This window comes from Ictidomys tridecemlineatus, chromosome 2 (assembly GCF_052094955.1).
Source record: "Ictidomys tridecemlineatus isolate mIctTri1 chromosome 2, mIctTri1.hap1, whole genome shotgun sequence".
NCBI lineage: Eukaryota > Metazoa > Chordata > Mammalia > Rodentia > Sciuridae > Ictidomys > Ictidomys tridecemlineatus.
In genome coordinates, this window is record NC_135478.1 from 194460833 (window position 1) to 194532921 (window position 72089).

The 72089-nt window shown below is 33.7% G+C and overlaps 1 long non-coding RNA gene across 2 annotated transcripts; it reads right to left on the reverse strand.

The window, feature by feature from the left end:
* Window positions 1–7434: 7434 nt before the first annotated feature.
* On the reverse strand, window positions 7435–52318 carry LOC110598790 (uncharacterized). 2 transcript variants are annotated; one of them, XR_013435280.1, is made up of 5 exons: window positions 52197–52318; window positions 48959–49001; window positions 47957–48098; window positions 31050–31112; window positions 7435–11821 (listed from the first exon to the last, which is right to left on the reverse strand). It is a non-coding gene; the product is annotated as an uncharacterized LOC110598790 (long non-coding RNA). The 2 variants fall into 2 exon arrangements; XR_002484681.3 differs by lacking the exons at window positions 7435–11821; window positions 31050–31112 and adding an exon at window positions 46980–47126.
* Between the last annotated feature and the right edge of the window lie 19771 nt (window positions 52319–72089).

Here is a 72089-nt window from a genome sequence, read left to right on the forward strand (position 1 = left end):
TGTTAATTACCTATATGTTATCCATTCTAATCTTTTTCTTTGCTTTCCATGTGCTGAGGTTGGGGTAGTGATGTGCCTGCTTCCAAAATGTATGATATCTTGCTTAGAACTAAAGAGAACTACATTGTAGACAATGAAACATATGGGGAAATCTGATGTCCAGTTAAAAGGAGTCAAATACGTCCAGACCTTTTCTGCCTCTTCTACCATTCTTCTACTTTGAACTTTGATTGGAATTCTGAGCTAGAGGAGTCATTGCCACAAGACAATAAACATGAGGTAAAATGCTGACATGCTTTTAGTGGGTGAGAAACAATAGATAGGGCTTGAGAAAGAGAAGAGATGTCAACAGAGATCTATGGATTTCTTCATATATATATGAATTTATTAATATGTGAGAAAAAACCCTATATCAACTTACTAGTGGCTGGTTATCTATTACTTGAAGTGAAATGCTTTATTCACCCATGTTCTTACTTTGTTACATACGTGGATAGTAGCCAATGTGTTATTAGTGAGATGGAAATAGTAAAGACCAAATATAACATTTGACAGTAAGTTGATCTATGAAGTTGGTAAAATTCTGAAACAATTCAACACAATAATGGCAAAATCAAGTTGAATGGGAATAAATATTGACTGATGAAATATAAAACTATAATTGGAAGTATAAATAGTCAAATTTTTAAAGATTTTTTGAACAACATATAGCCTATTCTCTAAGGCTGAATTTCAGTTGTATTGTCATAAACATATTTATAATAATAAATCATAACATTATTAATCTTTTAAGAGTTTCTAATAACAATTTAAGTATATCACTTAGGATTCTGTTTTTCTGTATGCCTGTATGTTTTGCCTCTTCTACCATATACACCTGTGGCAGATAGCATGAGGAAATGTTAACTCTTTCTTCTCTTGATGCCATGGTGAATATTTCAACATAGTCCTGATCCTTCCATCTAATCCCGGATACAGCCTTAAGTTCCTTGTCAACACAGATATCTAGAAAGTTACTACCAATTTATTTGATTTGAAATACTAAATGTAGCTTAGTCTCCATGATTAAACTAGAATCTAAAAATCATTTTTGTCTTTTCTTCTCAATTTTTTTTTTTAAAAACAATTTTCAGGGCTGAGGATGTGGCTCAAGCGGTAGTGCGCTTGCCTGGCATGCGTGCGGCCTGGGTTCGATCCTCAGCACCACATACAAATAGAGATGTTGTGCCGGCCGAAAACTAAAAAATAAATATTAAAATTCTCTCTCTTCTCTCTCTCTCTCTCACTCTCTCTTAAAAAAAAAACAATTTTCACATGTTGAATTGATTGTTAGTAATATATCATCTATCATCATACACCATGGCTATGGCATTCCAATGGGTTATGCAGATGTTCATGCAAAACCATTATTATATCACTATGGCTAACAGTATAGGAACAGGCCTGGAAATATGAACAAAGCTTAATTTATAATTGGGTGATATTGTAAAAAGCATACTTTCTTGTTTCCTTGACTATAACCTTTTTTTACCTACAAATGTTCTATTTGGGTAGTGATATTGCAGTTCTTTTTTGTTGTTTTTTGTATTAAGATAGCACATCAAACCTTTTGTCAAAATGGATCAAAAAAAAGTGTACAAAAGATGAAGATGAGGGCCAGTGGATACAGGAGTGAAGCAAAATCTCTTGGGTTGCTAGTCAATTGTACAATATAATGTGAGACCAGGGATATGGATTTAGCACAAAGAACATTAGACTCAAAGTCAGAAAAAGTGAATATGTGATGGCATTATTTCCATTTTATGAAAAGATAAATCAAAGATTAATGCAATTGTGATGTCTCAAATCATATTATATTGTACAACATCTGTAATCCATTAAACCATGTCTGTGGATAATTTCTACTTCTTTAGTTCTTTATGTATGCTAATATGTACTTAGCCCTATTAGGTTCTTTCGTATTTCCTATATACTATGACCTTTCCCACTTAAGCATTGGTGCAAACTTTATCTTAAGCCTAGAATGTCTTAATTTGTTCAAATCATAATAACAAGTGAATAAGCAATTCACTTGTTAGACTTTCTTTAAAACTTTAAGTAGATATTCAAGAAAAATGATTCTACTCCCTATGTTTCAAGTCATTTCCTTTGTATCATTTTAGCACATTGATATGCATTTTTCTGCATTGGTTGTTTGTATATACCTCAATTTTTGAGCTAGATTATTAAAGTACTGAGCATTCACGTGCTCTTCCATTCTTTTATGTATACCTCAAGCATTGTGTATCTCTGGTACTAAATGTTAAATATGTCTTTTTGCTGTTTTTAACTGATACCTAATAACTAATCTCAAAATCCAGGCACTCAAATTAATATTTAGCTTATATTTTCCAAGAAAAAAATATAAAATATAATATATAATAAGATATAGCTGAATGTTTCTGACTCAAGGGCTCATCTGAGGCCAGCTGTTACTAACATCTTATCCATAGATTTGACCAGGAATGGAACTACTACTAATTTCACTTCCATGGTTTTGATGGCCCTCAGTTTCTTCCCTGGTTATTAGCCAAATCCTAAATTCTTTGCTAGTTTGATAGGCATCTTTCCAAGTAAAGGATGAGTGGAAGGAGGATGAAATCTCAAGGAAATACTCTCAGTTCTGCTCCTAGTTATTTTTATTGGTTATTTGTTGCACTGATCAACCTTAATGCAATGTGGTAGGCAAGGACTACACAAAAGTTTGAATGAGAAGAGGTGTGAATCATTGGGGATCATCCTAGAGACTGCTTATCTCCTTCAGAAATGTTTATAGGTAGGCCATGTGTTGTGGCACATGCCTTTAATCAGCAACTCAGGAAGCTGAGGAAGGAGGGGCACAAGTTCAAAGCCAGTCTCAGCAACTAAGATAGTCCCTAAATGCATTAGTAAGACCCAGTCTCAGAATAAAAAATAAAAAGGGCTGGGATATAATTCAGGGGTCAAAGGGTAAAGTACCCCTGGGTTCAATCCCTAGTATCAAAAAAAGAAATTGTGATAGGTTCATCTTATAATTTGGTTTGGTTTTTTTTTCTAAACAATATTACTTGAACTTAACAGTATTTCTTTATCTTACATACATTTGTCTCACAATAAATCAGTGGCTGAAATATGTAAATATAATTTACAAATGAATTTATTTAGGGAAAAATAGAAAATTATTACTTTTTTCTTTTTTACATTTTTTTAGTCCTGTGTTCAGGTTCAATTAATGTTTGCCATGTGTGAGTATGTTTGTATGTGAGTATGTGAGTATGTGTGTGTGTGTGTGTGTGTGCATTTTCACTGTAATTTAAGAGCTATAAAATAGTGTTTGTTATTATAAAAGATTTTTTTATTATAAAAATTCTTAGAGTAATAATATAAAATTTCAAACATAATAAATATTAAGGATCCCATAAAAGGGTAGTAAGAAAAAAATTTTTTTGTACTATGTACAAACATGCATCAATCCTTTATTCCTAATTGGCATTATGAATACTATGTTATTCTTTCATGTAGAGAATTGTTTTTTTCATTTAAAATTAGTTTTACACAACTCCATAATACTTTTTATACATCAGTTATGCACTTTTGTATTTAATGCAGGAAAAATACTTTAACTTGGGGGTCTTGCTCTGTGCATTAAATTACATTTGTAAATGCTTCACTGAACAATATTTTTCAAATATAATCCACATATAGTAATCATGTTTAAAATATAATTTTTCATAGTTATGACCCATCTGCTCAATACTGATAAGAAGTTCAATAAAGCAAGCTGTAAAAATCAATGCTGTTAAATGTTTATTAATTATCTAACACATTGCTTAGCTTACTGAGCACATTTAATACTCCAATACATATTTCAAGGTATATATGGAAATTTTGCACTTAGGTTTAAAGATACATTTTAAGCATCCTTTCAGCTATGTTCTCTTAATCCAAATTTATAAGCATTGTGCTTATTCCATTTAATCTGATCTTTCATTGAGGATATAATTCCTCTGAAGGTAAGGCAGACAATTTCTATCTGGGGAAAAAAATCTTAAAAGTACACTGTACATTAAAAACCACTGGAGCATGATGGGCTAAGCTGCACATGGACTAGATTTCAACATTTGCCAAAATTATCAGTAAATTTAAGACTCATTCCAATTTTCTCAGTCATTATTTTAAACTCCAGTAGCACCAGGAACTGATCTAATCAGTCAGTGAGGCATAAAGCATTCAGGTCAAGTAGATGGGAACAAAAATGTTTTCTGATTCTTTTCATTTTCATTTCAGGGGTGCCCTTTGTCACCATGTCTAACAGTGCTTGGGTTGTAAAATTATTTCTTCTTACCAACTATACTAATGCATTTTAAAATGATACAAAAGGCATTGAAACTATGGAAGAACTAAAAATGAATCCACAATGTCCATCAGCAGGACTATTTTTTCCCTCTTTACTTTATGATTTTTCCACCCTGCCCTTGTATCTCTCATAATGTTTTATTATGTATCATTTTAATATAATAACTTAGCATGTCACATACTGACTTAAACTCAGCTGCACTCAAAATTACATACTTTTAAAAGGTGTTGGCTTTTATGAAACATACAGCCACAGTCCCAGTATCAAACTAATTAGATGACAAGCAAACATGGTTTTGGTTAGTCTTTGGAAATAATATCTTTTTAAGTAATCATTGCCTAGTTTCTCCATTTCTTCTTTTTATTATTATTATTTATTTTATTACGCTACTTAGCAATAGCATTGTAAATTGTGATCCAAAAACATAACTAGAGAAAATATTGTACAATAACATTCATGATAATCATAAATCCTAAAATTCTATAATTAGGGATTTATCTTCATTGATCTTGAAACTCGTGAAAAGTCTAGATTTTTGCGGAACTATTTTGATGGTTTAACAATCTGTGGTTTCTGGACAGATTGCTGTCAGCTTGATCTCTCTTTAATTTTCACATTTGACCATTTCTTTCCATTGTAAGATTGTTGGTTTACATCTCCATTCCTTTATTGTTAAACATCCACATGGTCTTCATGTTCTTTCCCCCATGTTCTCTTAACTTCACCTCCATGTGTCTTAAAATTGTCTTTCTGTTCCTGCCTCCATGTTTTTTATCCACCAGGCACCATATATTTACTATTAATTCATTTTATCTTCAGGACTTGTCCTAAACATCATAAATTCTGGCCAGTTACCAGAGACTGGTCTCCTATTACATCTTAACTCTGTCTCTACTGGTAAGAGGCTAAATCATTTATTGCAAAATGGGTTATTTGGAGCTTAAATGTTGAAGAAACAGAGAAAGCTTTCATGAAAACCTATGGTTGTACTCACTGAACATACCTGAGGTGACTGAATATTTGTGCATGTAAACATCTATGTGTAAGTATATGTGCATTTGTGTTCACACATTAGAAATTTTTTTATTACTGTGTGATTTAACCTCAGTCATCTTTCATATCAAGTGAATGCTATTCAAAATTCATTCCTTTTACAAGGGGATTTTTATCATCCTTCCTTTTGAAGAAAAAAATTATTAGTATAGAATTAAAATTAATAGTATCTCCAGAATAAGTATTTGGGGGAGGATGGAATATTTTGCAAAACAAAAAAGTAAAATGAAGTAATAGAACCATCATTTGAAAATTATCAAAAGATTATTTGTACAAAATATTGGTTTTATTTATATTTTATTTATAATCAAGTGAACCAGAGCCATAATGTATTATTTCTTTAATATAATTACTATAAAGAAAGCTTACATTGATAACAGGGAGCTAAATGCTTGGGGTAATACACTACTGATGGATGAGTAGAGGATAATGATAAATGAATCTCATTTTAAATTCTGTCAATGAAATAAATCACTAATGCCATCAATTTCATTAATATATTAACATTCCACTCAACCAATATACCTCTTACTTGTCTTTTACAGGGAAGACTGTTCATTTTAGTCATACTTGTCTTGAGCTTTATGAAACTGGAAAACTATTATTAATTGTGGTCACTCAACATGGGAAAGCTCCTTGGTAGACATCACCTGTCGGTGACTGGCCTTTATTTTCTAACTGCATAGTCAGTTGTCTCTGAGGTGATAAATACATTATTTTTTCTGCCAAATTAGCACAGTTGCCATAAAGTACGTAACACAAAGAAGGGTTCCTATCTTCTGATAGGGTGTATAGAATATTGTCCTCTCAGCAACTTGTATTGTAATTTAATTAGCATTGTAACAGTGTGGATAGGTGGGGTGTTTTAGTGGTGATTGGGTTGTGAGGGCACCACCCTCAAAACAGATTAAGGCACTTATCACAGTAGTAGATTACTTACGTGGGAATATGCTCCTGATGAAAGGATGAGTTCAGTCCAGTTGTTCTCTCTGACTTGCGGTGCTCACTTGCCTTTGTGGCCATGTTATTTATGATGTAGCCTGGAGGCCCTTGATAAATGTCAGCACATGACCTTGGACTTATACCCTCCAGAACCATGAGCTACATACATTTCTATTGCTTACCTAAAAGTAGTCAGTGGTTTTCTGTTATAGCAGCAGAGTATAACTAACAAAAAAATAGACATGGAAAATAACTGGCTTATATAAAAGTGAAAATATTAATCCATGAGCTGGTACTGCATAAAAGTAAACTGGAGGATACTGAGAAGTATCCTCTATAGCCTACCTAGACTTAAAACTTGAACAATTTTAAAGTGAAATAATATCTTGTTAAAACTTTTCTTACATAAATTGACTAACATGTCAGAAAATTCTGGAAATACAGAGTTTTGGTATTGGCTTGAAAAGAAGTTTGAAGTTTTCATGCACTCAATTACATGTTTCATCTAAAACTGATAGCAATAGGAATACCAAATAATATATAGCATATCAAATCAAAATAATGTCTCAAGTTGACTTAATACAATGGTGATTTTAATCTCAAATCATTTAAATTCATAAACAAAATTTATTTATAACACTGAGTTAAATATTTTAGTTTAGATGAGAAACCAAATATTATTCCTATTTAGTGTATACGATCCATTAATTTTATGCACACACACACACACACACACACACACATATATATATATATATATATATATATATATATATATATATATTATATATATATATATTCAGGCATTTAGTAAGTAATTATTCAAAACCCACTACATGCCAGACACTGTGGATGCAATAATATATAAGACAAAATCATTGCTTTTATATTCAAGCAGGGTACAATTGTAATTTAAAAATCCACATATTCATGAATGCACTGTTTCATTAATTCTTAAATGAATTATTTTATACTCAATGTCTAAATGCAGCTGTATCTTAAAAATCATTAAAAATCAAGGCTGAGAAAACACTAACAAACTTGCATAATGAGGACTAATAACAGGGACTAATAACAGAATACAATCTCAGAGAAAATAATGTAAAACTCTTTTAAAGAATTGTCCTTCATCACCACTCCTCAGAACACTAAAAATAATATCACTTTGAAAAGCAGAGATGCTGATAAAACTGACTTGAAAACATAGTCAGAGAAATTGGATACTAAATGTGAAGAAGTTTTAGGTTTATTATCAATAGTTTTTTTCACTTGCATTTTTCTTTTATGGGTATGCAAGAGAACAAATTATGATTAAAATCTGAATCGCTATTACTTCCAAAGATCTCTTGTATTAAATGTAAAATGGAAATTATAAGTGATAAGAGAGGGTTTTGTGAATAAAATTGGCAGTACTTTTTCATTAGTGGTATTAAATATCGATTGATTGATAACAATGCCAGAAATTATGGAGTCTTTTGCGGGGCAATCTTGGCTGTGTTCTTTCATAAAATTACAATCAAAACATTGTCTGGGACTGTGGTCATCTAAAACTGGACTGGAGTCAGGTAATTCATTTACAAGGAAGCCTGTTGTTAGCAGGAGGTCAGGCTGACTGCCTACCTGGGCCTCTGCATATCTTCATGAGTTTTCATGGTGGATACCTTTCCTCAGAGAGAGACTCATTGCTACTTCTGCTGCAGCCTTTTCTTCAGTTGTTCATTATTTATTCTAGTTCATATTCAAGAGGATGGAAATTGGGCTCACCCTTCCAAGGAAGGCGAGTCAGGGATTTTATTTACATATTTAAAGACATAAGATTGGAGATAAATTCATAGTACTTCTTACATATGGTAATGTTATAGATTTCACTGAAATATGTGAAGTGCCATGAATGAATCAAGTTGGGTAAGAGGGACAGAGAACAATAGAGTTTTTCTACTTTAAAAATGATTATTTTTGAAATGACATTCAAAGAGAGTGAGGAACTAAATGAAATGACAATCTGCAGAAGAAGAACTCGAAATACAGAGATGCTAGAACAAAGCCTAGGGCATTGTAGCACGTCGGATGTACTCTCTCAACTACGGGAATGTCATGGTACATTTTGAAATCAGTATTATAACTTTCCCACTATTTCTTTCACATTGTTTTACCTATCATAGATTCTTTCATTTCCATGTAAGATTTACAATTTGAATATCAATTTCTTCAAGAAAATTTGCTTGAATGTTTATTAGGATACAAGTGAATTTATCAGTTTAAAATAAATGGATATGGTATTATTTTGTGAGGGCTTCTAAAATGCAATACCACAAGCTGGGGGGCTTAAACAAGAAATTTATTTCATCACAGTTCTAAAGATTAGAAGCTCATTGTCACGTGTCTGTGGGTTGACTTCCTCTTAGGCTGCTCTCCTTGGCCTGCACACGGCCACCTTCTTCTATGCCCTAGTGTGGTCCTTTCTCTTCACATGCTTCTTCCTGTGTCTAAATGTCCTTTTACAAGGAGTAAATCAGGTTGGATTAGGGCCCAACCTAACAGCCTCATGTTAACTTATTTACCATGTAAAAGGTTCTATCTCCAAATATAGCCATATTTTGAAGTGTTAGAAGTTAGAGCTTTACTGTATGAATTTCAGGTGCACAAAATTCAGCCCATAACAGGCATGTTATCAAAATCCAGTTTTCTAGTTATGATCATGGCATGTCTCTTAACTTATATAACTTGTTTTAATTCACTTCACTAAAGTTTTGTTGTTTAAAATACAGGTCTTTCAAATAGCTTGTTAATGCAATTCAAAATATTACCTTAAAATTCCATGTAAAATTCTTCCTTTCAAGTGCATGAAAATACAATGGATTATCTTATATTAAAATATGTTTTATCTCAACAATTCATTTGCTCTATGTGCTAAGTTTGTTTTTTTGTTGTTGTTGCGGTTTGATTTCCTGGGATATTTATAAGTGAAATAATCATGTCATTTTTGAATGGAGTTTATATACTTTTATGTTTTATAATTTGTGTCTAGCTTGTATTTTGCTTATATTTTTTCTTTTCTCTTCTTTTTATTTCTTTTTTCCTTAATCTTTAGTTAGGCTCTATAATAAAAAGTTTAGTAGATATGATCTTAGTAGACATTCTTGCTTTGTTTTGTATTGTAGTTGAAAAACACTTTCAGTCATCCAACATTCAGTATAAAGTCAAATGCAAATTTTTCTAGATGGTCCTCATTAGACTAAAATAATTCTATTTTTAATTTGGTAAGTTGGATATTAGATTTTATTAAAATGTAAAAATTTTACCAAAAATATTAAAATCCATACCCATTAATATGATTATCTCATTTTTTTCTTCTTTGTTAATTTGGTAAATGGCATTGATATTTTTGTGTTCAGTCTAGTATTTCTGGATTTTTCTTGTTAATATTTTGTTACATTTCTACAGATAATCACTACGGGAGAAGAAGAAGATGGTGGATTAGAGAGAGGGAACATCTTCCAGTTGCTCCATACCTCAAAATTTAAACAACAAGAATATTACTTCTCAGTGAGGTGAGTGATGGAGGGAATTTACTAAAATTCAACATCAGACACTCAAATAATCATAGAGACATGGAAATTAAGAAGCTTTGAATATGGAACAAGAAATAATATGTTAGAGACATGCCAGCTTTGCTGGCAGCAGTGACATCAACACAGCCAATTTACTGCAGAGAGGAGGGGTAGAACAGGCAGAAAGAGAGAAAACCATTATGAATAAATTTGGCACCAGAGAACCTATGGAACAGAAAGGGAGGCTATTCTTCACTGATCCAGAGATAGTGGGGCAAACAAATGATTGATTAGTCCTCAGAATCTCTTGGCTGGTCAGTGGAGACTTGAAGTGGGAGCTTTCCAAATGTCCATGCAGCAGCTTTTGAGAGCAGGAGCTTGCGAGTTCATAAAAGGCATTACCAGCCTGTCCCAGCAAATACCCATCACGGGGGTTCAGAGTGTCCCTGGTCCAGTGCAAATGAAATAGGCACAGATATGATTGTGCCCAGGGGAATCCATATTGGAGATACTGCAGGGAGAGAGGCTAGTATTCCCTTTGTTAGTGGCAGCTCATGTAGGAGAGACCAGAACCTGGTCAGACAGGTGCATCTGGACTCGAGATCTGAACCTGGGATAATTACGTTTTAGTCAGCCTTTGCACTGTTGTGGATAAAAGACCTGATGAGAAAACTTTTGAGGAAATGTTTATTTGAGGGCTCACTGTTTCAGAGGTCTCAGTACATAGACAGCCTGCACCATTCCTCAGGGCTCAAGGTGAGGCAGAACAAGTTGGCAGAAGAGCATGGCAGCGGGAGGCAGCTCACATAATGATAGGGAACCAGAGAGAGACTCCACTTACATGACACAACATATTTACTCCAAAGGCATGACCCACAATGCTCACCTCCTCCAGCCACACCCTACCAGCCTTCAGCTACCATTGACTTATTCCTATCAGGGGACTAATTTTGTGATTGGGTTAAAGTTCTCATAATCTAATCATTTCACCTACGAATGTTCTTACATTGTCTGACACATGAGCTTTTGGGGGACGACTCACATCCAAACCATAACAACATCCATGGTAGTTAAATACGTGATATCTGTAAAGGGTAAGATTCCCATTCTAAGAGAAAAATTTTTTACAAGGTCTCTGAGACATAGGAGCCCTGCAGAGATCACAGGGAAATCCCAGCAATAAGGGGTAGGAATCTAATCTGAAATACCTCCTGACAATGTTCCAAAGTACAGTCGGAATCAAACCCCAGATGCTAGAACTTCCAATTTGGAATTCTGCACCAGCCCTACTCTGGGAGTGTGTTGATCTAGCCTATTCAGAAAAAACTTCAATTGTCAATATTCCCCAGTCATACCTACTCTACAGTGAGATGAGAAGCTGAGAGTTACTACAACCAGCTTTGGTTTTTGACCACACCAGTTGGAAGCTTTGGAAAAAAAAAATAAAGAGGTCAGGTTTAACAAACCACAGCCCTTGATGCAAGGGGTACATAGTGCAAACACAAAGAAGGCTACAACAGCAGAGGCAGTGACACACATATCATTATCCACAGGTTTGACCACTTCAGTGGAAACAAGCTCTTCAGTCTTCATTAATACTTTAAATTTTTTATTCCTTTTTCCATTTTTATGGTGTGCTTGCTGTAGTGATTGCTTCCAAAGCATATACATATTGATATTAATTGTCTTTCATTTTAATAATTTTTCTTCACCCATTTGTTATGTAACTTTGTTTTGACTTTGATTTTGGTTAGAGAAAACATTTTTGTGGGTTTGTCTTGATTTGATTTTTTTATTTGTTTGTTCTTACCTTTGCTTTGTTCCAGTTATTACTCCTTTTTTATTTTCTTCCCCCTCCGAGCCAAAAAAAAAAATCTTCACCCGGGAACAAAATTTTCACCTGGGAATGAAAAACACAAATAATTAATTAAATTAAGATGTAAATTGAGAATAACACCAACAGATTAGATTACATGGGAAAATAGAACATCATGCCTCAAAGACAGAACTTTAGGTCTTGAAAACAAGGTTTATGAACTTGAATACTCAATATGTAATAAAGGGGCGGGGGAGACCATGGTCAGAATATACAAGAACTCTGGGACACTGTTAAGAAATGAAATGTAACAGTCATTGAGATAAAAGACAACATGGAGATACAGGCTAATGGTACTGAAAAGCTTTTCAGTGTAATAACATCAGAAAATTTTCTGAATCCTTGATATTAGATAGGCATCCAATATAAGATGCACATACAATACCAAATAGATGAGATAAAGAAAGAACTTCTCCAAGACTCATCATAATCAAAATACTTAACAAAGACAATAAGAGAAGAATATTAAAAGCTGCAAAAAAAAATCATTAGGTAACATTTAGAGGCAAACTGATAAGGCTCACTTCTGACTTTTCAAATTAAACCCTAAAATGAAGGAGGCCTTAGAATGAGATATTTCAAGCTTCCAAAGAAACAAACAACAACAAAAACACCAGTCAAGTTTGCTCTATCCAGCAAAGGTATGTCTCAGAATTGAAATAGAAATAAAATCTTTCTGTGATAAGGACAAACTAAAATAATTAATGACTAATAAGCCTATGGGAGACTGCAATATCCAAGATTAAGTTCTGGCAAATTTAGTGTCTGGTGAGAGCTCTCTTCCTTCTATGTGTTTTCACATGGTGGAAAGTAAAAGTATATCCTCAAGTTTCTTTTAGAGTAGCAACAAAACTACTCAAGAATAGAGAACGCTCATCACCTAATCTTTATCCCAAATTCCTACTTCTTAATATCATCTCCATGGGGTTAGGTTTCAATTATATGAACTGTGGGAGCACAAACACTGACACCATAACATAAGGTCTCATGTCCTTCTTCCTTTGTTTTTATTATTTTGTTTTATCTATACCTACCTCCATACCTCTATTTCATCTAAATTGTTAAACTGATTGACATAACTTTAATTCAGTTATCAAGAAACCATGATTTTGCCCTTTATTTTACATATGGTTCTAGCAACATTCTTTTGTTGTTGTTCAGTCTAATCCCAGTAGGTAATATTGAGTCTTTTCAAAGAATTAACACTTAGGTTATGTTAACATTTCTGTAAGGTTGATAATATTTTATTTCATTGATTTCTATTCATTGTTTATATTTTATCCATCTCCCATACTTTCCAATAGATTTCACATTTTTTAGTTTATTGATTTTAAACCCTTTTTCACAACACAAACATTTTAAGTTATGATTTGCCTCTGAGCACATTGTAGAAATTTTATGTCACATTTTAATTTTCATTCAATTTAAACTAATTTCTACTTTCCCTTGTAAGGTCTTCTTTGTCTCAAGCTTCTTTAGTAAAAGCATTAGTTCATTTTCAGGTATGATATAAATCTTTAAAATTTATTGAGAATTACTTTATGTCCTGTTGTAATGATTTGTATTTTGTAGTACTAAGACAAGAGTTCTTTACATGTTAATAAAGTAACATTGGTTGGATGATGCTTTGGTTTGGACCTTAAGTGTCCCTTAGAGGTCTGCATGATCAAAGCTTGCTATTCAATTTGGCATTATTGGGAGGAGATGGAGCCTTTAAGAGGTGAGGCCAAGTGGCTGGTTTTCAGGACAATGAGAACAGGCTCTTTAAAGGGATAAAGGAATCTCAGCATATTTCTTACTTCCTGGCCATTATGAAAGCTCTTTGTAACATTCCTTCTTTTGAAATCCTAATACTTTAAAAATCTGTTATGATTTAGATACTAGGTGTCCCTGAGAAGCTCATTTGTTAGCCAATGCAAGAATTTTCAGAGGTGAAATGATTAGAGTATGAGTTGTAATCAAATCTGTTAATTCACTCATGATTTCACTGGATGGTATCTATAGGCAGGTAGAATGTAGTAGAGGAGGTGAGTCACTGAGGGAGGGAGAGCCTTTGGGTTTATGCTTTGTCCCAGGTGAGGAAAGCTCACTCTCTGCTTCATGATTGCCATGTCCTGAGTTGCTTTCCATCTCCATACCCCTTTGCCATGGTGTTCTGTCTCTCCTTGGGTTCAGAGCAGTGGAGTCCGCCATCTATGGATTGAGAAACCTCTGAAACCACCAATGCTGAATAATGTTTTCCTCCTCTAAAATTACTCTTGTCTGCACTTCTGGTCACAGCAGTAGAAAAATTGGCTTAAACAAAATCTGTATTGTAATTACCAATTATTTGGTATCTGCTTTTTATGTCTAAACCATAATCTCTTTATTTGGAGCATTTTTAAAAATTTACTTACTTATTACTATATTCAGTCTAATATTAATTGCTTTATTTCATTTTTATTCTTTCCTGATTTTTGACTAATAAATATTTTTGGGTTTTAATTGTTTCCCTTAATAGATTTTTAATATACTGATTAATTAATTTTACTTTAGTATTTTCTGGGGTGGAGATTACTTATGTAACTTATCATTGTCTACTTTGAAATAAAGTAAAACCTTTTTACTCAAAATATAGTAATATTGCATCACTTTACCATTCCTTTTTCTATTTTTGTAATATGTGCTTCTTCAAATGTTGCAAACTCCAAAATACATTCTTATTGCTTTAAGCAGTCAGTGTCATTTAATAAAAGTAAGATTACATCAAATAGGTTTTTAAAATTCATAAATTGCTATTTCTAGTGATCTTTATTCATTTGTATAGGTTCAAATTACTACTTGGTCTGACTACACTCAAGCCTGAAGAACTTTCTTATAATTGTATTCTCATAATAGTAAATTTTCTCAGTTTACATTCCCATAAAAATTTCTGTAAAAGTAGCATTTTTTTTTTCACATTCCCACCAACAGTATATAAGAGTTCCTATTTCCTGGCATCCTCACCAGCATTTATTATCTGAATACTTTTGTTGTTGTTATTACTTACTCTTTTGATATTGGGGGTTGAACCCAGAGACATTCAACTATAGTCATTTTTATTTTTTTATTTTGAATCAGGCTTTTGCTCAGGCTGGTTTGGAAATTTTGATCCTCCAATGGCTCAGCCTCCTAAGTAGCTGGGCTTCCAGGTATGTGCCACTACATGGAGTTTTATTCATATTTTTGATTATTGCCATTTTAATGGAGTTGAATACAATCCCAGTGTAGCTTTTATTTGTATTTCACCGAAGGCTAAAAATGTTATGGTTTTTTAATGTAATTATTAGCCATTTATACTTCTTCTTTTGAGAAGTGTCTATTCTATCAATTTACCTATTTATTAGATTTTTTTTTGGTGAGTGTGTTCCCTAATTAGTATAATTACTATGGAAATCATTATGTAGGTTCCTCCAAAAACTTAAAAATAGAAATATCATATGACCCTGTTATACCACTCGTTGAAAAAATGAAAATCACCATACTTAGGGATATATACATATCCATGTACATTGTGGCACAATTCAAATAGTCAAATAGTTATGAAATGAGAATAAGTACCCTCAACAGATGAATGGATAAATAAAATAAATGTGGTATACCTAACAGTGAGGTTTTATTAGACCATAAATAAGAATAAAATTATGTAATCTACAAAAAAATGAATGGAGTTGGAGAGTGTCGTATTCAGAAAGTGAGACATGGAAGGATAAGTATCATATATTTTATCTTATATGTGGAAGCTAAATGGGAAAAAAAAGAAAGAAAAATATGATGTGAAAACAGAAGAGAGACAATTTGGATAGAGAAACGAAGTCAGGGGAAGGGAGAAAAGGAAGCAAAGGTATTAAAGTATGAAATTGAATATTCCTCAATAAAATCTACTTTTCTATATAATTAATATGCACCAGTTAAAAATAGTGTCCTATGTCTTGTGAAATTAGAGTTCAACCAGAAGTATCCTTTGGGTAATTGTGCCCTGGAAGACAAAGAAGAATTAAACTATGTTTTAATCATAAAGGAAAAAGAAAGACTTTACTCAATTGTGTTTCAAATAAAACTGTCATTATTAAAGAAATTCTTTGTTCCATTTCTCTTATGTTAAAAATAGAAATTTGAAAAAAGAAAAAGGAAAGAGTAAAAATAAAAAGAAGCTGTTTATATATATTATATTTATATTTATAATATAAACAGCTGTATATATATATATATTATGTTGAACTTTAAAAAATATAATTATGTTAACTTAGAACATCTCTTTACATAGTATTTTCTATGTATTTTCTGTTATTGTTTCTTTTGTAATGAATAATTTTGTGTCTTCTCTTTTGCAGTTGTATATAGAGGAACATATTTTACCTTTATTTCAATCACTGATGGTTCTGAAAGTTAGTTTTTCTATCCCATTTCTACTCACATTGAAATTTTATTTTTAAGGCAATACTATTCATTGGATTTGTCACATGTAAGTAAATACACCTACATAGCTGCTTTTAAAAATAATCTAAGTATCTTGGTCTTGTAGTAAATTGTCAACTCCTTGAGCAACTATGTTTATTAAACCTGTCAAGCAAGGAATGCTATTAAAAGACATAACATTAGATGACTCACAAAGGCTAATAGTTAAATTTTCTTAGCTCTTGTTCAGTTATTATGTTATAAACTCTAGAGCTGCAAAAATAAACACTTATTTGTAGTCATAATAACTGCCAGATTCTGCTATGGTGTCTAATTGAGTATATAATTAACTAAAATAACAAGCTCACAAATACGTATTTGCAGCACAACATTTGCTAGGTGGAAGCTGTTAAAGTGCAATGCCCCATGCTGTGGCAAATAGTACTAATATTAAATATCTTTTTGGCACTTTTAACCTCTAGTAAGAAAAAGAAGTAAAAATGCAAAAATATTAATCCACTTATGAAATTTTCCTTTCTATCAAATAGGTTTTCTGTGTTCTTTTATTGAAAAGGTAAACTTATTTTCAATGATTATTTCCTTCTTTATCTCAAGGAAACCCAGAATATCAATATATTTCATAGATAAAAGCAGTAGGATTTTTTGATAGATTGTAAACCAGTTCTGATAAAAACAGGGGCATGAAGCTGAGCACAGTAGCACATGCATGTAATCCCAGTTGCTTAGGAGGCTGAGGCAGGAGGATCACAAGGTCAAAACCAGCCTCAGGAACTTTTCAAGGACCTAAGAAACTCAGTGAGACCCAGTCTCAAAATAATAATAATAATAATAATAATAATAATAATAATAATAATAATTAATGAAAGGGAGATGACTCAGTGATTAAGCATCCCTGGGTTCAATCCCTAGTATCAAACTGAACCGAACCCAAACAAACAACAACATAAAGGTGTGAGAATGCCCCAAGACTTCTTAATAAAGCAAATGGAATATTAAATTTCCATCAGCTGAGATGAGGAAGACAGTGGATGGTGTAGATTTGTGTATAAAATAGGAATAAGAAGTTCAAACTGGGGCATTGTTCCATGAGAGATGTATGGTAGTCTCCACATGGAGAACCTGCTTAGACTCTGGCTATGAGTTCAAAGTTCAGAGTGATTTGGTTTGTAGATGCAGGTTTGAAGTTATTTGAACATACATGACATTTATAGAAGGCATGAAGATATCACCCAAGAAAGAAGGATAGAGATGAAAATCAAGAGTCAAATGATACATCAAAGAAGACTAGCAGCAACGATTGGTGAGCAAGGAGGAAAAGAAGCAGAATGTGGTTTCCTAGAATACAATTGAAGCAAATATTAAAATAAAGAGGTACAATCTCATTTGAACAACTCTGTCAAATGCTGTGATTGGTTAAGTGCAATGAGAACAAAGATCGGGTATTTGATTTATAAATGTAGAGGTCATTTAACTTATCTGAAATTTATTTATTTTTAATTCCTTTTTTTATTTTTGGTGTGGAAGAATACAAAATGAGATCTGTCCTCTTGAATTTTAAAGCATATAAGAGACTATGATTGATTATAGGTATAATTTTGTGGCAGATCTCTAGAAAGTATTCATCTGACTTAATACTTTCTGTCCATTTATTAGGAACTCCCCATTTTCCCTGCCCCAGTCCTTTCCTATCACCATACCATTGTTTGAGTCTAGGAATTTACTAGTTTATATAACTCCTACAATCAGAACTTTGCAGTATTTTTCTTTGTGGAAAAGGCATATTTCACTTGACATAATGCCCTTACAGTTCAGTTCACCCATATTGTTACATGTTATAGAACTTCCTTAACATTACTACATTATAACATTACTTCTTTAACATTATAACTTCTTTAACATTACTACATTATATGCATTTATCACATTTTTTGAAACCCCTCAACTATCCACAGACATTTGATTTGTTTCACATCTTGATCATTATGAATCCTGCTGCAATGAACAAGAGTTTGCTAATATCATTTCAAGACCTGATTTCAGTTCTTCTAGGTAAATATACAGAAGTGGTATTTCTGGATTATGTAATGGTTCTATTTTTAATATTTTGAGTAGTTTCGATACTGCCTTCTATAAAGGGTACACCATTTAGTATTCCCAATAACAGTGTGCATGGGTTCCAATTTTTGTACAACCTCACTAAGATTTGTCTTTTTATTTTTGTCTTAGCCATCCCAATAGGGGTGAAGTAATTCTCTTTGTGGCTTTAATTTTCATTTTCCTGATGATTAATGACGTTGAACATTTTAAAATATACCCATTGGATACTATATGTCACCATTTCCTTTTTGGAGAAATGTCTGTTCAAATCCTTATACCTCTTTTTGTGGTGCTAGGGATTGAACCCAGGTTCTCATACACATGCTAGGAAAGCACTTTACTGCTGAGCTATGCCCCCTGCCTCTTTACCTATTCTTAAAATGGGTTTTAGTTATTTTGCTACCGACTCGTACAGTTTCTTATATTTGGAAATTAACTTGTTTCCAAATATATCAATTGTAAATATTTTCTCCCATTTTGTAAGTTGTTTTTTCAAATCATTGGTCACTTGTTTTCTGTGCAGAAGATTTTCAGCAGCCCCAGACCTTATTTTTATTTTGGTTTTCTGTATTTTGATATGATATCCACAAAATTGTCAAGATCAATGCCATTAAACTTCCCTCCTCATGCTTCCTTATATTAGTTTCATAGTTTCAAGTGTTATATTTATATCTTCAGCCCATTTGTAGTTGATTTTATGTGGTATGAGTAAAGAGTTTAATTTTATTTTTCTTTATGCACACATTTAGTTTTTCCCACACTATTGAACAGAGTATCATTTTTCCATTATGTATTGTTGGAGCTTTTGCTGAAAATTAGTTGATTGTATACATGTGGATTTATTTCTGGGCTGCTATTTTTTGTCACTTGTCTATATATGTCTTTATACCCATACCAAACTGACAACGGAAGAGATAGATTCCTCATTACAGGTTGACCTAGGTCGGGGTCTGAGCTTTCCACTTGTTTCTGCTGATACCTTCCTGTGGATTAGGATCACGAAAACTCCACTGGCACCAAGGAAGGTATTGTGGGAATCATAGGGGCATTATCAGTGGCCAGTGGTCCAAGTCCTGATTCTGATGGCCTCCTCTGATAGTATGTCAGTGGGGAGCTTTAAGAGTGTCACATACAATTGTCTGGGTATAGAAATACAGTCTTCCTGCCTTGTTTTTTGATTGTTTGGGTGGGGAAAGGACCACAGATTTCTTTTGTGCTCTTTGATAGGTACAGGACAAGTATTATCAGAGTTTCCTGTCTTCCTGGCTGCCCCTTTCTTCATCCTTTTGCATAAGAGAACAGAAGTTTGTTGGAATTTTTGGATTGTTGATCATTGACATTATGAGTTTCTGACTCTAACACCAAATCTGGCAAAACAAACAAACAAACAAAAAAAAAAAAAAAAAACCAAGCAAACATAACTTGACGTACTTCTTTGGATTCTAAGTTTCCTAGACTATCTGCCTTTTTATATTTGTTTCACATGCAGTGTCTAGGTTTTTAGTTGTGTTTAGAAGAAGGAATTGGAAAATGGATATTTAACCCTTCTTCTGAAATACACAAGTCTGAGCTGTCTACTGTTAAAATGTGAGAACAAGCAAAGAACTGGAGAAGAGAGAGTGATGGGTAAGAAGAAGACCAAGAAAATCTGATATTGTTTCATTTTATTTTTTTTTTTGCTTTTTTCCATTTTGCAGGATTTTATGCATGTGTACATGTGGGTGTTCTCAGTGTAGGAAGAGGTATGAAGAAAAAAGAATATATATATACATATTCATCAAATTTTACATGCACTTGAACTGCTTTGCCTGCTTATTTATTTTTTTTGTATTTTTTATTGGTTGTTCACAACATTACAAAGCTCTTGACATCTCATATTTCATACATTAGAATCAAGTGGGTTATGAACTCCCATTTTTACCCCAAATACAGATTGCAGAATCACATCGGTTACACATCCACAGTTTTACATAATGTCATATTAGTGACTGTTGTATTCGGCTACCTTTCCGATCCCCTACTATCCCCCCTCCCCTCCCCTCTCATCTTCTCTCTCTACCCCATCTACTGTAATTCATTTCCCTCCATGTTTGTTATCCCATTCCCCTCACAACCTCTTATATGTAATTTTGTATAACAATGAGGGTCTCCCTCCATTTCCATGCAATTTACCTTTATTTTTATCCCTTTCCCTCCCACCTCATGTCTCTGTTTAACGTTAATCTTTTCTTCTTGCTCTTCCTCCCTGCTCTGTTCTTAGTTGCTCTCATTATATCAAAGAATACATTTGGTATTTGTTTTTTAGGGATTGGCTAGCTTCACTAAGCATAATCTGTGCCATCCATTTCCCTGCAAATTCCGTGATTTTGTCATTTTTTAGTGCTGCGTAATACTCCATGGTGTATAAATGCCACATTTTTTTATCCATTCATCTATTGAAGGGCATCTGGGTTGATTCCACAGTCTAGCAATTGTGAATTGTGCTGCTATGAACATCGATGTGGCAGTATCCCTGTAGTGTGCTCTTTTAAGGTCTTCAGGGAATAGTCTGAGAAGGGCAATAGCTGGGACAAATGGTGGATCCATTCCCAGCTTTCCCAGGAATCTCCATACTGCTTTCCAAATTGGCTGGACCCGTTGCAGTCCCACCAGCAGTGTACAAGAGTACCCTTTTCCCCACATCCTCGCCAGCACTTGTTGTTGTTTGACTTCATAATGGCTGCCAATCTTACTGGAGTGAGATGGTATCTTAGGATGGTTTTGATTTGCATTTCTCTGACTGCTAGAGATGGTGAGCATTTTTTCATGTGCTTGTTGATTGATTGTATGTCCTCCTCTGTGAAGTGTTTGTTCATGTCCTTGGCCCATTTGTTGATTGGGTTATTTGTTTTCTTATTGTCTAATTTTTTGAGTTCTTTGTATACTCTGGATATTAGGGCTCTATCTGAAGTGTGAGGAGTAAAAATTTGTTCCCATGATGTAGGCTCCCTATTTACCTCTCTTATTGTTTCTCTTGCTGAGAAAAAACTTTTCAGTTTAAGAAAGTCTCATTTGTTGATTCTTGTTATTAACTCTTGTGCTATGGGTGTCCTATTAAGGAATTTGGAGCCTGACCCCACAATATGTAGGTTGGAGCCAACTTTTTCTTCTATCAGATGGAGAGTTTCTGATTTGATATCTAGCTCCTTGATCCACTTTGAGTTGACTTTTGTGCATGGTGAGAGAAAGGGATTCAGTTTCATTTTGTTGCATATGGATTTCCAGTTTTCCCAACACCATTTGTTGAAGATGCTATCCTTCCTCCATTGCATATTCTTAGCTCCTTTATCAAATATAAGATAGTTGTAACTTTGTGGATTAGTCTCTGTGTCCTCTATTCTGTACCATTGGTCCACCTGCCTGTTTTGGTACCAGTACCATGCTGTTTTTGTCACTATTGCTCTGTAGTATAGTTTGAAATCTGGTATCGCTATAGCGCCTGATTCACACTTCCTGCTTAGAATTGTTTTTGCTATTCTAGGTCTTTTATTTTTCCATATGAATTTCATGATTGCTTTGCCTGTTTATTATGTAGCTTTGCTGTGACATAGGTGGGGTACAATTATAGATAGGTTTAAATTTTTTTTTTCTTAAATTTGTTTGATTGTTTGCACCTTGGTTTTTGGCCCTCTTAGTGCCCATTCTTTAATCTTTTCCCCCACTAACAGCCACATTTTGCTGTTCTCTCTCTCTTTTTTTTTCTTCTGTTACCTTTAGTTATTTTTAAAATTTTCTTCCTTATGATTGATATCCACTACCTACTTCTTCTCTTGTGCTCACTTTTTAACTGTTTTGAAGTATTCCTTGCCTTCATATTCTATTTTCTTTTCATGTAAGGAACTTCAGTCCTTCAATATAATAGAATTATGTGGTTTATACAATTCCTACCCCATTTATATTGTTATGATTATTAATACTGTGGACAACATAATAGATGGCTGCTGTCTAATGCCTGATCTAATTCCCAGATATTTATCATCATTGCTGATGTTAAATGCTGACCACTCTATTCCTATATAGGTTGCAATTAGTGTTATAAATGTCAAAGTGGACATCAAATATTTATTTTAGGGCTATACATCTGTTGTTAATTAATGCTATTTCTGGCTTTCTTCTTTCTCAAAGAGGGGCTGGAAAATGATTTGGACACTTTACACTCACGGAGTAGAGACTCTGCTGCAGGGAAACACAACTCAGCTAAGTATCAGGAAATCTGCCCCTTTACACTATCCCCATATGAATGAGAATTGGGAAAACAAAAATTCCAAACCAATAACCAATCAGACTACATCCACTCATATGTCAAAAAGAGAGAGAACTCCAAGATCAAAAAATATAACTACACACAAAAGGACACACATATAAAAGAGGAAGGAAAATCCATCTCAATTAATACACAAATCCAAGAACTCTGAAAACATTGAAAAAACAGGCAAATAAATCTCCCCTCAAAACTCACAATCCACTCAAAAAGTTTCCCAGAGATTAGGAGGTGGATGAAATTCCAGAGATATATTAGGGCAAAAAGAAATCTGATTATTAAAATGTTCAATGAACTAAAAGATCTATGGAAGAAATTAAGAGAAAATACAGTAGATAAAAGACAATTCAGTAAAGAAATAGAGATATACAAAAAAAATCATCAGAATTCCTAGAAATGAAAGACACAATGAATCAAATTAAAAATTCATCTGAAAGCATTACCAGTGGATTAAATTGCATTGAAAATATTACTTCAAGCCATGAAGACAGAATTTCAGGTTTTGAAGAAAGGTTGTATGAACATGCATACGTAGTAAGCAATAATAGGAAAAATGCATGGGACAGCATCAAGAAAACAGACCACAGAGTCATTGGAATAGAATAGAACATGGAGATATAAGCTAAAGACATCAAAAACATTTTCAATGAGATAGTAACAGAAAACTTTCCCATATCAGAAATGAGAGAGACATCAACAAACAGAATACATAACAGACCCCAAATAGACAAGATCAGAAGGAAAACACTCTAAGACATATCAAAAATCAAAATACCTAAAAGAGAAAATAAGGAAAGAATATTAAAAGCTGCAACAGTTCACCAAAAAGGTTTACCTCTGATTTCTCAACTCAGATCTTAAAATCAAGGAGGACCTGGAAAAAGATATTCCAAGCTCTAAAAGAAGACAATCACCAGTCAAGATCACTAAGGTCTCTTTCAAATGAATGGGGAAATAAAAAATTTTTCTTGACAAGTACAAACTGAAAGCATTCATGACCACCAAGCCAGCACTACAATGAATACTCAAAGGTAAACTGCATACAGAAGAACCCCAAAAGAAACCCCAAAATTCCCAAGTAGATGAAGATAACTAGACATGCAATTGACTAAATGGAAATCAAGATAGAATTAAATATAGCAAACAGATCAAAATGGCAGGACACTATAAACCTATATCCATAACAACACAATGTAAACGGTCTCAACTTCCCAATTAAATATGGAAATATCCCTAGAGGCATACGAGCTATCCAAATAGAACCATGAAGATATAGAAATTTTAAACAGACCCAAAACAGGTAATTAAATTGAAGCATCTATTCAAAGCTTTCCACAAAAGAAATCCCAGGTTACATTTGCAGTTGAGATCTACCATACTTTTAAAGAATAACTATTGCCAATCCTTCTCAAATTATTGCATATAACAGAAAAGGAGGAGAACACTGGCAAATTTGTTCTAATGAAGTCAGTATCTCCTGATACCAAAAACACATCAAAAGAAAAAAATTTCAGATCAATATCCTTGGTGAACACACATGCAAAAATAAAGTATTGGCACACTACATCCCAAACAAATTAAGAAGATAGTGCACCATGAACAAGTGAGTTTCATCCAAGGGATGCAAGGTTGGCTCAACATATGCAAGTCAGTGAATGTAATTCGCCATATAAATAGAGCTCAGGACAAAAATCACTATATTACATGATTAGATGCAGAAAATATATTTGACAAAATCCTGCAATAGATCATTTTTATAACACTAGAGACACCTGGGATGGAAGGAATTACCTCAACATCATAAAGTATATATATAACAAAACAAAGGCCAACATCATACTGAATAGAGAAAAACTAAAATCATTTCTCTAAAAGCGGGGTCAAGAAATGCATGATCACTCTCACCACTACTATTCAATGTAGAACTTTAAACTCTAGCCAATGTAATCAGGTAAGAGAAGGAAATTAAAGGGATACAAAGAGGAATACATGAGCCCCTATGTAGAAGACCCCCAAAACTTCTAGATAAAAAATTAGCAAATAGTAGAATAAAAGATCAACACACAAAAAAATCAATCACTTTCCTTTACTTCAACAATAAATGTGCAGAAAAGGAAATTGGGAAAACTCTCCTATTAATAATAACTTCAAAAAAGTTAGGAATAAATCTAACCAAGACCTCTACATTGAAAACTACAGAAATATGCATACAGTTTTTAAAAAAGGTATTCATTTCTGACCACTAAGGGGAAGAACAGGAAGCTGCTTCAGAACAGCTCTGAGTGCCAGCCCCGTGGAGATGTCAGAGATAGAAGTTGCCCAAAGCCACCCACTTTGAGTAACTTGATCATTTCTTATTTTTTATTTCTGTGCACTTTGCTTTACAAAACTATGCTAACAGAACTCAAAGATGAGTGTAATTTCACATTGGTGCACTTTGATTTTTATGTAAATTGCATCCATAAGAAGCAATGACATCTCCACTCCTGAATTCCTGTGTACTCCCTGTCCAATTTAGCAACAGTCATGAGATGATTTGGGGTGGAGAGACTGCGTGGCAAGTGGTGAGGCACCCACCACTGCTGCAGGCACTCCCACCCCTGTCCACTGGCTCACCTCTTTCTTTGTTCCTTGCAAACAGTATCATAGAGATGATGCCTTAAATATAATTCCATAGAACATTCTGAGGTTTCCCATGCCTTCTTAGATGTGATTTCTCCAACAGCCACCAGCTGAAAGTCATGTCTACAATGGCTCAAGGGAAGAGAGTCTATCTACACTGCGTGGAGGAGAGTGAATCTGTCTTCACTAGGTCAAATCAAGTGAATGTTCTACACTGACTAAAGGAAAGTGTCCTATTCTGGCTAAAAGTGAGTGAATCTCTATCTAAATTGCAGAAGGGGGCACAGTGTAGTGCCATCTTTGGAAAGGATGGCTAGTGGGCCCCTGCCCTCACCCTGAGGCCCCTCATTTCTTTTAATCAGCCCATTTTTAAATCTTTGGAACAATAATCTTATTATACAATTTGGAACAATGATTTTTATTGTACAATCTCAGAAGAATGGGAGGACAGGTAGGAGCATGGCAGAGTGAAGTCTCTGATGTCTTGTGCAGGTGGGGGCAAAGGAGACTCAGGCCGTCCACTTTTTTTTTCTGGCTCAGTGCTCCACTTCATTGGAGCTACACCTTATGGATATGACATGTTTCTTCTCTCTGTCATTGGAGCCATTTTATTGCTGACACATAGCATGCAACAGCACAGTTGTTGGAAACAGGTAGCAATCCTCTTAGTCACTCACTTTTAGCCCTTTTTGTTGTCTTGGCATGGTCCTGGGGATGTGTGTTGGAGGAATTGCTGCTGCCTGTTCTGGCCCACCTAACCAGGGTCATCCAAGGTTTGTGCATGTGGAACACAGAGTCAGACTGACTATGCTGGGAGTGGAGAAGCATGGCAGGCAGGTTGACTCTTCTGGTACCCTTTTGCCATGCCTTTCTGGCCTCCTCAGATAGCTGATGCTCACAGGAAAAGGGAAAGGTGTGAAGGGCAGTCTAATTGTTACTTCTCTTTGGGAGGAGAGGGAAACTGGATAGATTCATAGGGTATGGATGAGGCATAACCCTTGGAGCCTCCAGCTTCCCCTGGAACATGCACCCTACTCCATGGCTTTTCTGTTGCTGGAGTAGTAGGCATGTAGGCATAACCACATCAAACTTTCTCTTGGCCAGAATCACCCAGGTTTTGTATGGATCAAACCCAAGGCAAAAAGTATTGTTATTGTTGTGGAGTATCCCCTGATACCAAAGACACATCAAAGGAAAATACAATTCAGACTAATATCCTAATGAACACAGTATTCACCCCCTCATTGTAGTGAAGCACTCCCCTGGGTCTTGGGGAGTGCTTCACTACAATGAGAAGGTGAATACCTCTCACCCTACCCCAGCCATGTGGTTCACAGTCAGTATTTTGAGGATGAGCCTTCATGCTTTGATGGGAACATAGTAAAGCATGTGGTACCTTGTGAGAACGCTACATCAGCAGCTCTTCTGTTGTGGTTCCCATAAATGGGTGGCTCCCTGTCAAGATAAAGAATGACACTTCGGCTCAAGATGTCCACTAGGGGCACCTCATACTCTTTCCACAGGACAATGTCATGGGCAAGGTATGGGAGAGTACCCCAGAACCTGTTCAGCTTCTACCCAGCTGTGAATTTGGTGCAAAGGCCAAAGTATATGAGTTTGAGGTTGCTCTGTTATCTGCCACCCTGCCTTCAGGTCTGGATGCACAATGCTGTTCTCATGGAAGTAGCCCACAGCACACACTATCTGCCTGAAAAGTCTCTGGGCTTTCTCCTTCTGCATGCTGCCATGTGTGATGTGCTGAAGTAGTTGTCATCCACCTGCATGCTCCATCATGATGTAGATGGTTTTGTGGGTCCCCATAACCTGAAATAACTGTTTCACACTGAGGGTGCTCCAGAGTCATCAACATGTTCAGTTCTGCACTACGTATGCAGGACCTATGGAAGGCTAGGCTCACCTAGCCAAATGTGCAATGCCCAATGGCCCTCAGGATCTCATAGTGGTTCGTGAAGCCTGTTTCATTGCAGGAGCTGGGTCCCTGCAACAGGGAAATTTGTTCTAACGAAGTCAGTATCCCCTCATACCAAAGGCACATCAAAGGAAAATAAAATTCAAACTAATATCCCTGATGAACACAGATGAAAAAATAAAATATTGGCACATCACATCCCAAACACTACTCTGACTACTCTGGCAATACATTCTTAGCAAGAGCAACAATTAAGGATACTAGCTTAAAAAAATCAAACCAAATCAAACCCAAAACAACAAATCAAAATAAAAAACTAGAACAAGACAAAAAAAAAAAGAAATCAAAAAACTAATATCTAAAGACCACAGCCACCAGCTGCTAATCACCAAACATACCATCTCAAAGTCTGACAAGTCACCACCAAGAGCTTTCTGTACTTGTGGACAAAAACTCAGCTACATGCAGCCTCAGTGAAGAGCATACTCTTCTTGGTGGGTATGGTCTTGACAATTCCCAATACCCAGTAATCCAATAAATTTCCACTTGATCCACTTCTTAAAGATTCCACCAGTCAACATCACCACACTGAGGAATGATCTTCCAATATATGAACACTTGGTGAGTGGGCAATGTTGTATCCAAAGCACAATAACACTATTTCCTTATTACACTGATGATGTCTCCTCAGTTTAAAGTTATTAATATTCCATTTAATACTTAATATTGAAAAACTGTATATTCTTTTCTTCTTCAATATTTTTACAAAGTTATGAAATTTATTAATAATTTCAAGTAACCTACTCTTCTTCTCATTGATTTCTTCCAGTGTTTCTATTTTCAATATGATTAATCTCTACTCTTATCTTTATTAAATTATTTCTTCTGCTTGATTTTGGCTTATTTGCCCTCCAACCACTCACCTCCATTCATCAAGATTTCATAGGTGGTAAAATGTTTATTAATTTGTGCCTATTCATCATTTCTATTATATTTTTAATGCTATCAATTTCCAAGTACTATTTTAGATGTATTCTACAAATTTTTAAATGCTTTATTTCACAAGGTTCGATGTATATTTTATTTCCGTTTAAACTTCCTGGACACACAGATTATTTAGAAGTGTGCTTATCTTCCAACATTTTAGAGATTTCCTTCATCATACTATTTTCTAGTTTGACTCCTTTGTGGTGAGAAACACTCTGAGTGTAATTTTAATTTTTTAAAAAATTGATAATTTTGTTTTCTGGCATAGGGTATGGTTTGTATTGCCTTAGGTGCTTTGGGCAAATTACAAGAATTTTTATTCTTTTATTGGCTAAGTGAATTATATCTCTTGTATTTTTTTCTTAGAAAATGTTAAGTTCTCCTACTTCTTCACTCTTTTCTGCCTAGTTGGATGATCATTTGTTGAAACACTTATTTATTCTCAAAATCTAATGCTTTAATCACTCTCTTTTTACCTCTAATCTTACCCAAGAAAAATAAATAAATAGGTAGATATAGAAATCACAACAATATCAAAGTTATCTGTACACAATAGGAGCATAAAACTGGATCATTCAATAATGTGATAGTAGTCTCAGGTCTCACACTGACTTGTCCATCTCACTTGACTACCAGATTCTTAAAAGTACTTACATTGATCCCCTCAGATTTACATGTTCTTTTTGTTTGTTTGTTTGTTTGTTTGTTTCCCCTTTGGATGATTTTTCTAGATCTATTCTTGCTTCTTACTGAAAATTCTGGTATTACCTGTTCCTCAATCTGACCTAAACCTTAGAGTCACTCTTGTGTTATCTGCCAGGTCAAGATTATCCAGACATTTTTCTCAGTCAGGAGCAGCTGACACCAAGGTTTTCAATTTTATTTATCATGTCTCATTTCTGTGCACTTTACTTCTGTCCCACCAGCATGATATGTCCTTCAGAGCTCTCAGCTTCTTTGTAAATTCTCCAGAAGAGGATAAACCATGGCCTCTAAGGTTCACCATCCTATCACAAATAGAATTGTTCTACATCTGTCTTTGAGATATGAAGAAGGAGGAAAATATGGTTGAGACAATCTACTTTTATGCAAAGTATTCTCACACTAAACAGCATTAAGGACCACCACTGATCTTCATTAGTATTTTTTTCTATTTTCCAACCTCGAATGGGCCTTCAAGATAGATTTTTGATATATTTACTCATATTCCATTCTTTCTGTGCCTGTATACAACCCATGGACTCTACAGAATCATCTTTCTCTCCTCTCTTCACAAAATTTTGCCCCTTACTTCTCTGAGAAATGTGCATTCAGGCACTGGAAATTGAATCAACTTGACTTTTATTAGTCAAGGAAACCAGCTTTCTGCTCTTTATACACCGTCTCCCTTGCCCAGAGAAACACATGTGCTTTCTTATTCTTAAAATGTCTAAACCAGAGCCTCCTCCCAGTCTCCTCCAAGCATCTATTTCCCTCTTTTATTTTCAATCATTTTTTTCTTCTCATCTACTTCTTTTCCACAAATCTTTCAACTAGACCCACCCCAAACTCCTTCAACTCTACTTTCCCTCAGGCTACTAATTCATCTCTACTCTCACCATCAAACAAATGACCAATGGGGCCTATGCTCACTACCCCACTTCCTTAATAGATGCTTATTTTACAATTTAAAGAACATAGAAAATGGGAAGACTTCCCATGATCTTGGATACTCTGAATTAATAGTGACAAAATGGCCATGCTGCCCAATATATCTTCATGAATTTGGTTGCCTTTGCCATTGGCCCTATGTCTAAGTTGCTCTTCCAAGTGACCCTCAGGAACCTTGAATTCACAAGTCTCTTCTCAATACTCATCCACCTCTCTCTTGAAGTAAACATCTTTCTAGTTAATTCATAATCTCCCTAGAATATCCCACTTGCTTTGAATCTGCATACATTCTGGTGAAAAATCCACTGTCATTTGAATTTATTTTCTCCTACAAGTAGAATTTCTCACTGCTTTCAAGATATTTTAATTCTGTCTTTAGTCCTAACTGCTTATCATATCACCTTTATCAGAGTTTTTAAAAACATCCTTGTCAGAAAATTCTAGCATGTCTGTTTATCAATTTGACTTTTCCATTGATATCCTGAAAAAGAAACAGAAAAGTTTCCTTACTCACAATGACTCCCTCCCTGCCCCCAGCCCCCCAAAAACTACAGAGACATAACTCTAAGCAAGAATATGTAAGTCCTCTATAATGAAAACTATAGAACACTGAAGGAAAAATTTGAAGAAGAACATACAAAATGGTAAGACTTACCATGAACTTGGATACTCAGAATTAGTAGTGACAAAATGGCCATGCTGCCCAAATATTATACAGTTTCAATGCAATGCCCATTGGATTCAGGAACCCTGAATCCACAAGTCTCTTCTCAATACTCATCTTCCTAATTAAATGTCTTCATAGTTAAACTATGATTTCCCTAGAATATCCTACTTGGGATATAGAGTTTCAATGCAATGCCCATTAAAATATTAATGACATTCTTCACAGAACTAGAAAAACACTTATAAAATTCATTTGAAATAATAAGAAACCCAGACTAGCCAAAGCAATCCTGAACAAGAAGAGTAATAATCAAGGCATCACAATATCTGACCTCAAATTATGCTAGAGATATAATAACAAAAACAGCATGCTATTATTAAAAACATAGATGAAGATCAATGAAATATAAGACACAGATAAAAAGCCACATAGATATTGTCATCTGATACTCAACAAACTTGCCAAAAACATACATTGGAAAATAGAAATCCTGTTTAACACATGGTGCTGGGAAAAGTTGATATCCACATATATAAGAATGAATTGACCACTATTACTTTACCTGTACACATGTTGACTCAAAGTGGATCATAGACTAGGAAGTAGACCAGAAACTCTGCAACTGCTGAAAGAAAATGGAAGCTCACTTAATAAATGGCAAAAGAACAAAAGACATTATCTAAGGAAATACAAATGACCTATATATATGAAGTACAAAGAAGGAAGTTTATTGGAATATAATCCTACCTTAAAAAGAAAACAAGATTCCAAAGAAACAACCCAACTGTATTTCTCAAAGAACTATATAAAGAATAGAGGAAGGCCAAATTTAAGAGAATCAAATATATGACAAAGATAATAACAGAAATACATTAACTAGGAAATTAGGAAAAAATCAAAGAGAATAATATGAAAATTAAGGATTTCAATGGAGAAATATTTAAAAATAAGGAAGTATGAAGGAGAAGAAAACAATAACTGAAACAACCAGGAAGATATAACTAATATATATATATACACACACATACACACACACACACACCATCACAATGCCTAAGTAAATGTATAAAGCAAATTATAGCTGAGAGGACATAGGGCAACATGAGAGAAGTTCCTGCTTGAGTGGGATTAGTGCCATTGTAATGGAGGTCTGAGAGAGACCACTCACTTTCTGCTAAATGAGGACATAGTAAAAATGTGCATTATGTGAACAAGAAACCAGATGCACGATTTTGCAGGGCCTTGATCTGGGACATACCAGATTCCAGAATTATATGAAGTGAATTTCTATTGTTTACAAGAGACCTGATTATTCCATATAGGAGAACAAATGTACTAAGAAAATTTTATTCCTCTATTCCTCCTTTCAGCTATAATTTGCTTTTTATATTTACTTAGGTGCTATGATATTGGGTGTGTATATATTTATAATTGTTATATCTTCCTGTTTGTTTCAGCTATTGTTTTCTTCAACTTCCCACTTTATGTTTTTCATTTTTAAAATATTTCTTCATTGAATCCTTATTCTTTTTGATAGTCTTCTCTTTATCTATTTACACACTATAATAATTATTTTGATCTTTTGTTTGGGCAAGTCTGCTTCATCTCTACACAATTCTCCATTTTCCTCCCTTTGCTGTTTGAGTTGATGCTTGCACATTAGTTAAATGGACACCTCTCCTAGTTTTCACAGATCAGCTTACCAAATAGGCCCAGCCAGATATTCTGGGAACCTTGTTTTAATTATTTTCCTTCTCCAGGTTGAATCTAAGAGATGTTTTTAATCTGCTCACTCTGTGCTATACTGAAGAAAGGAGCTATGGAATCCACCAGTCTAAGCTAGTCTTCTCTAGCCTAGCCATGGGAGCTTTGGATAGATTATTTTCTCTCACTGGGACAAAATGAGAGATGAGCTTTTTGGTCTATTGAATACTGTTAGGAGGGGAGGAGCTACAGCATCTACCAGTCTAACCACCATATCCATCCTCCTCCAGGAAGTTAACCTTTGCAAGCATGACAAAGCTTCAAGATGGCAAAAAAGAAGTAAATCCTCCAAGAAGTCACCTCAAAATAATGTATGAGTAAGTCAATTCTCTCTCTTCCCTAGGAAAAGCTAGACGTTAAGGGGTCTTTTCCTAATCATCCTTTGGTTTGCTGTAGGGATTCTAGTGAGAGTGTCCCAAATCACCCTCTTAGTACTGATGAGTATCACCCTGTCAGTACTGATGAGTCAAGTATTATATTTGCTGGAGGTGAAGAAGTCTTTTAGTTACTTTCTGTATTTCTTTTTTTAAAAATATTTATTTATTTATTTGTTTTCGGGGCACACAACCTCTTTGTTTCTATGTGATGCTCAGGATCGAACATAGGCCGCATGCATGCCAGGTGAGTGCGCTACCTTGAGCCACATCCCCTGCCCCCAACTTCTGTATTTCTCATAGAGGAAATTTGCCCGTGAATTATCAGTGAATTGGTGATTTTGTGATGGCAAAGAAAGCCAAAAACTTCCTACTTTGCTCTCTTGTTGATGTTATTCTCCTGAAGTAGTTTAAATAGATAATTATTGTGAGATATAAGTCTAGAAAGCTGATTGTCAACATATGCATGTAAGTTTGTGTATTTGTATGCAAGTATACTTGTATTTTTATATACATGTGCATGCATGTGGATGTGGTGTATGTTTATATATGTGCATGAATATACACAAGTGTAGTACTTTTTCATCAATGGATTATTTATGTAGTTTTCTCAAAGCATTTTGATTACTTTGGCTTTACAGTTATTCAATTATTATTTTGTTATAATTCCTTTGTATTGACTCTCAACAACACTCTTGTTTTTCTGTATTTGTGTGGCAAAATTATTAACACTATTTAAATGTAATCTTCTCCATGTCTGCTTCCATTAGGATAAACATAGTTGAATAAAATGCATAGCTAATTTGTGCTCTCACCACAAATTTGTAGCCATCAATGTCTTTCTCATTAAAGCTTTAACATTACCACTATTTTCTCATAGATTAGCCAATGTATCATTTACTTATATCACAGTACCTTTCCTTATCTTCTCTTCTCAAATCCTCATTATCTTCTTCTTTGCCTACTCTTTCAGTTGAAATTCTTGCTTCTTACTTCACAAGAAAAACTGAATAAATAAGAATATATCTCCCACATTCCCACCCCCAGATTATCTATCATTATCCTCTGTATATTCCTACTCTTTCCCTCTTCTCTTTGGCATAAATGAATGATCCATGCTTTTAAGTCAATCATTCCCCTTCTGCATTTCATTCTGTTGTCTTTTGACTACTCAAAATATTGCACCTGCAGTTGTGCCCTTTGATTATCAACATTTGTATCTTCGAATGGTCAAAATTATCAGTATAGAATCATATTGTTATTTTCCTGGAATTAAAATATTTTAAATGACTTTACTTATTTTATCATTTACTGTTGAATGTTTTCCTTTTCTTTGTAGCAAAATTACTCAAAATCATTGTCTATTATTTTGATTTCCAATTCCTTTTCCCCATTCCTTCTCTTTAGAAGTGTCCTCTAAAGTTGCATTTATTGAGGACACTTGGTTTCTAAATTAAATGTTTCTCAGCAACTGATTTATGAGTGAATTAATTACATCTTTAATTTGAATCATATTCTTCACTTGGCTTCCAGGACAACACATTCTCTTGACTTTATTCCTATTTCTCTGACCCATACTTTTTACTTTTCCTTGTTGACTCCTCCTATTCACAATAACCTCTTAATGTTGAAACATGACAGAATTTTTTCATTCTCTTTATTCACTGCATTGAATGATTCATGAGTCACATGTATAGAAGTACCATCAGTACTCCAACCACTTCCCAATTTACACCTCCAATCTGGACCTCATTTCCAAACCCCAGACTCAAATATCTATCTACTTGACATCTCCATTGTAAATATTCAGCTCAAATATATCATATGCAATATTCAACTCTTACAATATCAGTCTTTCTCATTTTCATTTAAAAACATTTTAGTGATACAAATCTTCACTATAGTCTACAAGATTCTGCAAGGTCAGCTTTTGTAACATAACTCGTTATCTTTACGTGATCTTCTTCTACTACTTCCCTGTTATCTCAATGGTCTAGACACTAGGTGGTTTATTGTTCCTTCACTACACCAGGACATTTCTAGCATAGAAAATTGATGCCTCACATAATGCTGTTAAGCTATTTCTTCCCATGTGGTCATCTGCTGAATTCACTCACCTCCTTATAATATTTGTTCTATTATTAACTTGTAGTTGAGGCATCCCTTAACCAGTCTTTAATAATTGAACATTTACCCATGAACTATGTGTATTGTTGGATCTTGAATGTTACCACATAGCTTATGTGTTGAAAGCATGGTGCACAAGGAAGGTTCAGGGAGAAGCACTTAGACAATGATTGGATCATCACGGCCCTGACCCTTATGAAGAGCTTCTGGGAGCTGATTGGACTACTGGGAGGTGGGATGTCACTGGAGGAAGTAAGTCACTGGGGCTATGCTCTGGAAGAAGGGTTGATTTTTTTTTTCTTGGTGGCTCCTTCCTCTTTCTTTCTCTGCTTTCTGGTTGCCATGAACTAAGCAGTTTCCCTCATCACATGTGTATACCAATGTTTGCTAATTTTGTAATGAAATTTGAAGGAACTGTAGTACTTTTAAAAACTGGAGTAATTGGTATACAATTTCAATCAATCCTATATAAACTCATATTCTGTATTACCAATTATAATATTTGGAATATTGAAATTAAACTCATTTACTATTATGTTTGTGCATATGTATTTATATATCATATATACAACTTGCTTAAATTAGAAGGCATATACTTATATTTTTATTTTTACTTTTAAGACTTAATGAGTACTTAAGATTTACATCTGATCAAACCTTTGCAAAATGCATCTAGGTTGCTAAGCAGCAATGATTGAAAAAAAGACAGTTATGAAGAAACATATGAAAGACTGAAGGAAGGAAAGAAGAATTTATTTAGCTACAAAACAAAGGGTTTGATTAAATAAATGATTGCCTGAAAAATGAAGAATGGGTTCTTTAAAAATTCTTTACTGAAATACAGTGTATTTCATTTTGGAGCATATTCTTTTTACACATGCATTGAGTTTTGTAACTACCACAACAGATAGAAGGATTTCTAGTATTTTTTTAACAAAATGGAAGAAGCTATTAATAACTAAAAGCAGCATAAAGAAGGAATGAAAGAAATAATATTGTATATTAGAATTGCTCAAAATCAAATAAAAAGTGGTTTTGAGTATCAAAGTCATCTAAAATGTCTCTTACAATCTTAGAAACATAGATAAATACCCTTTCAAAATGTAAATATATATATGTTATTTTAAAATAGGTAACTTTGTTATTTTTATTTTTTATTTTAGTGCAATGAAATATACATAATATTGGCTTTCGTATTGACTTATTCGTAAGTGCTTATAACATAGCTTTCTCATTCCAATAGCTAGTACTACTTCCTTTCCTTTCTTCTCCCCTCGCCGGATCCCCTCTCTCTACTTTATTGGTCTTCTTCTGTTTATTTATTATTAATTGATACATTTATAGTTATATGTAAAATTGGAATACCTGAGATATATTCATACATGGAGATAGCCTTAGTTTGTCATCTTTATTGACTTCATTCCTCAGTTCTTCTACTTTGCCTCCCTTCTTCCTTTTTGGTACTCCACTTCTAACTGATCTCCCTTCTATTTTGACAACATCCCTTTTTTATTCCCTTTTATCTCTTTAGTTTTCACACATCAGAAAGAATATTAGGCCCTTGACTTTCTGTGTCTTCCTTATTTTACTTAGGATAATATTCTCCAGTTCCATCCATTTACCAACAAATGCCATAATTTCATTCTTTTATAAGGCTGAAAAGAACACTGTTGTGGATATACAACATATTTTCTTTACCCATTCATCTATTTATGGGCATGTAGGCTAGTTCTATAATTGTGTTACTGTGGATTGTGTTGGTATAAACATTAGTATACATCAATCACTATAGTATGCTGATTTTAATTCTTTTTATTAATTTTAATTCTCATAAATACCCAGGAGAGGGATAGCAGGGTCGTATTGTGGATCCATAGTCTTTTAAGAAAAGCAGTATTGCTCTCTAAAGTACTTATGCTAATTTTCAGCTACCCCAACTTGTACATGTGTATCTTTTTTTAACTTTCTTGCCTTCAATTATCATTATTTATATTCATGATGATTGTCATTCTACTTGGGTTGAGATAAAAATCTCAGTGTAGTTTTGATTTTAGCTTCCCGCTTGCTCAGGAGGTTGAACAATTTTCTTATGTCTGTTGGCTATTTGCATTTCTTTTTGAGAAACATATCTTTATATCTTTCACCAATTTATTGAGTAGGTTAATAATTTTTCTTGGTGCTTTTTAAAAAGTTCCTTATATATTCTGATTATTAATGCACTGTTTGAAGTGTATCTTTTAAAATGAATGAAATCTTCCTTATGCTTCTTCTTTAGAGGTTTGGCATGTATTCTAAGGCTGATTGAAAAAACTCTTATTTTTTTAATGGAAATAATGAGATTTTTCTTTCTCCAGAACTTCTTTACCTTGATAATATAAACATTCTTAGCTTTTAGTTCTCCAAACATAACTTTCTTTTTAGTTTCATGTGAATGATTTTGGATCTCTGTCCTCTCAACCATCTCAGCCTGACTTCTCTTCTGAAAACAGTGAATCAACATTTTTAGTTATTATTATGATTTTTTTTACCATACACTGTTTCTATTTGTACTTCATGTTTAACATATACCTGAAACCATGTTTAACATATACCTGAAACATACCATGTACAACTCAAACCAGTTCAACATCTGAGAGCCTTATTTGACCTTTATTCTCTCTTGTTTTTTTTCTATTCAGTAAGATTTATGTCTACTATGATTTTACATTGTATTCCCTCTTTTTCATTTTTCAGGGCTATTCACTCGCTTAGAGTTATGTAGTATTATATTAACTTCTTCATCTTCTGGCTTTATTCTTTCAATCCAAACAACATTTTATTGTCAGATTAATCTTTCTAAAACATTTGTTATATCACATATGGTACTTGATTGTCCCCCTCCTCCCCCACTTCACTGAATAAATTATAAACTCCTAATCAGAAGATGAGAACTAACTATCTGATTTTTCTCCTAACGTGTTTCTGGAATTCAGCAAGGGAACAATATTTCTGTTTCAATATTAATCTCCTCCATATTTTATCCTCTGTCTGTTCTACATAGATCTCCATTTTACACAGCTTTTCTAACTGGTAGAATTCTTGATTATTTCCTTTATTCTTCTGTTTGTAATTTTCAAATTAAAAGTAATGTGGTGACAGATTTAAAGCTAATATAGAAGCATAAAAATAAGCTTAAAACTGAAATAGATCCTCAGAGAAGTTAAGCATGGTTTGAACTACTGTCTGGTGGGGATTTGTGAGAACAGGTGGAGAGAAATGGTTAAATGATAATATTTGGAAATTCCTCTCTCACTTTATAATCAGTGATGTTAAATTATACATTTCAAGTCTTTTACAGGATAATACTTGTCTTCAAATGATCTGCACTCAATACTAGATACTTAATGTTATTTTCTTGAAGAGTTCATTTTCTCCCCCCTGCTTTGTTGTCTGTGAGATATTTCCTTCTCTTTTGATTATCCAGACTCCTTGCTTCTTCTTTTTTCCTTTTTGACCATACATGTTCTAATGTCTTCTCCCTGAATTTCTCTTAACTTGCTTAATTTTGAATAAAATTATGTTCAAAATACTATAAGATTCAGCCAAATCAAATTTGTGTATCATAGACCCAAGACGTTTTTTCCTAAAAGAGTTAAACACTGTTCTTAGAATTTGAAAGCAAAATAGAAAATAGCATAAAAATCTTGTGCAAATGCTACAATAAGTGATTTTTCTGCCTATGTAATACCTTGAAAATGGGAGAAGTAAATGCACAGGACTAAAATTGCATGTAGTAAGAATCTCTGTCACATCTTTTCCCAACCTCCATTAAAATAGACACTAAAACTCAAACAAATGTCATCTAAGACTGATTATATATCTATTACTATAATTTTAAAAGAATTTCTTCAAACAAATAGAATTGAATTGAAAGAAACACTGGCAGTTCACACATCTTGGCTTCTTTGAAACAGAATAAAATGGCTCCTTCTCTAGATCTTGTCTGTAATCTAGCTCAGAAACATAATTTTTGGATGCATTATAAGACTGTATTTTGTAAAACCACCAAGATAAGTGATTACAATTTATCCATCTTCTCTATTAGCATCTGTCCTTCTATAACAATTCAAAAGCTTCAATTTCCAGGGATCAAGTAAGCAAGATATGGAGTTACTAATTAAAGTATAACTGGAACTGAGGATAATAAAATATACTTATGTGTAATGTGTAGGGAAATCTTAAAAATTTTCTCTGCATTTTTTAAAAAAATTAAAATTAAACACATTAAAAATATCTAATATGGGTCTGGGGATGTGGCTTAAGCGGTAGTGCGCTCACCTGGCATGTGTGTGGCCTGGGTTGGATCCTCAGCACCACATACAAACAAAGATGTTGTGTCCGCCGAAAACTAAAAAATAAATATTAAAAAATTCTCTCTCTCTCTCTCTCTTAAAAAATATCTAATATGAAGGACCACTCTATATTGCTTCTTGTTTATGTAGAGGAGGTAGAATCGTATTGGAATAAGCTAATAAGATGTTCACCACAGGATGCTTAAAGGAATTGAGGCTAAAAGATGAGCAGAGAGTGATGTTAAATTGTCTGCAGTGCCAGAAGAGAAAAAGAATCAATGAATTGCGGCTCTTGTATTTTCTTTTGGTTCATGACACAAGAAGTTCATGACTTCAAAATTCTTTCCTTCAGGGGTGAAGAGGCTTATAGCATGTCCATTAGTCAATCGTTATTTTACAGGACTGAAAATTTGCCAAGGAATGTTTTCTAGGAGAACAGAAGGGCTTAGATCATGTCATATTGTTACCGCATTTCTGAAAAGGAAGGTATGAAAAACATGACAATCAGCCTTTGACGGGTCAGATCTTTGAGTAGTGCTCTGCTCTCTCCTTTCCCTTGTGTACTAGAATAGGGTTTGCTTTGGACTTATCCCTTTACCAAAGTTATTACTTGAACACGTGCATCTCTTTGGCTCATTTATCCTTAAGGTACATTCATATCATCTCCATTATTATTTTAGTGCTCTATCTTACTTAGAAGATAGTTAATATAAAGAAAACATTTTGTCACTATGGATTTCAGTTTCTTATTTGTGTACTTAGATATTCTCAAATTTCACATAGTCTGATTTATCAACACTTGTTATAGGGTTATTTTTGTGGGCTCTATTTAAGAAACATATAAAAATCATGAAGATTATTTCCTTCATTATCTCTCTAAAGCTCAATATTTTGTTTCTTCTCATTCAGTTGTATAATCCACTGGGAAATATTTACTTTTAACCTCTTGAGGTAGCAGAAGTTTTTATTAATATTTGGATATATAATTGCCCAGTGTTACCTACTAAAATCACCATTCTCAAAACCCAGCCCCTTCATTGACACACTTCCTATTGTGTTCCAGCCCCATGATTGCTTAAATCTGCACAAATTTATGCACAAATCCGACTCATTCTTTACTCTGTCCAATTGCTTCAGTGTTTTTTTTCTGCATTATTACTATTTTTATTAATTACTTCAATTTAATAAATAAATTGTGGTAAAAGAGAAAGAATTTCTTTGTTCTTATTTAGAAGCATTGAAGTTCTTCTTGGTCTATATAGTTCCATGTGTGTAATGTGTAGGAAAATCTTAAAGTCATCAGTTAAGCTACATTTTTAAAAACTGCTGGAACTTTGATAATGATTGCATTGAATCTATATATCAATTTGTAAGATTTGGCATTTTTATGACACTCTTTTCCTATTCATAAACATCTTTTTTATCTTCTTAGTTTTTCAAAAATTTATCTTGGTGTTAATTTTATTGTTTCGGTAGTGTCCTCACACAGCTTTAGCTTGTTTTCTTATTCAACATTTTTAATGTTGTAAATGTGCATTTTCTCCCATTTGCCAACTGATTATCTATATACTAATAGAAATGTTGGTATGCTGATAAATAATTGTTTCTTAATATTGTTCTTCATGGAAATTTTGATAGGACCATTTGTCACTTTAATAAATTATTGTAGTTCCTTTGCATATTTACATACACTATTTCATCATCTAAAAAGTAGCTTTTTAACGTTTTCCTTACTACTTTCTAAAATTAATTTTTTATACTTCTTTATTATACTGGCTAGGATTTAAAGTTCATTCTTGTATAATGGGAAATATGGTAGGGTGTGTATGGTCCTGATCCCAAAGAGAAAGTTGTGAACATTGTACCATTAAATATGTTTGCTACAAGTTTTTTATTAGATTTTGAAACTTTGCTTTTAATTCACATTAAGTTTGGAATGTTTCTAAGATCCATCATAATCCTTCCTACACTAGGGTTTTGTAGATGTTTACAACCTAATTTTCAAATATATTATTTCTTCTCTTCAAAAATTTTTTTCTTTGCCGTTTTGGGGAGAATTAAACCAAGAGGTGTGCCAAGGCCAATGTCTCGGCTTGGCACCAGAATCACGAGGCACTCACAGCTTTGTAGGTTCAAACAGCAATTCTTTATTCCAGCTCTCACACCACCTCCACACAGGTCCAGGGGCAAACGCGTTCTGCCATCTCCCGCACAAACCACCTACTCCACGAGGCTATCTCCAAAATCCCATTTTAATCTCAACTCAACGGGAACAAGCAGCAGGAACACCCTAATCCCAGCAATAATCTTCAACTTCCAACTTCCCTAAAACCCATTATCTTAAACTGGCAACGCCTTAAACTCAAGGAGCCGGTTACTTCCTCAAACCTGATCAGCTCTAAACCCGGATCTGCCTAGGTCCTTGAGCAAGGTCACCTCATTAAAGCATGCATGCAATGTTCCATCAAATGTCCTCTAAGCAGCATGGGGTACGCTTGGCAAGGAAATTTCGATGTGTCATTTCTACTTGGTAATGGCCCTCAGCAGAGGTGCTCTGCCACTGTGCTATATCCTGAGCCCTTTTAAATTTTGAGGCAGGATCTTTCTAAGTCACCAAGACTGGCCACAAACTTGTGATCCTCTTCCCTCAGCCTCTTAAGTAGCTGGATGATAGCTATGTGCCACCACACCTGACATTTTCAGTCAACCTATAAATGTTGTTTCTACCTCCATTGCATGTGACCAGAAAATACTTATCAATTCAATTGTAGTTGTTAACAAAGAATATTCTGAAGTTCTTGTTTGCAATTTGAATATTTTTCTACTTTTGAGCTATATTGACTGCCCTGATTTGTTAATTTTTGCTTTATTTACACTTGATTCTAGATTTTACTATGTTGTCTAAAAATATACCGTTTCTGACAAAAATTTCAGTTTTTTTTAATACTGCACAGTTCAGGCTGATTAATTTTTATTTTGATAGTCATTGTCTAATGACTCTAACATGTAAAAAAAAAACTGGAATCTATTTCTTTTGCTTGTTGTTCTTCTCATTAAGGTAATTTAGTCTCTTTGGGTAACTGCTTATATTTAATTTTGGTACTTTTTAAATTATAAAATAATAGTGGCTTAGAATATCATCTTCACTCCCAAAAGTTTTATGTTTCCTTCTGTAGGTATCTGGAGCACTAACAATTCATCACAGGCATTAGGTTAATTTGGAGTTGGTATGCCGTTCTTGGGAAGGTCAGTTAACATCTACATTAACATTATTTTAAGGAAATAGTCCTTTTGTATCTCAAGCAAATTCAAGTTTATTAAGACCTCCCATGCTTAGGTATTCATCCTCTTCAACCTTTGCTACTTTTGCATAAGGACACTGTCAATTCACATGTCCAGAATATTAGAATTAGGTAAAAATCAAACTTTCAAAAAGTTTCAAGTATTAAAACTTTATACTGAATTTCTGTCTTTTCTTGGATATTTTCCTAGTAATTTTTAAATTTTTTTTCAATTGTCTTTTGTCTTCATATAGGATTTTTCACTCCAGTTTGGAACTTTTTTTTATAAGGAGTGTTTATCTGAAATCTAATCTACAATTACTAAACCAAAAAAAAATGCAGTTTCTATCTAGTCTTAATATTTTAATCATATTATAAGGAATCAACAAGTCCAGGGTCCAGACTGGTTAAGCTATGAACACTCCATAGCAATAACATCATTTGCACTTATTTCTACTATACAAGTGTTCATATAGAATAACTCACTTTTAATATGTGAATATTGTCAATAATTTATGATTTCTTTCTTGGTCATTAGCTAGATTAGTGAGCTTATACACTCCTTTTTTCAAATGCTCATGTCAGTTATGAATCTTATTCCAATTTAATTTATAATTTCATTACCAAATACTTTTAATGTAAAATGTTCTCTGCAGGTGAATTAAAGAAATAATTTATAGTACTGAGTGTTTAGTTTAGTGATAGAGAATGTGCTTAGCATGTACAAGGCCCTGACTCTAATCCCCAGTACTAAAAATAAACGAAAAATAAAAACTTTTGGAGAGTATTGTAAAATAAATAAATGAAGTAATGATAATGAAATTGCACAAAAATAACATTTTAAATCAACTAGATTAGGTTGCGTATGTGGCTTTGTGGTAGATAGCTTGCTTTGCTTGCTTAAGGCTCTGAGTTTAGTCCCTAGCACTGTTAAACATGCAAACAAACAAATCTTAGATGTTTCTTTATATAATTCTTGTTATTTCAGTTCAATATAGTAGTGACTGACAAATATTAATTATCTAATATGTAACAGCTACTATCTTTACATTTTTTCCTCCTAAAGTTATGACTTTATATTACTTTGACTATAAAAACACTTTAAGATTCAGATGAGTTGGAAATATTTAAATATCTTTAATTTTACCCATTTAAGATATCCATTTCCTAGATAAATTTAAGGACCATCTTCTATCACTTACAGGTATATTTAAAGTAGTTGTGCATTCAATTATCATAATAACCTTCACCAATATTCACTTATTGATCTCTAGAGAAAGCAGATGTCAGTATCATTGATTAACTATCATATGTGATTTTTCTTTGGACAATCTCCAAGTTGCAGAAATTGTTCTTCAGAGTACTATCTGTTATCTTGAATCTCATAATTTTAACATTACCTGTGCCAATATAATATGCTAATAGTAGTTATGTTGCCTCAGAATTGATGATTGCCCCTAGAATGTATAATCAGATTTTTAAAAAGTCAATTGCATCTTAAATAAATATTTCTAAAATTCAATTTAAATATTATGAGAAAAAATTTATTTTGTTTTTAAAGGACAAGACTCCTGAACATTCCATGTGGTTTTCTTTTTATTGACTCAATTTCCCTTTAAGGTAACAATTTTAAATTTAAAAGAAACACATGGAATTGAAGAATAGGAATAATGGAAGTTTTACCCTTTATATTCAACCTGAAATTAATTACTTGCTTATTTAATTATTTTGGTTCTAAGGAAGCATTGTCACTAGAAAAAGATGGTAGGATGTGGTAGCTAAGATCCATGAACACTAATATTCAGTGTGTCCTTGTTATGAGGCGTGGTGATGGATGCTGAGAATAAATCATTAATACCACAGAAATCTTCCTCAGTACATTTTCTGTAGGAAGAAATAAACAGAAATAAATAATGAAGATGCAGTATGGCAACCACTATATTACTAAAGTTTTATTTGCAAGATGTGTTTGTTAAAGAGGTTCTTGCCATTTGCAACAATATAGTTGAATTTGGAGGACTTTTTCTAAATGAAATAGTCCAGATCAGAAAGAAAAATTCTGTGTGATTTCACTTTAAAAAAGTGTTTAAAAAAACTCCAGAATTTCATAGAAACAGAATATATTTGTGGTTATAAGTGGCAGGGAAGTGGTAGAGATGAATAGATGTTTGTCAGAGGGTATCAAGTGCAATTATGTAGAATAAATTAGTTTAGAGATCTAATGTGCAAATTGATAACAATAGTCAATTACTATATTACATGCTGGACATTTGCTTAAAGAGTAGATTTTAGAAGCTTCCAGTACACATGCACATACATACACATGTGCATATATACTATATGATTATGGTAATAATTTTAGCTAGTATGAAAACATCCTGGTGTAATCCTTAAATATATATAACTTTATCTTTAGAAAGAAGTGCTATTTTATATTTAAAAAATCAACTAAAAATCAGCAGTACTTGCTGAACTTTGTTGAAAAGTTTCCAATTAATTACATCTACTGAATGGAGGCCAACTTCAAATCAAATCATTGATTCTGATGTGACTGAACATAATAAGTTTCTTGTTTTAATTATAAATGCAGTAAATCTGCACTTATTTGTATAAGTAATTCCAATTTTATAGTTATGTTATACTTCCAAGAAAATAATCTAATTCTTAACATTAGATGGTGTGATCTAATGTGGTGGTGCATGCCTGCAATTCCAGTGATTCCAAGGCTAAGGCAAAGGACTGAAAATTTGTGTTAGCCTCAGCTAACTTAACTTGTTAGCCTCAGCTAACTTAACTTAACAAAAGCATAGGTGATGCATACAAAGAGAATTATGAGCAAGAAAACATATATGTTTCAAGATAGCTGGCATACTTGTGAATAATAATTTTCCCCCCAGTAAATGATAGTGTCAGGGAGTCTTGCTGGTATAAAGAGCTCAGAAATAGTAGAAATAAAAATCTCAAAGAAATCTCAAAGTCTGTATATCTCTACAACAGGAAAAATGTCTGCCTAAACTATAGGTTACTTTCTCTTTAGATGTTTCAGAAGTCTGAACTTTATTGCTAATATGCTGTCTTTAATAATTCTAGAACACAATGCTCAGAAACAATGTCGAACTAATTCAATGTGCTTGTTTTTTTTAAATAATTAGTATAAGCTGAAAAACTCCTTTTTACATGCATATGTCACAAAGATCAAGTCTTAGACACATTTCCACACATTGAAAGTAACTATCATCAGTAATATACATTGAAGTGAAGGTAGAAAATATTTAAGCAATGTAAAGATATTGTGAGATTTAACATAATATGCCTTTAAAATATCGAGTTACAGTGTAATATAATAATCATGTCATATTGAATATATTTATGGATGTCAAAATGGGTGGTGCATTTTTGGGGAGGCTAACAGGATTAGTGTTTTCCCACACTACTGATTATAATATAGCAATTTCACTGTTTCAGACAAGATCTGCATGTTATTTGAAAATAGTAGAGACGATCCATCATTATAATGACTCAATAGGCTGTGGTATTTGAAATTCACCAACTTTACAGTCTTTGAATAGCTCTTTTGCATAAACTCTTTCATTTTCCTTTACCATTTTGAGCAACTGTTCATCATGAAGATGCCCTGTCAGACAAACTACCGCTATGTCTTTTAAGTAGTAACATAGAAAAAGTTACTATATAAAGCACTTAGTAGTTTAAAATTTTAATGTTGTGATAGAATCTGACAACAGCCAGTGGCTCTGGAATGGAGCCACTCTCAATGTATGATATAATGAAGGGCAAAAATCAATGATTGTACAAGGAAAAAAAAGTCAGACCTATGGTGAAGTTCCAGGATTTGATCACTTTTCATCACTGACCAGACAAGAATTTTAGAACACTATTTTTGTATATTAACTTTATTCCATCATGACTTTATATAAAAGACAGCAAAATCACTGGCAAATTTAGTTCCTTAATTTAGTTTAAGATGTTTTTAACATTTTTAGTATTGCCTTTATTGCTTAACATTTAAGGGGTAATAAACAGAATTAAAATGCTTTAATCATAATAGAATTTTGGATAATATTACTACTGGCAATAGTAAAGACACTCTTCATTGCCTACCTCTCCATGCTCCACACAGTATTACTGCCCCTGTGTGATAACAACAGGCAGATTTATCCTGGTGTTCCTGAGTCTACATTCAGCTACAACACTTCATATGGTGATTTAACCATGTTGGGAAAGATCTGCATGTTGTTTCATATAAACTTCACCATTAGGTCTAAATTAGGTAAATGAAGTTGTTGAAGTTTTCAAAAGATGGGTTTGAATGTTTCCCTTATCAACTAAATCCATATCTGGATGCAGCAGGAAATCCCTATTTAAAACTAGATTTGTTTTTCTATTGACATATAGGAAACAAATTACTTAGAATAAATATAAGAAAATTATTTAAGTAGAATAAAAATATCCATATGCACTAATGTAAAATAATATTTCTTCAAATACTATTTTATTCATATATAAATGAAGGTATATTTCAGAAACTGAAATGATGGACTAAAATAAGGGTGAGTATAATAAAATGATAATGTGAAAGTCACTGTTGAACAATAAGTTATTAAATATATATGTGCTTTATTGATATATTTGTTCTTCATTTGACTTGAACACATACTATAGGCAAAACTCCATGTATATCATTGGAATAAAAGTTAGATGTAATGTTGTGTCTCTTCACTCGTCATCTCATGGAAGGCACATCCTAAAAAACATACAATGCTGTTTACCTAGTTGCAATTTTGGTAAATGCTATGAAATATAAATGCATGATGCTATGATGTATATGATGAGGTCTCAAAACTATTATTTTAAATTTTCAAGAAAAATTTATTTTATAATAATTTTCCATTTGCAAGTTGCCTATGAATCCTATATATTTCTAAACATTTCTGGATTATTCAATTTTGTGTTTATTGTCCATCTACTTCCTCAAGGGTCTAATTAATGAACATATTAATTGATGCATTTGCTGTTTGATACATGGAGTACTCTGATCAGCATTTAAAAATATTCTTAAATTATTTTATCTTCAACTCAAGTGAGGTTTTGAAATAATTTTGGTGGGTTTGCAGCTTTGCTATAGACGCATGCAGAATAGAATTTATAATTAAAGTGCTGACACAATGAGTACTAGAAAAGCATGAACAGCCTTGCTATAAAAATTCTATGATTGCTTTGGCTTCCTTTGCAGAGCTCGTGCCACGGAACTGCAGCAGGAACAGTTGTGGTTGCTGATAATAGTGTGCCTTACATATCATTCTTATCTGCTCATCAAATGCTATTTTTACATTATGTATTGCTGAAATTTTTTCCTCTTTACTTAAAGTGGCATTCACTTTACATTTCCATTCTGGGAAGATTGCTGCTAATGAGCAATCACAATTAAGCTAAACTTCAATATGTCCAAATTTTCAATAAAGTAATAAATTAGATTTGACAGCAATTGACTTTGACATGTGCTGTCATACCCTATAACACCAAAGGCATTTAATACCACTTATAATCTACTTGGAGTTTGGATAGAAAACTTACCTGATGATTTTCAGGAGACTCAAGAACTATTTGAAATAAAACATGTACATGAAGCATCATCTTCTGAAGTTAAACTGTCCCTGTAATCTGAAGAGAAAAAAAGAACCAGGGGTCCAAGAGATCTTCAAGAATACTTGTGGTTCTAATATGAGGAGAGCAAAAAGAAAAAAAGCCAGATGAATCACTGGAAGAAAAATAATTTTCACCTCCCCAAAATATTAACAGTACACAGTTTTTAACTTAGCTTCTTAGTTAATCTACTAGGAATGTCAATGTTAATTGACAATTGTATAAGTTTAAAGGTCTGTTTCATGAACTTAATGTTAGTCAATGTTTTCCAATTTTAGGACCATTATTTATTTTTACCCCCACATTCTATCACTGTCAGCAGCATTGACTTCCCTGTAAAGCAAATATGAGGATGTTGCACAGGTATAGAAATAGTATGATGTTATATATTTGTTTTAAAACATTCAGACTCAAAGACAGAAAGCATGATGGGAATGGGAGAAAAGAAAGTCTAAAGACAAGGCTGTTATGTGGCTGTGGTGGGACATGCCTGTAATCCCGGAAGCTCAGGAGGCTGAGGCAGGGAGATCTTGAGTTCAAAGCCAGCCTCAGCAATCACAAGGTGCTAGCAATTCAGTGAAACCCTGACTTTGAATAAAATACAAAATAGGTCTGGAGAAGTGGTTCAATGGTTGAGTTCCAGTGAGTTCTATCCCTGGTACTCCCCCCCCCCAAAAAAAAATCTGTTAATTGAAATTGAATACAAGGAAACAATATACAGCCAGACATCTCTACTTCCCACCAATCAACATATTAGTGGATTATATTCCTAAAGAACCTGTAGGGGGCAGGTTGGAGGTGCCCTTAGAAAAATTATAGCAACTGATGTTAGTGATACATCTCAGAATAAAGCCTAATTTGGGTATTTAGTGTATTCCATGCATAATGTGGCTAATCACATACTATCCTAATGTAAACCCACCATCCATGTACCTGTAAGGCTCTATCACTCTTCCTATCTTCTTCTCATTTAAAACTGTAAATAAAAAAAGGAGAACCAATAGATATATGAGAAATGTATAAGAGGAAAAGTGATCCAGAGAAAAGCTGGTTTAGGAAAATAGAAATTAAACATACACTCATGCATGCACATGCACATACACACATACACCCAGATGTTCTCTGAGATTCTCTGAGATACTTGCAAAGGTGATTCATCTAAAATAAATATCTGATGAAAAATACAGTCCAATGCTTGAAAAGTAAAACCATGGTAAGATCTTAGAACATGTAGTAAAAGCACAATCAGAACATTTGAGGAAATGTTTTAATTTAAAGGGCATAGTCTTCGTAGTATTGCATCTCAAGCTAGTTTGATAAATAACTAAAATTGAAAATAATTAGAACTTCTAAGCAGATAACAGCGTAGTCAGTGGAAAATAAAAAAGAATGATCAATTTTATTTCTTTTCTTCGTGAACAGTTCATTAGTTCAGATTTTTTTATTCTAATGTTGATAATTCCTCAGGGAAGCCTGGCATAGATCTAATAGTTGATAAAATATTTATTTAAGAAACTCACTCTTTGAAATGATTTTTATCTTTACGTGCTCCAAAAGTTATGTAAAAGTTAAACTTTATTCACTAAAATAACATTAATATATCCCTTAATTCTTCCTTTGTCACAAAAAAGGGAGACTTTAGATCATATGTCAGCAAACTCCATTCTCATATCACAGGCAATCCCTTGCTTGTTTTTGTAAAGTTTTATTGGTGCACAGTACATGCATTTATTATGTACCGTGTATTGCTGTTGTTTTTCTACAATGGTAAAGATTAGTAATTGCAACAGAAACTATACAGTGTGCTGAAAATTATTCTCACCTGTCCCTTTACAGAAAGTTTGCCCATCCCTGAGCAACATCTGTGGTTCTCAAAGTGTGTTCCTCAGACCAACATTTTCAGAATCTCCTTGAAACTTCCTAGAGACACATATTCTTGAACCTTATCCAGAGCTACCAAGAACAAAAATTTCTTATGGCTCAGCAATGCAATTGAACTGGTATTACATTTGATTCTAATTCACACTCAATTTAAAATTACTGCTTAGTGTAAGCTAGTAAATCAGGGCTTGTGAGACAAATCTGTCCTTCAAGATAAGAATAGTTTTTAGATTATTTTTCTGGTTGAAAACCACCCAAAGGAGATTAATACATCATGACTCTTCCAAACTACATAAAATTCAAATTTCTTTGTTCATAAATGGACTTTTATCAGAACATAGCCATGTTAATTTGTTTAGGTGTTGTCTAGGAGTCCTTTTATGCTATAATAACAGAATTAAGTAGTGCTATAAGAGATTATAATGTTACTGGCACTTTACAACTAAATTTTCTCATTCCTAACTTAAGCATTATCAGAGTGCATTTTATGGTACAGAATAATGGTAGGAAAGTAAGGGACATTAAAGATTAGAAATTTAGCCACTGAGGTGAGACCTTTCCTCCCAGGCACTATAAAGATCTGTGAGGATTCTATTCTGCAGGCACATGCTGGGAAAACTGAATTGTCAGATGTTATGGTTCTATAGAGCTACTACGTTCCTGAGGAGCTTTGGGAAAGAAAAAATATTCATGAAGAAAAATAATAAATAAGCAAATAATAAGTAAGCATTAATAAAAACAGAAGACAAAACTGAGCGCAGTGGCTCACAAATATAATACCAGAGGCTCGGGAGGCTGAAGCAGCATGATAGCAACTTCAAAACCAGCCACAGCAGTTTAGTGAGGCCCTAAGAAACTAGTAGCTCTTAAGAATTAAGGGATATGTTAGTGCTCTGGGTAGGGTTCATGTGGCTCAATAGTTAAGTGACCCTGGATTCAATCTCTCATACCAAAAAAAATAAAAGGATGATGACATCTAATATGAGTCGGAATTAAAACTTGCCACTTCTTATATGAGATTCTAAAGAGGGAAAAATGATAACATAAAATATTGATCTTTACTACACTGTCATTTGAAGTTTTCTTTCTCTTTCCACAAAGCCTGTCAAAAGGTCAGTGGAATATGCCCCAAACCTATTACAAAGATATTTCTACTACTGGGGAGGTGATCCACAAAGAATGTAGTTGTTAAAAGACATGTATTTTAAAGAGACATAAAGGAAAGAAGCTAAAAACCAATGAGCAAAGACTATATATTTCTACTCCCCCCCAACTAGATCCGAATTAACAAACCCTTCTTGATAACAATTCAAAGCATTCAAACTCCAGTTCTTGAGAATTTTGCAGGCAGCCATTGCTCATCTTGCACTTGCATGTAATGGTTGCCATGGGTGACCCAGAAATGAAACCAATCATGGCACTGTAATTTAAAACTAAAACAGCTGGCAAAAATCTTTTCCTCTCAGAGCATGTTGTCGTAGAAGTAAATGAAAAGGTCGGGAGACTTTTCATTTGCTTCTGTGATAACATGAACTACTTGAACTAAGGAACATATTAATGTTTCCTCTGAAGCTTTCTATTATGTGTCAGGAGCCCCATTCCGGGATATCACAGTGGAGGTGATAGAAAAAGACAGATGATAGAATGAAACGGTTGGTCCTAACACAAAATAATCAGGCATCTTTATATTTCCACTTTACATTATAACAGGAAACCTGATTAGATTCTGTGGTTTTACCTAAAAATAAACCTGGCTCAGGAGGAAGTTTTAGTCTATATGCACTGATTCTTATTATAAAAAAAAAAATTCTTTTAAAGTCACAGTCACATCTTCACAGGATACACTTTATGCTTCTCATATTAAAAGCCAATAAGCTCCAGAAGAGTTCTCATATATCATTTCATATGTTACAAGTATTATAGTAATTTTTTTTTTCATTTCAGATTTTGAATATGACTTTTTGGGAAACAAATATACATATAATACAATTTTACTATTTAAAAGGAAAACCATATACAAACTTTATATTTAGAATTAGAACACTGATTCTACTAAGCAGACCCTTGCAGAATACAGAACGGAATCTAAAAATTTATGCAAAAGCTAAATGGTAATTTTAGGCTGTCTGCTAGTGTCCTCCGAATCAATGGTCTTTTGATTAATCTCATGTTTTCATTAGCTAAAAGGCATTGCAGAGGCTCCTCAACTTATAATGGCTTACATCCTGAGAAAACAATAGTATGTTGAAAATATTGTAAGTTCAAAAAGCATTTAATATGTCTAACTTACCAAACATCATGGTTCAGCAACACAGTACACTGTATCGTATCAGTTGTTTATCCTCCTGGCCACATGGCTGCCTGGGAGCTGTGGATCACTGCCACTGCATAGCATCGTGAGAGAGTATCATACAGCACATCCCAGAAAAGATCAACATTCAAATCTTGCAGTACATTTTCTACTGTATGCTTTTGTGCCATTGTGAAGTCAAAAAAATGGGGAGTTGAATGAACCATCACAAGTCAAGTACCATTTGTAGACTACAAAATACTGTTGTGATTTAAAAATTATAAAGAAATCTGCAGAAACAAGATTGATACACTGAATACTGGATGCATTTCAAGTGTGATAGGTTTACATAAAATCATACAAATAGACTAATGTCAAATAGAAATTATAAAAGACATCACCAGCCATTCACAGAAAAATTACAAAGATATGACAGAATGTTCGCTCCTCCTTTCATAAATGTAAAATGAAATGGTAGAGATCTCATTCTCCACAAAATTATCAAAAGTTTCAAAGTCTGTTATCATATCTTGTAAATAAGGAAATTAGTTACTAATACTCTTGTCATTAGTGCTGTAAATTGACAAATGAACCTAAAGCAAAGGGTGTGAATTACGGCAACTTTTTCCTTCCAGAAAACATTTGGCAGTATCTGGTGACATTTTTGATTGTCACAAGTGAAAATGATGTCTCCATTGGCATCTAGTGGTCAGGGATTACACTCAACATCATACCACACACCACACAGTCTTCCATATAAAGAATTATCTGGCCCAAAGGGTAACTATTGTTGCAGTTGACAAAACTTGTTTTAGATTACAGTTTTATAATATTGATTACATATTAAGTGACATAGATAGTATAGTCATCATATGCAGGAATTTATTCTGTGGTTGCAGATAAATACTATGAACACAGAGATATTGGATAGTAAAAAGTAAAAGGTAAAAAAGTAAAAGGTGAACCACCATAATATCCATCAATAAGCTTTGGATAGATTATGATGCATTCATATATAGCTGTAAAATGTGTATTTCTTTATAGAACTATCTTGAAGCTATATTATTAAGTAAGACAATTAAAGTGCTAATCAAAAGTCTTTATAGACTTCATAACCCTCATGTTGGAAAGGTGTGAAAAGAAACACATGTATTCATGATCTTTAATGGAATATGGAAGTTCTTGAAAGATTTGGATCACTGAAAGGAGAGTTTTTGATTTTCCTTCCTCCTAGCATTCAGAACTGAAAACTAATGTCAGCTCTTTATGGAAGAAAAACAGTGATCAATTATTTTCTAAAAAAGTATCCCTCAGAGGCAGAATACGGAAGACAGATATTTTCTAAAGAATCCTTAATAAGTGGAACAAAAATTGTGAAGAATAGTAAATAACAAACAAAGGAACACATCATATTTTTTACTGTCTTGTAAACCTAAGCAAGTCACACTTTCATTTTGCTTAAACAGTGTTGTGGAGCCCAATGGCTGTTCTATGCATTTTCATTAGGAAACTGATTTTTGCTGGGACAGCTGAGAAGGGAAGCTCAAAACACTATCCTGAATAATTCAAAACATCCAAATAAAAGTGGGAAAAGGGCAACTCTGAATAATTCCACATGATAGAAATGGACTTTTAAGCTACTGGATCTGTGAAAATTGGCAATTAAAGTACAGGCAAATCTTGTAACAGTAATTATTTTTAACATTAGCCACAATCAGTGAGAAAATAACAGAGAGTGATTTTCTTCACAGTTACAACTTCCAAGAGACACTGCTGTGTGGTGTTTCTTCCAAGCTTTAATAAGAAATATGATGATAAATGGCCCCTGCTAATATTTTTAAGGCAGCCAAGATTAGAAGATAGAGTTCTTGTTAATAATTGTGTCTTAGATGGAAGGAATCTGAGCATGCAGAGAATGACAAAAGAGCTACTATTGGTTTTGGAGAGATGTTGTCTAAGCTATATTTATATTTTTAACCTTGGCTCCCTCATTGTCAGAATTGTAAAAGTTAATTCCCTTTTTCTTATTTCCACTTCTTCCAAAATAAGCTGTCTTGTACATGTATTTTCAGTTGCCTGCTCCATCAAAGGAATTACAACTTTTAAAAATTCTGCTTATGGAGACATTTATGTATCGTAATAATTAAAACCTTGAGGCAAAAAATAAAACAAAATGACCACACATATTAATTGCCCTCCTGTTAAGTGATAGTATGACTAACATAGCTCCCTACATGACAGGTTATATTGATTTCTAGCAATTATTTTGATCGAAAATAATGCCATCTTGGCAATCACACATGATATCATGACAAGATTAAATAAGTTTCACTTGCTATATTTTTAAAGTGAAGGTTTTTCTACTCTTTTTAAAAGAGTCATGTGAGTTATTTATATTGCCAATATCCTGTGAAATACACTAATCTGTGATTATGGTCTGCTGTTGTTTTTGTTCGATAGCTAAAATAACTAATTTCAAAGTACACATATCATTTTTTTTTTTTTTTTTTTAGAATAACCTAGTGGCCAGACGCTGTCATGCCTGATTTGGTTGACATCCTTATTACGGGAGAGGCCACCTTTAAAACCAGGGAGGATCAGATGGGATCTCAGCACATGCTGAGATTTTCTAAGCAATGAATTCCCACTTTGTCTTCTACAAATTACAGTAACAGCTACTTTTGAAGCACATATTAGTAGGAATGGGAAAGAAACAATGCTAAAATATTTACAAAAACCAGGAGGATGTTCTCAGCAGGAGTGATGCTACAATTCATTGAGAGTGTTAAATATGCTATTTCTTCTTTATATATACACTGATAGCAAAGCTATCCGACCGCCAGGATGCTCCACAGTAGAAGGCTTCCTCTGTTGTTTAGGCATGCTGCCCGAGCTAGAAGGGTCTTTTTCAACATTGTTAGGCAGCCTTGGTTCCCTCTGTGAAGTCTATAGACTAACACCAAGGAGCTGACATTTAACTAACAAATTTTCACTGAGATGAATGATTTGAGTCAAGTGGCATAAAATGACTTCAAAGTGTTCAGAAATTGAATCCAAGAATCAAACTATGCTCAACAGCAGCCTTCTGGGCCTGCTTTACATCCATGTCAAAAGTTCAACTTTTCTTTTACTGGGAGACTTGAGACGAAAGCTCTGCATGGTAATTCCTGTAGTCTTAATTATTCTATCAACTCCTAATACAAATTGTACTTGATAGAATAATTTTTAAGGACAAGAAAGCTCTAACATTTTTAGGATTACACAATAGGAGAACAAAGATATGTCTAAACTATGCATGTTATAGGCATTATACTGTACTAAATCTTTGTACTAATAATGCCTCAATACCTATTAATATTAGAATCACAACGTTAAGGAATTAACACACACAAGATCTCTTTTTCATGCTGTTTTTATTTTGCTCTCATTTACTTTTTAAAATTCAAATCTTAGTTTTGAGATAATTATAAATTGGACACATTAAGAAACAACAGATCTCTTTTCCCTTTACTAAGTTTCCCTAACAGTAAAATATTGCATAACTATAATACAGATTAATTATATTCATACAATTTGTTGATATCATTTGAATTCTACAAGTTTACTTACATTTCCTGAATACCTTGCTGTAGTAACCATTATAGCCAAGACTAAGAGCAATTATGTCACCACATGAATTTATTATGCTATCCCTTCATAACCACATCTATCTCCTTCTACTCACCATGGTCACCTCCAGTGACTACTACTAGCATGTTCTTATTTGTGTAATCATATCATTGCAGGAATGTTACATAAATAGAATCAAGTAGATTACAATATTTGAGGACTGGCTTTTTAAAAACAGGATAATCCTTTTAATATCCATCTAAGTTGTTGCAAATACCAATGTTTCCTTCTTTGTATTGCTGAGTGGTATTTCATAGTATGGATACACCTCAGTTTATTTAACAATTTACTCATTAAAGGGAATTCAGAGTTTTTCCAATTGTGTTCTTCACAAATAGAGTTGCTATGAACATTCATGACAGGTTCTTGTACAAACAGAAGATTTCATTTATATATTACAATATAAATATATTTATATATTTTAAGAATTAATTTGCTGTACTGGGAGTGGTAATGCACACCTGTAATTCCAGATACTCAGCAGGTCAAGGCAGGAAAATCTGAAGTTTGAGACCAACCTTAGCAACTTAAGGAGGCCCTAAGGACTTAGTGTGACCCTGTTTCAAAGTAAAACAACAACAACAACAACAAAATAAAACAAGAAGGATTGTGGATGTGGCTCTGTGTTTAAGCACCTGTGTTCAATCCCTCGTATCAAAAAAAAAAAAAAAAAAAGAGAGAGAGAGAGAGAGAAAATAAATCAATTGTTGAGTCCTATGATAATTGCAAGTTTAAAATTTTTATAAGAATTTGCAAACTAATTTTCAGTATTGCATTATTTCCTGCTAGTAATGAATGAGTGATCCAGTTTTTCCTATATTTTTTCCATCACTTAGTGGTGTCACTCCATACAGTGTTCAACCATTCTGAGAAGCAGGTAGGAATATCTCATAGTGGTTTAAATTTTCATTTTCTGAATACCTTTCATGTGCTTACTTGCCATCTGTTTATCTTCTCTGAAATGTTGATTTATGGGATTTTTTTCATTATCTAATTGGATATTTTATTTCCCAGTAATTGTTGAGTTTGAGATTTTTAGTTGCTAATTCTAGATACTAACCCTTTATTAGAAACACTGTTTGCAAATATTCTCTCCCAATCTATAGCTTGTGTTTCCACCTTCTGCACCGAAATGTTTCTCTTTTGTTTCACAAAGATTTTAATTTTGTAGTAATACAATCTGTTTTACCTTTTATGGATTATGTTGTTGATTTCAGGTCTAGACACATTTAGCCTGTGCTAGATATTGAAGGTTTTATCTTATTTCTTTGTAAAGGTTTTACAGTTTACATTTAAGTCCAGAAGACAATTTGAGTTAAATTTTGAGGTTTACATTGAGGTTATCTTTGTACCTATGAAAGTTCTGTTTCTCTAGCACCACTCATTAATATTAAATTAATGAATTTGAATTTATTAAATTGATTTTGTAACTTTGTCAGAAAATAGTTTAATATATTTATCCATTTCTGTATCTCCTATTCTGTTTTATTATTCTCTGTGTTTATCTCTCCACCAATATCATAATCTCTTGATTGTTGTATGTATATGCAAAACTTAATAATAAATAGACTCTTCTCATTTTATTCTTCTTTTCCAAGACTGTTTTAACTATTCTATGTCCTGTGCTTTTCTATATGCATTTTAAAATAATCTTTTCCATGTCTATCATAAGTAGGATTTTGATAAGTATTTCACCAACTTACAGATCAATGTTTTCTTTTATTTTAAGAGTATAGGCTTGGCTTAGCTCTTTGCCTCACTGTAAAATTCCAATTTCTGTTGAGTAAATGTATCTTATTATACATTCACTTAATTAAAAGTTTAATAAGGACAAATTACTTTTTGGAGGAGGAACTGAAGAAAAAGAAGAGAATGTTCTGAAATAAAAACTTCAATAAATAGAAACAAACCTTTTCCCTGATTTTTTTTTCCTTTTTTAAGAGAGCTATGACATTGTGTTAGCTCAGGCTAACAAAAATACCAAGGTGTGATGTCTTAAACAATAGAAATTTACTTTTATACAGTTTTAGAAATTTCAAATACAAGATTATGGTGTCAGCAGGATTGGTGGTTGGCAAGGGCTCACCTTTTAGGCTGCAAAGACTTACCTATGTGTGCCCATGTGGAGTGATAACAAGATTTCTGTTGTGTTTTCTTATGAAGACACCAATCCTACAAGATCAGAGCCCCACACTTTGTACCACATTTAACTTTAATCAGTTTCTTACACTCCCATTCTCCAAAACAGCCACAATAAAGGGACTAACATTCATTCCCTAACATATTGAAAATTCAAATCCTCCAGAGGACTTAAAATACTTTCTACCACCTTTGTGATATGGGGTAGAACTGATCCAAGTGCTTGGTAATTCCCCTGATCGTAGGTTTCTAAAAAAGGAAAGGGTAATATTGTTATCCTTCTTCATAAATAAGGAAACTGAGACCTGAGTAATCTAAATGACTTTTTTTTCTAGTTGGGTTCAGATTGGAATCCAGGTAATCTGGATTTGGAGTGTGAGCTTTTAAATTTTATGTTATCCTGCTTCTCTGTATCAAAGTATTGGCACGAGGGAGAAAGAAAAGTTGGTTGTTGTATTTATTTTAAATAATTTACAACACAAGAATAAATGCTTTAATACACATACAAAATAGGAAATCTGGTGGGACAATTTTCACTTTACAGCAATCTTACTGTTTAGTATCATTCATAAGGATATAAAATGACAAGAGAAAACTGCAGACTCCCTGGGAGCCAGTTTCTATAAGAGATTGCCAGCCTCATTTCTCTTTTTGGAGTCCAGAATAAACCAATAAGAGTTAAATACAACGAAGAAAGTTGAACAAGAAATGAAAACATGCCAAGGGCAATGAATAGATTTTTTTTTTTTAAATTTTTGTGTATACAGCTTTCCTCTCCTTGGATTCTCACCCGTTTTGATGAATGAGGTGAACAGCAGACCCTCTGTAAATTATAAACCTTAGATAAATTATGAGCAGAGTAACGTTGCATAAACCACAAGGCTCTTTCCTAGCAACATCCTTTTTGGCGTTGTTACGGGGATCTTGTGCCCCAGAATCTGGGTCATGTAGAGGTTCATATATTATCAACTTCAGCCTGTAAATACCACCCAGGAAATGGGTTCTGAGGCGGTTTAAATAAGTTGATAATTTTCAATCATTCCTTCCCCATCTTTTGAAATAAACTTTGAAGCAGAAAGAATTGGAGACTGTCTAAATTATTTTGCTATTTTTTTAAAAAAAGCAATGAATTTCCTAAAAAAAAAAAAAAATCAAATGTGAAAAGCTAGATATGGTGGTACATGCTTATAATCCCAAATACTCCTGAGGATTACAAATTTGTCAGCCCAGGCAACTTAACCAGACCTTGTCTAAAAATAAAATTAAAAGAACAGAGGATGTAGCTCTGTAGTAGAGCTATTTATTGCCTAGGATGCATGGAACCCTGGGTTCAATCCACAGATTCAACACACAAAATTCAAACATGTTTGAGTAACATGAAACTTATAGTCCTATCTCCTCTAGATTTTGATTTCTTTAATTTCTATCAACTATTTTGATTTTCTAATAACTGCAACATCTAAAATAATTTATTAAAAATATTTTACAGACATCTATCTTACCATTTTAACTGATATCACATTTAAAAAGCATTTTCCCTTGCTTATCTTTTTTTTTTTTTGTAAGTCAAAGTACAGGGCTTCTTTCTACACCTGGTACATACAATACCTGTCAAAATGAAGTAGAAATGCTTTCAGAGATTCATAGAATTGGGGAAATGGAAATAAGCATATAATCCATGCAGTCCAACTTCCTCATTATCTATATGTTGAAAAGAAAAAGTAGAAATCTGAAAACTCACCTATGAGAGGCTAAGTACATACATAATGCTTTATTTTTGCCATAAAAATTAACATATGGAAAAATCAGAGCAAGAAAAAAATGTGTATGCATTTTGAGAGCTTCCCATGATATATTTATAAACAACAGTTGCAGTATAAAATAATACAAAACAGTAAAAACAGAGTGCAGAAAACCATAGCATAATGTCATTACTGCAGAAACAATTAAATTAAAATACCTCTAAATCTAACTCATCTCACATATGTATATATTCACACTTAAAATGTATATCAGTATATACAACCAACCTATAACAACCTTTATTCTATGGAAGATGAGTATAAGAGATGGAGTTATAATCATTACTCATTATTTTAAACATTTCTATGTTTATTTTGCAGTGAAATTAATTCAAAGAAAAAAATTTAGGGAGCAGGAAATGGAAGGGAAGGCAAATCAAGATTAGGGAACATTAATGCCCCTTTGGAATCAAAAGAGAAAGAAATGTCTATGTTGAGCTCCCAAATTAATGGTGGGTATATGGCAGGTCAATACTGGTAAGGAGGTACCTCTGAGAAGCTGTCAGATAAATTTAGCTTCAGCTAGTGTTAGCACCCCTGGAACTTCCAGTTTTGTTTCCCACAGAAAAACAGTGAGGCTGTCTAGGAGATATGTACTTCTTTGCCCTTTTATGAAATAAGCAGGAAGGTAAATGTCACCAGTTTGCCTTTGCTTAATATTTTTCTGTGTAATTGGGTAGCCCTCATAGAGCTTCTAAGTCCCTCTCCCATGCCCCTAAATTAGATGAATCCTTAAAGTCCTACAACTGCATAGGCTTCTTCCCGTGACCTTTTCTGTTTTCCTTCTAAATCCATTAGCTTAAGATCTGTTTAAGTATACAATGAAATGGTGGTTTGCCAAAAATCACAATGCATAACCAACCTCCTTTACTTTTGTATACTTTTAAAAAAATCTCATGGATATTAGTTTTTTTAAAGAACTTAATTTTCAAGTAGTAGGATAGAAAATTGAATTCTGTAATTAAGCTAAATAAGATTACAAACTACACAAATGCTAAGTATTAGGACCTTTTCCTATGTTACATCAAGGTAGAGAACTGATAGAATTAAGTTAGAACATTAATACTTCATAGGTCTATACAGGTGTCTGTATGATCTAGGGATTGAAAATGGTTGATTGAAATAAAAAACAATAGTGTTTTGTGATACATTACAATGTAATTTCAAATACCAATGTCCATAAATAAAGCTTGTGGGCATACTCATATTCATTAATTTACATTTGTCTCTGACTGCTTTCAAACAGTAGAGTTTAAAAAGGGATTGTACACCAGAGTATACAAAGAACTCAAAAAATTAGACAATAAGATAACAAATAACCCAATCAACAAATGGCCCAAGGACCTGAACAGACACTTCTCAGAGGAGGACATACAATCAATCAACAAGTACATGAAAAAATGCTCAACATCGCTAGCAGTCAGAGAAATGCAAATCAAAACCATCCTAAGATACCATCTCACTCCAGTAAGATTGGCAGCCATTAGGAAGTCAAACAACAACAAGTGCTGGCGAGGATGTGGGGAAAAGGGTACACTTGTTCATTGTTGGTGGGACTGCAAATTGGTGCAGCCAATTTGGAAATCAGTATGGAGATTTCTTGGAAAGCTGGGAATGGAACCACCATTTGACCCAGCTATTCCCCTTCTGGGTCTATTCCCTAAAGACCTAAAAAGAGCATGCTACAGGGACGCTGCTACATCGATGTTCATAGCAGCACAATTCACAATAGCAAGACTGTGGAACCAACCTAGATGCCCTTCAATAGATGAATGGATAAAAAAAGGTGGCATTTATACACAATGGAGTATTACTCTGCATTAAAAAATGACAAAAAAATAGAATTTGGAGGGAAATGGATGGCATTAGAGCAGATTATGCTAAGTGAAGCCAGCCAGTCCCTAAAAAACAAATGCAAAATGTCTTCTTTGATATAAAGAGATTAACTAAGAACAGAGTAGGGAAGAAGAGCATGAGAAGAAGATTAACATCAAATAGGGATGAGAGGTGGGAGGGAAAGCAAGAGAGAAGGGAAATTGCATGGAAATGGAAGGAGACCCTCAGGGTTATACAAAATTACATACAAGAGGAGGTGAGGGGAAAGGAAAAAATAATACAAGGGGAAGAAATGAATTACAGTAGAGGGGGTAGAAAGAGAAGAGCAGAGGGGAGGGGAGGGGAGGGGGTATAGTAGAGGATAGGAAAGGCAGCAGAATACAACAGACACGAGCATGGCAATATGTAAATCAATGGAAGTGTAACTGATGTGATTCTGCAATCTGTATACGGGGTAAAAATGGGAGTTCATAACCCACTTGAATCAAAGTGTGAAATATGATATATCAAGAACTATGTAATGTTTTGAACAACCAACAATTAAAAAAATTTTTTTAAAAAAAGGGATTGTACAGAAACCATTGACCTATAAAGCCTGCAATATTTAGTGTTTGGCCCATTACAGAAAAATGTTGACCTCTGTTTTTTTTTATAACACACCATTTTGCCCCAAAGGAGGTTGAAGCATATTCAAAAGTTGCTTATTCTTCCTTTTCCATGCTTAATTTCTTCTCTATAGAAACGGGTTGAAGGAGAAGAACTTTACCAGGTTTAGAAGCTCTCTCAGATAAGCAATTTCTTTGAATTGTTTCACAAATTATCTGAACAATTACCATAACATCCCAAGGTGTCAAAACATTCAGGAACATGTTCCATTTTTTGGTAAGCTGTAAATTTTTCTTTTGGAATAGCCATGTCCAGTTTTTTTTTAGTCAGTTTTTCTGCTGCTGTGAATAAAGGATCTGACCAGAACAATTATAGAAGACAAGTTTATTTGAGGACTCATGGTTTCAGAGGTCTTAGTCTGTAGAAGGCCAGCTCCATTTCTCAGGGCTCAAGGTGAGGCTGAATATCGTGGCAGAAGAGGGTAGAAGAGGGAAGCAACTCACATCATGGTAATCAAGAAGTGGTGGTGGTGGAGACTCCACTGACCAGATACAAATATATAGCCCCAAACCAGCCACACCCTGCCACTTCAATTACCACTCAGTTAATCCCTACCAGTGGATTAAGTCACTGATTGGGTTAAGACTCTCACAACTCAATCATTTCTCCTCTGAACCTTCTTGCATTGTCTCACACATGAGCTTTTGGGGGACATCTCACATCCAGATAGTAGAGTTATAGACAATGATCCTTCCCCATATGTCTTTTGGTCCTTCCTCACTTTTGCAAATGTTTTCCACTTACCATAAATTGTAGTTTTCTAAAAACAACTTCACTTTCAAATTATACGTAACTATTGATAACAAATATTACTACATATCATGATCAAAGGCAGTTGATAAAGATTAACATGTCAGGCAGGAATGCTAACTCTCCACTCATTCTATTCTACAACATTTTTCTCTACTTATTGGAAAAAAAAGTGTTTGGGACTTGCATCTGCTTTCTCTCTGTAGCTTCATTCTTCCCTCCCCAACCTCTTTTCTGCACCTCACCAAAGAGAAGCAACCACCTTTTTTTTTTTGACTTTGTTGGTGAGCTTAGAGTAAAACCTGAATATAGCAAACTCAGTCTGTTAGACCAACAGTCCACAGAGGGGGCCCAGTCCTGTCTATTCTTCCATCATGAAATACACTTTGGTGGGATCTTTTGTTCTTATCAAGAGTTAATAGAATTGTCCAAGACTGAGGTCTCAAGGAACATGATTTGACCATAGTGTCTTAGCAATAAGATGTCTCTTTACATTTATGCTTAGTAAAAATGGTACTTGGTTCTTCTTTAGTCTGTCTTGGGTATCTTACTTTCAGTGTGATTTCAAATGTACAAGGAAAAAAAGAGTAGTAATAGTTACTAAAACCCTCCAAAAAACATGAATATTTGACAAATTACCTTATAATACTTTAGCATTCAAGAATCCAATGTCAAATATTATTTTCTATAAGAATTCTGAATTTCATATGAATCTAATATAAATATCAATCTTAGAAAAGTTAAGAATTTCTAACAAAGTGAGAATCTCCACCCTTGATTTAATTTGTACCAGAAAACAGTTAAACTTCCAAAAAAGTTAATTCAACAAAAAATATATTGGGGATTCACTAGATTCAAAACATTATGCTAGGGGATGCAGTAATTAAAAGCAAAATAAAACAATGAGTCATAAAATACTTGCAATCTAATTGAAAAAGAGAACAGTTAAAATTGCATTTGAAGCTATTATATGAGACAGCATAATAAGTAAGTAGCACAGAAAGGAATAAAATAGAATTCTATAGCATTTCTGAGAAAAGTGAGATTAATCAAATCAGGAAAGTTTTTATGTGTTGACTACTCAGATATCAGAGTTAAAGAATATTCATGTGAAAAGAATGAAGAGTGGGAAGTTTTAAAAATAAAGAGCTATTAGTTATATATTAAAAAAGAATATGTGTGAAAACACTTTTCCATATTAATTCCTATCTTTCTGACAATCACAAATACTTTAGCTCTGAAATCTGGGCTTCTTAATGGAGCACAGCTCTACCTTATTCTATGTGTATGGCCATTCTCCTCAACATCTGTCTGTCTATCCAATGGGGACTGATGTAGGCTCATTTCCCTATTCCATCTGTCCTCCAGGATTTCCAAAGTTGGCATTGATTAATTAAGTGACACTGACAGTGCTCGTCCTAATGACAGGACATGAGTGTGGTTGTAGACAAGGGAGTTCATTTTGGGGGAAAAAAATTAAAAAAAAAAAAAAAGAACTACCAGCAGGATAATTAAGAGAAGCTCTTGGTCATTATTCTATAAAGATCAGCACATTGTGTAATGGGCTTGGCCTTATTAAGTGGAAAATAGATAGAAATGAATGACTCTTAAATTCTCCCTCCAATCGCATGGGAAGCAACAGAAGGCCTGGGCTTGCTGTGCTGTGTACTGGGGAAGGTGATCTTCCCTGTTTCCTTCTCTTGTATGAACTTGCACTTTTCCATTTCACCAGGAAGGTAACCACTGTTTTCTAAAGTGAGAAGCAGGTCAGTAATCTTTATGGTGCTCTCTGGGAGGGGAGAAATCACTTTCTTAAACATACACTTTGATATTACATTACTGACAATCCCTCAGTATTTCTTTGGGACTCCTACTGTTGAAAGGAATAGTCTACTGAATGTAAGCAAGTGTCAGGTATTAATGCTGAATTAAAAATGCAGGTAAAAATGGGGACACTGGCATATTCCTGTCCATGAGCTTGACAGGAAATTTATTTTGCTGTAGCTGAAAAGTAATTAACCTCCACTGTGAGAGAATTCTATTACTAGTAGCTATTCTGCCATGCAAAGTGCACTACATGGAAATGTTACAGGCTATCAAGCAGAAACGGCAGATTTGTCTGCATTTTAAACTGAATTTCCATTACCCTGTTCTCTTCTCTGCATCTCTTCTTTCCCACTACTTCTCTCTTATTTTCACTGAAACTGGAATTGAGACACACGTAGAACTTAAAAAAAAAAAAGTTCAAATCAAAAGAGTTCCTCTAAGGCAAGTAAGATCTACTTGTTTCTAGTATTTAGGCTTTAAAAAATATTTGCCCTTTGGCGTGCTGGAAAAATGCGACACCATTCAAAGATATTCAACTTTAAATGATTTTTATATGAACATAGCCAAGAAAAATCATAATTCACTGAATTCTATGCAGTTTTCATTGTCAGTGTTATGTATATGTGCACACAGGCAAGTGCGTATACATGATCTTTATAAGATGTAGATTTCAGAATAAATACTACCTGATTTCTACACAGAGACATTTCTCCAACAAAGCTTGTTTTGAAAAAACATATTTGTTTGAAAGCAGTATGAGGGGGCAGTTTCAACATGATACAAAATCTGTATGATTATTCCTGATTTTGTCAGACAAATATGCCAAATGGAGGCAGAAAGCTGAACACAGCTGAGCTGAACCGGACAGGAATACACAAAACACACACACACACACACACACACACACACACACACACACACACACCTGGACTCTCTCTCTCAGCTTCTTCAATTTGTCATACATATTTGGAGACACAGGCACCCACATCTGGTGTTACAAAAGTTTCTTCCAATTTTAGATACCTCTTTCCCCAGCTCCAGGGTAACTCACAAGCTAAAACCCTTCTAACTATAGCATAACATCATTTTTGAGGTAGAGTTGCACATTGATTGTCACATTTATGCATTTCTTAATCATTATCTATCCTACTGTTTTTATTATTTCATTAGCTATCTTATACTGATGAAGTTTTCAGAATGTCATTCCTCTAAATTTTCCCAACGAGCTCTGTATTTTTTATGGCAGATGTTGCAAAAGAACACATATAAGCTGTGCGATTAGAGATCTGACTTTCCTTCCTTTATTATTATTCTCATGATTAACATATGAGACTTGTTTAATCAATAATGGATGTTTATGCATTTGCTATGCATTTGCCACCTAGATACTGTAGCAGGAGTAAATAGTCATACTTTAAGCTAATATACCAGGATAAGAGAAGATCGATTCTCCTAGAAAGCAAGGGGATGGCATATGGGGGTTTTAAGTGCTAATACTGATTTTCTGAGATAGCTATAGCCACCCTTCATAGAAACCTTACCTTTGCTTGGCACACGTTCTGCATGAATCCCCGTGCCAACACAGGCGAAAGAACAGCATTAACCTCCATGTGTTACAAACAAGGAAAAAAGGCTTAGTGAACCCACATAGCTTGTCTAGTGTTTCTGAACTATACAAATGAGAACAGAGGAGGAAGAATTCCAATGTGAAAACTCAGATTCTGCCATCTCCAATATCTTTTTGTTTGTTTGTTTGTTTCAAATGTTCAAATGCTATTAGAAATTTGCACTTAGAAATTATTGGCTCTCATGTCCTCAATTTTGAAAAGAGGAAATTTGGGTCCACAGGAACTGTGTACTTTATCCCAGTTTCACTGGTCAGAGCTAGAATTTAGAGCCCAAGGCTGCGACTCAGAGCTTATCAGGCATGTCCTGTTGTGTTTTTAAATGTCAAAGTGATCACAAAGATTAGTTCCTTAGAAGCTAAGAATTTAGCCAGTGCTTTTTTTCTATTTCTTAATGAAGAATCGCCTGCATAGTTATGAAGTGCCTAAAATAAAGAGCAGTGTGAAGAACAACTAGACCACATTTGTGTATTTCCAGAAATAAGATAGGAAAAATCAATCCCAAAATATCAGGTCTTTTTCCTTAGAACAGCATCTAGATGTGGAGTGTTTTATGGTAATCACTATTTATAACCTACTATTCTGGGAATTGAACTTTACAAACATGAAAGCCAACTTGTAAATTTTTCCTGACAGAGAATAACATTGAACTCCAGAATGCAGAAAGTGTTGCACATTCTCTCTGGGATCTGTCACTGTTCACCATCATTAAAGAAGGCAGATGGGATAAACAAATTTCTGTTATTTGACCATTACCAAAAAAAAAGTTGAGATGGAAAACAAAATCGACACCTTCTTTGGTCTTGAAATAGCTCACTGGGCTGTCCGCCTTCACTCTAGAGAAATGCCACGAACTGGTAGTGGTAGCTGTGGCTCTGACTATTTTAGATGCCAAAAAAGCAAGACCTTTGCTGAAAATTACAGGGGATGTAAATTTTAAGAATTACAGACTAATGGTTCCCTTCTTTCTCCCCAATTACCTAACAGCCATGTGTGTGAGCGAAAGCTAGGCATTAACAGCTTGCCACTCTCTTTCTCGGGAAGAGGTGGCTGATGACATGTTTCATATAGGAAAGGACTTGGCTTAATAGGAGGCTACAAGGGGTTGGGGGTTTCTTTCTTTGTATATGTGTATACACTCCTTTTAAAGTGACAGGCAACTCTAGGATTCTAAAGTATTATTATTAATGAGAAATTTTTTTTAAAAAAAAAACCCTCTGTAATAGGGGTTTGAATTATAATACATTTTGGAAAGATTTCCATTTCTCTTTTCATTAAAATAAAAGATTATTTTGTGAATAAAGTTTTATTATAGTGAAACTATCCACTTTTTTGTCCCTTTACAAATCATATGTGTGTGTGTGTGTGTGACAGAGACAGAGAGAGGGTAGAGAGGGGGAGAGAGATATCTGTGTACTAAACTGAAATTGATCAACTTAGTGGTCTCCTGATATAGCACTCAAGCTTCTCCCTACCAGGTTACAACCTGAAAATGCTTCAAGTATTTACATCAACTGCATATAGAACAAATACAAGGTGAAGTTATATTCAAATAACTCTTATCAAAATAAGCATTCCTAATCCTTTCTTTGAATTAATGACAAAGTATTTGCAATACATGAATTCTCAGCAAATGCTTAAGAGTCTTGATTTCACAGTGATTTTAGTCCTGAAAATCCAGACTGTCTCCAACTCTAGAGTTCTTTGTCTAGGAGATTAGCCATAGGGAGGAAAGCCAGAAATTTGTTTCTGGATCTCCCAACTTAAAAGCTTCTAATTTACTCTTGAGAAAGTAGGAGAAACACTTTTCATTTGTTTTCAAAGGCTGTAGTGCCTCTCTTCAGTGAATGAATTTTAGGAATAGGGAAACTTAAAAAACATTTTCATCATTTAGCATTGTACAGAGAGTAAAAGTCATCTTTGACATGTGACAGAGAACAAAAGTGAGGGTCACTTAACATTTAAATTTAAACATTTAAAATTAAATTGGAAAGAGAGGGAGGAAGCTTAGTCTTTTTAAGATTAACATATGATCACTGGCTTGGGTCTGGATAAAAATTAGAATTAAGGCAATATGTACAGAATACATTGACAAACACTGTGTAACATCTATCTAAACGTAAAATTTGATGTGAAAACATTATTTTTAGATAAAATTGCTCATATGAGTAGATAAAAAATCAGAAAGTAAATTTTTCAACAAAGGCATATTTCAGTAAGAACCAACCCTATAGGAAAATATATTAGAAACAAGTTTTAGGATACTTAGGATGAGTCTATCTTATCCTTTTTGTTTTTCTTTCTTTCTTCTTTTGGACTAAATAAAGAATAGCAAGGAATTCCTTTGCTAAAAATATGTCAAGAGAAAGAAGAAAAATGAGAACTCACATAAGAACATCTGCTCTGCAAAGCCACTTGAAAACTGAGTATTAACATGGAAGAAAATGTGCTCAGCATGAAACTAACCACAAGTATGCAATAGCAGAGAGGCAGGGAGAGTGACATAAGGAACAGGCACCCCATGGAGTGATAACTACAGAATGTCCGAATCCAAGTCACCCCCTCAGCTAATGGGAGGGGAAGTGGGGGTAGGCATTATCCAGGCAAATTACCCGTGAAGTGTCACAAGTTGCAACTGAATCCAAATCTCAAGATGCAAGAGCTGTATTAAAACAAATGAAATTTCAAATAGAGTTTGCGTTTTTTAACTTAGACACCAAATATGTTTATATAATTATGGTGGATATTATAAAAATCGTACACCTCTTTAATTTAGATACAGATTTTCCCAACTATAAATATGCAAATTTTAAAATATAGTTTTAAATTGATATAAGCTTTGACTTATTTCTTATTTCAATTTTTTATACATATTTCAGAGACTAAACTGAACAGTTGGAGAGTGTAATCAAATGCTTTAATTTCCCTAGGATTCTCGTTATATTTGATTTTTATATCTGGGCTAATAAGAATATTACAAAATTCGACACTATTTCCAAAAGAGACATAATTAGAAAGCACATTTCAACCTTCCACATCTCTTTTGAGAAAGTTTTAAAATATAACCAAAAGAAAGGAATCCTAATTAGAATAAGTTATATTATGTATAACAGGTCAAAAATGTACTGTCATGTATATCTAAAAAACAAAAATAAATAAATTTTTTGGCATATTAAGTTTGGTCTTTTAAGGGGATGGAAAAATAAATGATAATTTAATTGCTTGGAAAAAAATAATATCTATTAAAATTGGTGTGTGTATGTGTGTGTGTGTGTGTGTGTGTGTGTGTGTGTATCACATATCCAAATTTGAAATGTCCCCTGATATTACCTGAGCCATTCCTCATTCCCCCAACAAATGGTCTCAAAGAGAAAAGCATTTCCCCTTAAAGTCAAAGGTATTGAAGTATTGTCATTAATAATATCAGATCTACCCAGAGATTCCTTAGTGCTTGTCTTCCCGAGTTCTAAATGTGATGCTTGTATAATAGTACTCTCAGGAATTTCTGGTGCTTGTTCTTTTAATGATAATTTATTGGTGAGTTAATATTTACTTTTTTTATCATGCTTTAAATTATACATGTATTTGAATAAAGGCTATCATAAATAACTTTACTAAGAGTAAGCATTTTTTAAATGGTGCCTCTTCTCAATATTTAACATTAACTATTGATTTCATTTTTTTCTCTATATCTCTTTTTCTCTATAGATATTAACAAAGTCCTTTAAATAAAAATAATTTAAAATGTGAAACCAGGCCCGGTGTACAATTCTTATCCACTCTGACTTATGTTCAAACTAATCTTTTCTTAATGTGCCTGTATTGATTTCATCTGAAGAAAACAAAAATACAATCCAAACTATGATTTTACTTCATGAAAAAGTTGTCAAAACCTAATGGAACTGATTTTATGTCATATGAATCTGATACACAACAAACACATTATGGAATTTACTGCTATGCAAGAGAGAATTTTACAGGTGGCAAGCCTTTGTCAATGAAATGTATACAAATGGCAACACTGTTATAGCATTTGTATTGACTATTGGGATTCTGGTTTTATTCACTGGTTGTTTTAACAGGTTGTAGCAGCCAAGTCACTACTCTATTTAGACTTCCCCACAGAGCAGAACCTGAAACAGTCTGATGTGTGAGTCCTTTACTGAAGATGAAGGAAAACTCAGAGCTAAGACAAATCAATGATGTGAGACTGACCTGGCCATCTTTCTAAGCAACTGGCATTTCTACAGTGTGTAACTTTCTGAGAAACCATGTGGAATATTTTTTAAGACCATCTCTAATAAACTCAGAGCCTTGCAATTCCATGCCCATGAAGCATTTTGGAACCATCTCCTTTAGAATCCTGTATCCATTTCTTGATAGAGAAATCAAAAGCAGGGGTTGAAAGGTACATGGTACAATCTGTAGGCCCCCAGATCCCCAGGCATGCAGCTGGCATGAGTTTTTACAGAAATGGTCACTACAATGGATCCATAATGGTGCAGGAAAGAGTCAAAATAGGCAGTTTCAGTGTAAGCTTGGTAATGATAGACACAAAGATTCTAAAAAAGAGAAGTAAATAAAAAAATATTAACAATAGGCAGAAAAAACAAATAAGGAATAGAATACTTTTAGAAGATAAGTTAGAAATACTTCATTACTATTATAGAGCACCAAAAGTTAAAAGTTATTAAATCAATTGAGAACAGAAGAAATATGAAGATTTTTTAGCATCAGTTTTTAGTACCTCTTATGTTGCAGGGATCATGCCAGATATCAGGATAGAATGGTGGTTCACAATGCAGGATTTATCTGTTCTCCCTGATGAGTTTTGAATACTCTGGGAAGATATATATTAAATAAATTATGTACTTAGCATTATTTATTAAAAAGTGTGGGAAATGATACAAGGGAGAATTAAATGCACAACTGTGTTATTTTAAGTTGGTACTTGATTTGTCTCAAAGTCAAGAAAATACTCTCTAAAAGTTGTGCTTACAAAAAGAAAAGAAAAGATGGAGAATAAGGTGATCATTGTATTCTACATAGCTGGCCTAGCTGTGTCATTTATTGGGTGCTGTATACTTTGTTCTTTATAAACCTCTTAGATCCATTTACATTTTCTCTCTCCTACTGCTACCACTACTGTTAGTACTTGGTGAATGATAACATATGGGGTAAAGTATGGAGAGATGATGCAGAAGAATTTTCAGAGGAAAGACTTTGAAGAATAGGGAAGCTATTAATCAGTGAGAGATAACAGACCAAGTTTATTACCTTTGAAAAGGGTTACACTGAAGGCATATTTAGATACCCTTTTGGTAACCTTCAAGATTAAAATTTCAAAATTCAATTTTAATTTTCTCCAGAAAAGAGATTAAAGATGTGCAACCCTATAGATATCCCCCAGATAATCACAGGACTCAAAGAGATGACCAAAAATCCAGGGACAGGCACGGTCCTGGATGTATATTGGGATAACACATATTAGGCATTTAGCACAAAATTACTACCAATAACTAAACTTTATAGAGTCTAGTCTATGGTTGGTATTATTATAAATGCTTATTTGTTCACAT